At 46.2% G+C, this 60,948-nt stretch overlaps 1 protein-coding gene across 1 annotated transcript; it reads right to left on the bottom strand.

The window, feature by feature from the left end:
• Positions 1 to 2,104: 2,104 nt before the first annotated feature.
• Positions 2,105 to 55,710, bottom strand: LRP3 (LDL receptor related protein 3). The gene is made up of 7 exons (XM_044269840.1): positions 55,383 to 55,710; positions 34,466 to 34,513; positions 22,010 to 22,148; positions 20,738 to 20,946; positions 6,724 to 7,810; positions 5,398 to 5,530; positions 2,105 to 3,914 (listed from the first exon to the last, which is right to left on the bottom strand). Exons 1-7 carry the CDS (start codon positions 55,435 to 55,437, stop codon positions 3,105 to 3,107), a joined length of 2,481 nt encoding a protein of 826 aa, XP_044125775.1. The 5' UTR covers positions 55,438 to 55,710; the 3' UTR covers positions 2,105 to 3,104.
• Positions 55,711 to 60,948: the final 5,238 nt, after the last annotated feature.

The following is a 60,948-nucleotide window of genomic DNA, read 5'->3' as shown; positions in this document are numbered from 1 at the left end:
CGGAAAAAGTACACTGGATGTCACAGATTTTTTTGGGATGTGCACACTTTACACTGGAGATGTGGCGCAGTTAATATCATTGTCCGCAACTATTGTACGCTATTTAGGGCAGGATGCGCTAAAAATAGATATTGCTGCCACACACAATAGTCCTTAGAAGGAATTTTAGGTCTGTAAAATTTTAGCAATTTAGCACAGGTTGCGCTAAAAATATAGATTGCTGCTGCCACACACAATAGTCCTTAAAAGGATTATTGGGTCTCTGAAAAGTTTTGGTGGTAAAAATATTCTTAAATCACTCCCTACACTGTCTGTCCCTTCCTCAGCACAGCTCTCCCTGACTAAGAATGAGCCGAACATGCGTCATCAGGTGCTATATAGCACCCGAAAACGCGTTCCGGCCAGCCAATCAATGTAATGCCAGTAACCAACATGGCTACGGCATTACAGTGAGGGCAGTACTTACCTGCACGTTTATTGGCTACATAGCAGCCAAGAAACGTGAGGGGCAGAGACTCGAGCATTGCCGAATACCGCCATGTGCCGAGCATGCTCGATCATCACTAGTTATCCCCTATACAGCACTGGGACTCCCACTGATCCCGAGAATGGGGATCCCATGTTTTCATCTTGATGGGGCAGCAGGCTGAGCATGCACCCTGCTACTCCATTCATTCTCTATGGGACTGCCAAGCGCAGACTGTAGTCATGCATGTGCAGGAGAACAGGAGACCCAGATTGTCCTGATCGGTGGGTTGTGCATCCGTGTGTAGGTAATAGATATTCTTAATCGTTAAACCCTTTAATCTACCAATAGGAAGCTACTTTTAAAGTGGTAGTGGGCTACAGATTGCTGCACAGGTTGTTGGCCTTTAACAGGGACCCTAAAAGACATTAGGACTGCTCCAATTAGGACCCTCCTCAAATTGTCAGAGCAAAAAGCGGCTGCAAAGATTGTCTCTTTCTCTGGAGGACCCAGTTCAAACAAGTGTTACACTGACACCTACTGAACTCAATAAAGAAAGTAGTGGTCATAGCCCCAACGTATAAGTGCCGTCATTAGATAATGACATATTCTTTAGTATTTAGAAGATAACTCTACCCAAAGCTTTTCTCCATACTGAAGGTTCAGATAGAGGGCATAAGGAAATAAGTAAACTTAGAGCCTTACCAAAAAAAAACTATATTTTTTCATGAATGTGTTTTTGGACAAATAAATTAATAAGCATGATAAAAAGCACCAAAAATGCAAAAGTGTAACAGAATTATAACAATAAGTTATCATCAGGTACACAGATATACACCTTAAATACGCATATGCAGTACCAATTTACATCTTAGGCACCGCCCATGAGGAACACATAAAGGACCATGCCTCTTATGCAAAACTACCTTAAAATTCAGACTCCATATTGTAAGCTGAAAGACATACTTTTTGGGGTTTCTTGCAGCAGGGAATCCATTTGTGGCTCCAATTCCTGGACAGGTAATCCAGTATACTCCCTTACAACTCTAGGCTCTGGTCTCCTGTGTCTACAATGAAAATCTGGGTCTCTACAGATTGCTCAGTCACGGCTGCCTGGTACCTACACTTGTGGTTCTGGAAATGATATTTAGCCCTTTGGACTTATCTGGTACATTTGGAAATATATAGTAAAATAGGTTAAAATATAGTGCAACACATTTAGTTCCCATAAAAGTAGAGTTCTTTTCAGCTACATCTATTACCTGTAGATCTGGGCAGTCTGAGGCTGTTACTTGCATTTCTGCATTCCGCTGGCCCTTCTGCATTCCGCTGGCCCTTCCATACAAAATCCTTGAGAAGAATGAGCATGCTGTTTCTTCTGGTAAATTTTAGCCACACAGACTTTTTTCTGTGTGCACATGAAAAGGGATACAAAAACCCCATTCACATGCATTGGATGTACTGTACAACGTGGTAAATCTGATGAGCAAATCCTCCCCAAATCCTGAACGTGTGAACAGGGCCTTAAAGGGGTTGTCTCATCTCCGACAATGGGGGCATATCACTAGGATATGCCCCCATTGTCTGATAGGTGCGGGTTTCACCGCTGGGACCTGCATCTACACCGAGAACAGAGCCCTGAAAGTGGTGGAGGGTGCACTGCGCATGCGCAGCCGTCCTCCATTAATTTTCTATGAGGTCACCGAAAATAGCAGAGCGCTGGCTCGGCTATTTCCGTCGGCCAATTGAAGTGAATGAGAGCATTGGCCCGTCATGCACCTTGTGCTCTCTCTCATCCACCTCTATGGGGAGAGCGCTTGGTGTTGGCTGGACCACCAACTTGCGGAGGTCCGTTCCCAATATATAGGACCCACACCTATAAGACAATCGGGGCATATCCTAGCGATATGCCCCCATTGTCTGAGATGAGACAACCCCTTTAAAGTCAGCGGCACCTGTTAACAAATGAACCAAATACGAGGAAGATGGTGAGATAAGGCGCGGGCCGAAACTTATTCCTCTCTCCCCATTGAAAACACATACAAGCTGAGTAGGCATGTGTATGGAGAAGTCGGGAGGAACAGCTGTGGGCCGAGCAAGCCGAAAATTTTTTGAAGCCTTCATATGACACTGACCAGTCCTAGCCTCTTGTGGGTTATCAATTAAAATCTTTCATGTCTAAATGATTTCAGTGCAACTAAACCTTTCTCTTCCCTTTCACTTGAGTTTTTCATGTAAATTTTAATTATTTTATCAGATTTTGTGTTCCTTCCAAGTGCCATACAACATAAATTATCAGGAACCCCTAGGGTGAAAAGCCAAAACCATCATCATTCATCTAATGAGGTTTTAAAAGCTTATATACTGTCCAAATCAATGGGAAAACACAAGGTACCATTTCTACACAATGACTCTATGAAGGAGAAGTGCTCCTCAACATGTGACTCTCCAGCCATGTTGGGCGTTGTGGCTTTACAATAGCCAGAGCCGCAGGTAGGAGACCACTGCCCTAACACAGAAGATCTTCACATGGGCTTGGACACGTATTTTAGAAAAATATATGGTTCGAGCTCAAATATGGTGTTTTTCATTTTCAAAAAAGTACAAAAACCTAAGCCACTGATAGGAACCGATGTAATTAGCAAATTAATAAGGATTCGTCATCACTACTGCTGCTTTCTGAGAGGGGATGCGAGGTCTGCAGAGTTGTCACTGCCACTGAGTGTTGATAATGGTTATGCACCCCCAAAGGCTCTTCATGGCAAGAAGACAAGCAGCTATGCGACTGCTCGTTCACCTGAATTTGGACATTCTTTAAGCTGTGTAAGTGGCCAGAGTTTTTTAAAGGCAATTTTAATGGGTCCTTGTTTTGTTTATGGCTATGGGTCACGCTGCTGAGACCAGCAGAAGTCCTTTCCGATACAGGCACAGAATAAAAAGCGTCCAAGAGTTCAGCCGAAGACGTCTCTCCGGGAGTTAGTCCTGGCTCTTCCCTTATGGCTGGATTAAAATAACTGTGGCAAGGATTTTCAGAGTCTGACAATGCAGAAGACAATTCAGTCTCCAGGGGTATGTGTTCTTCAGAGCAAGTCTGTAGCAGGACATTTGACGGAAGCTGCTCCGCACCTCCAGGGTCGGGATGCAAATGGTTGTCGACCAAATCAAGACTTTCTCCCTCTTGACTGGAAGTCTGAGTCTGTGTATTTGATGTTTCTGGAGGGGTTAGCGGGCTCGGCCAGGTGTCTTCACTTCTGCCGGAATCTGCTTCCCCGTACCGAGTCTGAGAAAGGAGGGATGAGGTCAGGAGAGGGATTTGCCCTCTTGCACGTGGACGATGGAATAATCTGTTCCAAAGTCTCCCCAAACGTCTTCTGGAGGAAGCCCTTCGTGACGAATGTCGCCTCATCTGTCGACGCATTGCTGTACGAATGTTCTGTAGCATCGACACCTGGAAAACATATTGGGCCAGATTTATCATTACTCTGACCGCTCACTCCACTTTCACATATGGCTAAAGTCAGTTTTAGCCAAGTCAGATTTATGATCGGCCCTTTAAGACTGTAATAAATGTGGTTTGACGGTAGCAGTTTATCCGTCAGTAAGCAGCTTTACAAAAGTCGCACATCTTTACGAAAAAGTCGCACATCTTTACGAAAAAGTCACACGTCTTTACGAAAAAGTCGCATGTTCTATTAAAAAGTCTCATAAGATAAGCATGGTCCTCACTGGAGTGAAATTGCGCAATTTTTTGCGACTTTTTAGCGACTTTTTAAATAGTCTCAATAGTAAATCTGTCTAGAGATTTATTTACATAAGAAAACACGCCCACTTTCAGAAAACTGGCGAGCATAGTGCAGAGCAGGAAAAAGTCGCAAATTTTTGCGCAGTTTTAGTGATTGCGCAAAAATTTGCGACTTTTTCACTCTATTATTCTGACTTGAGCTAATGATAAATCTGGCCCATTGTGTAGATAGTGAAAAGTGGATGGCTGTTAATCATTAGTGGGCAGGTTACAAGCCTCCCGAGCATCGCTGGTGACGCTAAGGAGATTCGTCCCCGTCGTGGCCTGCTATAGGCTGCTGCTCCCACCATCGCCGGATGTTTTGATCCGGGCAATGGGAGATGCAGCAGTGGCCGTGTGGGGATCATTAGCGACGTGGGTGCGGGGTAAGTATATTCTATATGAGGGGCTATACTTTGGATAACCCCTTTAAAAGCGTTTTCCATCTTTGAGAGTCTTTTGAGCAACCTCCGAGACATGCAGAGTAAAATTTACTTACCTACTTCCCGCCACAGGGTTTCTGGCTTCTTTGCACTGCCACTGCAGAGCTCTGGTCCTCTCACATCAACATCCGGTTTGACAGCCACTGCAGCAGTGACGCGTCCCCATAGTGTTACGACAATGGGTCACATGATGAAGGGGGAAGCGTAACCGCTGCAGCCAGTGATTGGATGCATCTAATGTCAAATCAAACCAGAGCACTGCAACAGCAGCGGGGAAGTACAGAAGCAGGGACCCAGCGGCGGAGAACAGGTAAGTAAGGTTCCTTCTGGAGGGTGCCGAAACGCCACAAAGATGGGAAACTCCTTTAAAGGGGTTGTCTAGGATTAGAAAAACATAGCTGCTTTCTTGTAGAAGCAATACTACACTTGCCCATGGGTTTTGTCTGGTATGACTGCTCAGCTCCACTGAAGTGAATTTACCTGAGCTGTAATACCACCCACAACCTGTGGACAGGTATGGTGCTGTTTTTGGAAGAAAGCAGCCATGTTTTTCTGATTCTGGACAACCCCTTTAACACATTCCTCAGCTAAAATACTCTGTGCTGCTGAAGAAGCTGCTCCTTTTATCATCAGTGCATGACCTTCCACTTGTCTCCATTCTCCACATCGCAATATATTTTAATCTGCTGCTCACTAAACATATTTACTTGAGAGTCACTGACGGCTGGAAAGTCTTCCACAGGAGGAATGAGTCCCTGTGCAATGAGCTGCCCATAAGAAGGAGGAGCCTCACGTCTCACGAACTCCGCCTCTAAGCGGGTCATTTGTGTTTCGAATGCCCTGAAAAAAAAGAATTAAGAAAGAATGCATTTAAACAAGTCATATAAGCTTATGTATAACAACCCTAAAGGGGTTGTGAAAGAACGGACGGACATGTAAAGGTAGGCTTAGTTCCTGATTCTGGCTCCCCGCTCCTTCTCTTCCAGGCCTGGGCTGCTCTGCTGGGCAACTTCACTGTAAAAATCTGGTTTGACACTGCCTGCAGCCAATCAGTGGCCGCAGCGGAGAACGAATCACCTTGCATCATTTGCTATCGCATTAAGGTAGTTGGTCACCCCCGCGGCCAATGGCAAACTGGGCGTTTACAGAGAGGATGCCCAGATGAGCATGGCATCCTGGGAGAGGAAGGAGCGGGTAGTCAGTGCCAGGAAGAAGGTAAGTAAGCTTCCCTTTACGGTCCAGCCAAGTTGGCCATCAATATCAGATCAATGGTAGAGTCGAGTATTGGCTGACGTCTTGTAGTTCTGGCTCCAGAATGGGAGAAGTGTTACCAACTTTGTCGACAAGACCATGGACTGAGCTACCATGAACCAGCTGATCACCAGGGGTGCAAGTTGTCAGACCCCTGCCAATTCGATACCGATGGCCTATTGTGAGGATAGACCATCAATATTAAAATCCTAGACAACCCCTTTCAATCAGATTGATGCGGGTTTGGCTCCTTCAAACTGGTAATCAGTCAGGATACCAAAAGTCAGACTCCCACAGATCTAATTTTAACGACATTTCTTACGGATAATCCGTCAATATCAAAGTCCAGGACAATCCATTTTGGGCCAGTTTTTATGATTGCTATGAGCTAAAAACAAATTTTTGGAATTGGGGTTTATTAAAATTTTTGGGCAGTTTTTCTTATGCATGCGGTTAAAAAGCAGTCTATTTGTAGAGCTCATATGAAGCCTTATCTCTGATTTCCTGACCTCATTAACACTCATTTAAGCCATATTCTTATCACTTTGATAAGCGTTTATAATGAGTGTTTGTGAGGTCAGGAGATCAGAGATAAGGCATGAGCAGTCAGCTCATGGAGCTCAGGAGGGACAGTCTGCAAATAGACTGACTTTTAATCACATGTATCACAATAACTGCAGAAAGAGCAAATAAAATTATTTTAACCCAAAATTTGTAATATGCAATCAAAATTTCCCCAAAAGTGTCCATAGCCTTTAAGGTTGAAGTATGAAAAGTCGCACCTGTACTCCCGGCTTCTAAGAGAATACAGTTTGAAGGCGCAGCCCAAGGCGATGACCAAGAGTAGACCGCACACCAAGCTGCCAATCAGAGCAGCTGTGATGACCTTCCTAGGTACAATCACCAGGCAGTTCTGTTCATCGCTCCCGTCCTGGCAATCTTCTTGGCCATCGCACCGCCATGTTTCAAAGATACACAAATTGGTTCCACAGTGAAAATTCCCTGGCTGGCACGTGAAGCAGTTTTTTTCATCAGAGCCATCTGGGCAGTTCTTCTGGTTATTGCAACGGTCAAGGTAAGAGTAGCACAGGCCGCTTCCTCCCTCGCAGGGATACTCGTTACTTTGACAAGGTTTACAGTTCTCTTCGTCTTTGCCGTTGGGGCAGTGCCAATAACCATCACAAGTCTGGCGTTCTGAGTAACAAATGTCATCAACTCCACAGGGCTGCTCCCATGGCAAGCAGTAACCTTTGACCTGGTAAGTGGCGTTAAAACCATGACCCATGCTTTTCGGCCGTGCGTGGTAGGTCAAGGTGAGCTGGCCATTGGCAGACTCGGCACTGACCGTGTGCCGATTATTGCGGAACGAGAGGGTTTGCAAGAGTTTATCGCTCCTCTCGCCGATTCCTTCATACACTTTCACATAGTCGCTGTAGCCCAAAAGCATGTCGATCTGAAGAATGACATGGCGATTGTCTTGAGTGTCTATGTACCAAACACAGCGAAGATCTGACCGGCTGTGATCTGGGCGGAAAAAGTCTGGTGAAGCAAATGAGCCGTAGAAGTTGCCGAGCTTTCCTCCACACTTAAGATCGGGACAGTTCTCTTCATCAGTGCCGGTCATGCAGTCTTTTACTGAATTACACCTCAGTTCATTAGACATGCATTGTGTGGAGTGAGCCAAGGTGCAGGGGAACGTTCCCACAGGGCATAAGCTGGTCCGTATCTCGGTAGAGGGATTTGTACAATTTTGTTCATCTGAGTTATCTCCGCATTCATCTACAGCATTGCACCTCCAGGTGTTCGGGATACATTTGCCATTGCTACACAGAAATTCATCGGTCAGACACGAGGTCAGCCCCATTTTTCCTTTTTAAAACAAGAGAGAAATATAATATTATTCAACAAATATCAAATGAATGCATTAGAAATGGAGCATCATGTAGCATCTATAATGGTGGCCCAGTTGTTTGCATAATCTAGTGTGGGGTTTCGCTCTGGTAGATAGGGTAAGAGGGTGCAGTACAGAGGCAAAATACAAGTTCTTAACTCAAAACGTCAACGTTTATTCACACTTGAGGCAATTGGTGTTAATTCACATACAATGGAAAGTTCATATAACAGTTCTGCCTCCAGTAGTCCACAGCAGGCTTTAGGGGGCCTGTTTCCCCAGCATGCGTCTCTCAGCCCTCCATAACGGCACAAAGTCTCAGATCCCAAAAACAGAGACATCTCTGCTGAGCCCAGCTGCCAATTTAAGGACAGCCAGGTGCTGCCAAAACCTGGACTGGCACTGGAAACCAGCCTAACCGCACATGCTGGGAGGAAAATACCTGCCTTGCCAGATACAACCCCTCACTGTGTCACACTAGCAATGACGAAATAAAGTGTGGGTGCTGGATCTTCCTTCTCAACTTCATTGGTATATGTCTTATTTTGTTGGGTTCCTTATCCACATATGCTATAGATGTCTGATACTTCTCACCTCATGGACCCACATCAATCTCTAGAATGGGGCCTTACTTCTGTCTTCCGTGGTCAGAGGCTGACTTACAATGGTTTTCGTAACTCCCATACAAGCGAGTGGGAGCTATGGAATTAGGGTAGCACAGCACGCTTAACTGTTTCTGTAGTCCCGACCCCCTGTGGCCGCCATATCCATCCGAGCCACCTGGATCTGGCGACTACCTCTTTAAGTGTGTTCTACAGATTGGCATTAATTATCTTTGGCTTTGGAAAGAAGAAGACAGAAGTTAAAGGGGTATGCTCTACTTATGAAGTGATGGTATATCACTAGGATATGTAACTTCCATGAATGAAAGAGTGCAGGGGTAGTACCCCCTATGATAATAGATTGATAGCATATCCTAGGGAAAACCCAAGCTTAATTGGTGGTCAGAATGGTAGGAATGGATCACTGTCTGGATGTCTTACGAGGCACTAGTGTCACATGAGTAAATTATATGACTACTGCCATCTTGATTGCCATTGACGTGATGGCGACAGCATCCACTGTTTATACACAGAATCCATGGGCAGCAGGGGACCCTGAACTGGGCTGCTTGGTGTTTCCTATGCCTGCGCCTACAATTTTTGGCAATTTAGAGATTTTTTTCCACCCCTTTGAGAAGGTCATACCCCTAATTTTTGGCAGGAGTGTATATGGTGCCCTCCCAACTAGAGATGGCCTTGTGGTTCGCCCGGCGGTCGTTTCACGGCAAACTTTGGGCGTTCGCGATTTGCCGAACATGCGAACATATGGCAATGTTCTGGCACTCTGTATGTGTAGAAAAATACGGAAGATAGGACTAAAATACCATAAAAGTGATCACACAATTTAATTAATAAAATACATATAAAATACACATAAATAAATATAGTAAAACACAAAATATTAATAGCAACACTCATATAAGTTATTCCATTTGATATTCATATATAAAAGAATGTCCTCAAATATCAATACCCCAATGATGTTAGGTTCTGATACATTCAAAAATATTTTAGAATGTTTCTGCGTAGAATTCCGTGAATATAAAACCAAGATCAGAATATTATCCTTTCTTTCAGAAGTGTCTATATAATAGGGGTAAAATATCACTTGGTTCTATGACTGTATATTCTATCTCCGGTTTCAAAGAGTTTCAGTCACAGTTTCTTTCAAATAAAGTGCTGTGTGCTTCGAGGTAAGAAAAAAATAGGTCTTACCTTAGCTCAAATGGTAGTTTGGAATAAAAATAACTCACATATGTTTAGCTCCGATTGTAAACGCGGTCTCGCGTATGGTGAAGCTGGACGCCAAGGTAGTGCGGTCTATGGCGAGCTGCTGACTTGGTGTGTATCAGATTGCCTGCTTACAGAATGCGTCGCGTCTCACGTGGTATACGGCGTAGCTCTAGTCCGAGATTGCCGTGGAGTATCTCTATACTTGCCAGCTCCCGCGATACTCCACGGCAATCTCGGACTAGAGCTACGCCGTATACCACGTGAGACGCGACGCATTCTGTAAGCAGGCAATCTGATACACACCAAGTCAGCAGCACGCCATAGACCGCACTACCTTGGCGTCCAGCTTCACCATACGCGAGACCGCGTTTACAATCGGAGCTAAACATATGTGAGTTATTTTTATTCCAAACTACCATTTGAGCTAAGGTAAGACCTATTTTTTTCTTACCTCGAAGCACACAGCACTTTATTTGAAAGAAACTGTGACTGAAACTCTTTGAAACCGGAGATAGAATATACAGTCATAGAACCAAGTGATATTTTACCCCTATTATATAGACACTTCTGAAAGAAAGGATAATATTCTGCATCTTGGTTTTATATTCACGGAATTCTACGCAGAAACATTCTAAAATATTTTTGAATGTATCAGAACCTAACATCATTGGGGTACTGATATTTGAGGACATTCTTTTATATATGAATATCAAATGGAATAACTTATATGAGTGTTGCTATTAATATTTTGTGTTTTACTATATTTATTTATGTGTATTTTATATGTATTTTATTAATTAAATTGTGTGATCACTTTCATGGTATTTTAGTCCTATCTTCCGTATTTTTCTACACATACAGAGTGCCAGTCCAATTCATTTACACTATTTTATCTTTATCTGTATGGGTGATACAGTTCTTCTGGTCTAGAGCACCTGGCTTCTATTTTTGCACAGGAGTGAGCTATTCCTATCATACTTTTTTCATATGGCAATGTTCGCATGCGCCATATTCTTTTGCATTGCGCCGAACTTTAACCCATGACACATCCATCAGGTGGGACAGGACAGCCAATTGAGACATTTCAGCAAATGGACACACCCCCACCCGATAACAAAACCTGATCTGGCAGCCATTTTACATTCTGTGTTTTGCCAGTGTAGGGAGAGGTTGCTTTGTGGAGCAGGGACAGGCTGTTAGGGACACCAAACACTAGCTAATAGGACCACAAAAGTCCTTTTAAGGACTGGTATAGGTGTGTTATCGATGTGTAATATAATTGTGTAATATACTTATAATATACTTTCTAACATAGAAAGTACAGTATATTATAGTGCATTTGTATTGTGCAGCAGTTGTGTGCGGTTCTGCTGCAATACAGCAGCTAAATAGAGGGACAAACGCTATTGAAATAACTAATTGCAACTCGTGTGATATACCTGTTGCCCCCAAAAAAACTAATTGAGGGGATGTGATATACCTATAATATACTTTCTAACATAGAAAGTATATAGTGCATTTGTATTGTGCAGCATTTGTGTGCGGTTGTGCTGCAATACCGCAGGCATATAGAGGAACAAGCGCTATTGGAACAACTATTTGCAACGGGTGTGATATACCTGTTGCTCCCCAAAAAACGGATTGAGGGGTGCAATATACCTGCTTCCACAAAATACTTATTAAGGGGTTTGATATCCCTGCTTCCACCAAATTCTGATTGAGGGGTGCGATATACCTGCTTCCACAAAATACTGATTAAGGGGTTTGATATACCTGCTTCCATAAAATACTGATCGAGGGGTACGATATACCTGCTTCCACCAAATATTGATTAAGGGGTTCTATATACCTGCTTCCACAAAATACTGATTAAGGGGTGCGATATACCTGCTTCCACCAAATATTAATTATGGGGTTCTATATAACTGCTTCCACAAAATACTGATTGAGGGGTTCTATATAATTGATTCCACAAAATACTGATTAAGGGGTTTGATATCCCTGCTTCCACAAAATTCTGATTGAGGGGTTCTATATACCTGCTTCCACAAAATACTGATTGAGGGGTGTAATATACCTGCTTCCACAAAATACTGATTAAGGGGATTGATATACCTGCTTCCACCAAATATTGATTGAGGCCTGCGATACACCTGCTTCCGCCAAATATTGATTAAGGGGATTGATATACCTGCTTCCACCAAATATTGATTGAGGCCTGCGATACACCTGCCTCCACAAAATACTTATTAAGGGGTTTAATATCCCTGCTTCCACAAAATACAGATTGAGGGGTGCGATATACCTGCTTCCAACAAATATTGATTAAGGGGTTCTATATACCTGATTCTACAAAATACTGATTGAGGGGTGCGATATATCTGCTTCCACAAAATACTGATTAAGAGGTTTGATATACCTGCTTCCACAAAATACAGATTGAGGGGTGCGATATACCTGCTTCCACCAAATATTGATTAAGGGGTTCTATATACCTGCTTTTGCAAAATACTTATTGAGGGGTGCAATATACCTGCTTTCACAAAATACTGATTAAGGGGTTTGATATACCTGCTTTCACAAAAGCAGATCACCAAACTGGTCAGTCGCAGCCAGGGCGCAATCAGGGACATCGTACCTTACGCCTTCTTTCTGGAGCATGCATTGCATCATGTCATTGATCAAGCCGTCGAGGAGTAGGAGCTGGAAGATGAGGAAGTCTTAATGCTGAATAAATTCCCAGGGGAGGCTACTCCATCTGAGACAAATCAGCAGGAGTCTGAAGAGGAGTCAGAGAAGGATGGTGGCTGGGGGGAGGAGGAGGAGCAAGAAGAGCAGGCTTGGGAGGGGGACTTTAAACTTTTCTGGGACCCCTGGTGTTGACCGTGGCTGGGGGAAGGAGACGGAGGACAACATTCTCCTGGGCGATGAGCAGGAGCCAGGGCGCTCCAACACTTCCAATTTAGTGCAAATGGGGGCCTTCATGCTCCAGTGTTTGAAGAGGGGCCCCTGTATAAAAAGCATAAAGGGCAAGGACCAGTACTGGGTGGCAACGTACAAACACACAATGGCAGACATATTACCAGCATCACAGAGGGCTGTCAGAATGCAGCATTTTCAGGCCTTGCTGCGAGAGATGTTGCATTCTGCTGTTGCGGGCGCTGGCAGAGGAATTTCCACCCACAGCGAAAAAGGTGCGGGTACCAATCCTACCGCGCCTGCAAGAAGAGGGCGGTTTCAAGATGTGTTGGTCACTTCGGATACGAGATCATTCTTTTACCCAACCCATTGAGAGCCGCCCTCCCAATCCAACCTAGACCGACAGGTGTCCGACTACATCGGGTTAACGGCCGATGTGGACGATCTGAGAAGCGAGGAACCCCTGGACTACTGGACATGCAGGCTTGACCTGTGGCGAGAGCTGGCACAATTTGCCATGGAACTCTTGGCTTCCCCTTCATCAAGTGTCCTGTCCGAAAGGACGTTCAGCGCAGCAGGGGGATTCGTGACCCATAAGCCTAGCTCACGACAGTGTGGACTACCACACATTTCAAAAAATTAATGAGGCATGGATCTCGTAGGAATTCAACTCCTGTGACGACCAGGTGTAATTGAATTTCCTCATGCCAGCCCACACATATCTGCCACCAACCAGAACAAAGAATGGTCCTTGTTTTATGTATATACAGTGGCATAAAAGGTCTTTTCTGTCAGGTGAATCCCTAATTTTTGGGGCCTGTACTGGCCTACAGTAAAATTTTTATCCAGTGACCGCCTAATGTACCTCCAGCCACATCATCACAAGTTCTTTTCTGTCCGGTGAATGCCTAATGTTTGGGGCCTGTACTCTGGTGGCCTACTCTAAAATTTTTATCAAGTGACCACCTAATGTACCTCCAACAACATAATCACTTGTTCTTTTCTGTCAGGTGAATGCATAATTTTTGGGGCCTGTACTCCCGTGGCCTAAAATAAAAAATTTCTAGGTTCCAGCAGGGCACATTTTTGAGAGTTTCCCTTTAAGACGCATAAAAATGGCCCCTCATTAACCACCTCCCGACCGCTGTACGCAGATATGCGTCCGGGAGGTGGTTGCTTTACTCCTCCTGGACGCATATACGCGTCATCTCGCGAGATTCGAATTTTTTAACCCCTAACAGGTATATTAGACGCTGTTTTCATAACAGCGTCTAATATACCTCCTACCTGGTCCTCTGGTGGTCCCTTTTGTTAGGATCGACCACCAGAGGACACAGGTAGGTCAGTAAAGTCGCACCAAACACTACACTACACTACACCCCCCCCCCGTCACTTATTAACCCTTTATGAACCCCTGATCACCCATAATCACCCCATATAAACTCCCTGATCACCCCCCTGTCATTGATCACCCCCCTGTCAGGCTCCGTTCAGACGTCCGTATGATTTTTACGGATCCACGGATACATGGATCGGATCCGCAAAACGCATACGGACGTCTGAATGGAGCCTTACAGGGGGGTGATCAATGACAGGCGGGTGATCACCCATATACACTCCCTGATCACCCCCTGTCATTGATAACCACCCTGTCATTGATCACCCCCCTGTCACTGATCACCCCCCCTGTAAGGCTCCATTCAGACGTCCGCATGATTTTTACGGATCCATGGATACATGGATCGGATCCGCAAAACACATGCGGACGTCTGAATGGAGCCTTACAGGGGGGTGATCAATGACAGGCGGGTGATCACCCATATACACTCCCTGATCACCCCCTGTCATTGATCACCCCCCTGTCATTGATCACCCCCCTGTCACTGATCACCCCCCCTGTAAGGCTCCATTCAGACGTCCGCATGATTTTTACGGATCCATGGATACATGGATCGGATCCGCAAAACACATGCGGACGTCTGAATGGAGCCTTACAGGGGGGTGATCAATGACAGGCGGGTGATCACCCATATACACTCCCTGATCACCCCCTGTCATTGATCACCCCCCTGTAAGGCTCCATTCAGACGTCCGCATGTGTTTTGTGGATCCGATCCATGTATCCATGGATCCGTAAAAATCATGCGGACGTCTGAATGGAGCCTTACAGGGGGGGTGATCAGTGACAGGGGGGGATCACCCTGATCACCCCCTGTCATTGATCACCCCCCTGTAAGGCTCCATTCAGACGTCCGCATGTGTTCTGTGGATCCGATCCATGTATCCATGGATCCGTAAAAATCATGCGGACGTCTGAATGGAGCCTTACAGGGGGGGTGATCAGTGACAGGGGGGTGATCACCCTGATCACCCCCTGTCATTGATCACCCCCCTGTAAGGCTCCATTCAGACGTCCGCATGTGTTTTGTGGATCCGATCCATGTATCCATGGATCCGTAAAAATCATGCGGACGTCTGAATGGAGCCTTACAGGGGGGGTGATCAGTGACAGGGGGGTGATCAGGGAGTCTATATGGGTGATCACCCCCCTGTCATTGATCACCCCCCTGTAAGGCTCCATTCAGACGTCCGCATGTGTTTTGCGGATCCGATCCATGGATCCGTAAAAATTATACGGACGTCTGAATGGAGCCTTACCAGGGGGGTGATCAATGACAGGGGGGTGATCAGGGAGTCTATATGGGTGATCACCCCCCTGTCATTGATCACCCCCCTGTCATTGATCACCCCCCCTGTAAGGCTCCATTCAGACATTTTTTTGGCCCAAGTTAGCGGAAATTTTATTTTATTTTTTTCTTACTAAGTCTCATATTCCACTAACTTGTGTCAAAAAATAAAATCTCACATGAACTCACTATGCCCATCACGAAATCCAAATGCGTAAACATTTTTAGACATTTATATTCCAGACTTCTTCTCACGCTTTAGGGCCCCTAAAAAGCCAGGGCAGTATAAATACCCCACATGTGACCCCATTTCGGAAAGAAGACACCCCAAGGTATTCCGTGAGGGGCATATTGAGTCCATGAAAGATTGAAATTTTTGTCCTAAGTTAGCGGAAAGTGAGACTTTGTGAGAAAAAAACAAAAAAAATCAATATCCGCTAACTTATGCAAAAAAATAAAAATTTCTAGGAACTCGCCAGGCCCCTCATTGAATACCTTGGGGTGTCGTCTTTCCAAAGTGGGGTCACATGTGGGGTATTTATACTGCCCTGGCTTTTTAGGGGCCCGAAAGTGTGAGAAGAAGTCTGGGATCCAAATGTCTAAAAATGCCCTCCTAAAAGGAATTTGGGCCCCTTTGCGCATCTAGGCTGCAAAAAAGTGTCACACATGTGGTATCGCCGTACTCAGGAGAAGTTGGGGAATGTGTTTTGGGGTGTCATTTTACATATACCCATGCTGGGTGAGAAAAATATCTTGGTCAAATGCCAACTTTGTATAAAAAAAATGGGAAAAGTTATCTTTTGCCAAGATATTTCTCTCACCCAGCATGGGTATATGTAAAATGACACCCCAAAACACATTCCCCAACTTCTCCTGAGTACGGTGATACCACATGTGTGACACTTTTTTGCAGCCAAGGTGGGCAAAGGGGCACATATTCCAAAGTGCATCTTTCGGATTTCACAGGCCATTTTTTACAGATTTTGATTGCAAGGTACTTCTTACACATTTGGGCCCCTAAATTGCCAGGGCAGTATAACTACGCCACAAGTGACCCCATTTTGGAAAGAAGACACCCCAAGGTATTCCGTGAGGGGCACGGCGAGTTCCTAGAATTTTTTATTTTTTGTCACAAGTTAGCGGAAAATGATGATTTTTCTTTTTTTTTTCTTTTTTCCTTACAAAGTCTCATATTCCACTAACTTGCGACAAAAAATAAAAAATTCTAGGAACTCGCCATGCCCCTCACGGAATACCTTGGGGTGTCTTCTTTCCAAAATGGGGTCACTTGTGGCGTAGTTATACTGCCCTGGCAATTTAGGGGCCCAAATGTGTAAGAAGTACCTTGCAATCAAAATCTGTAAAAAATGGCCTGTGAAATCCGAAAGATGCACTTTGGAATATGTGCCCCTTTGCCCACCTTGGCTGCAAAAAAGTGTCACACATGTGGTATCACCGTACTCAGGAGAAGTTGGGGAATGTGTTTTGGGGTGTCATTTTACATATACCCATGCTGGGTGAGAGAAATATCTTGGCAAAAGACAACTTTTCCAATTTTTTTATACAAAGTTGGCATTTGACCAAGATATTTTTCTCACCCAGCATGGGTATATGTAAAATGACACCCCAAAACACATTCCCCAACTTCTCCTGAGTACGGCGATACCAGATGTGTGACACTTTTTTGCAGCCAAGGTGGGCAAAGGGGCACATATTCCAAAGTGCACCTTTCGGATTTCACCGGTCATTTTTTACACATTTCGATTGCAAAGTTCTTCTCACACATTAGGGCCCCTAAATTGCCAGGGCAGTATAACTACCCCACAAGTGACCCCATTTTGGAAAGAAGACACCCCAAGGTATTCCGTGAGGGGCATGGCGAGTTCCTAGAATTTTTTATTTTTTGTCGCAAGTTAGTGGAATATGAGACTTTGTAAGAAAAAAATAAAAATAAAAAATCATCATCATTTTCCGCTAACTTGTGACAAAAAATAAAAAGTTCTATGAACTCACTATGCCCATCAGCGAATACCTTAGGGTGTTTACTTTCCGAAATGGGGTCATTTGTGGGGTTTTTCTACTGTCTGGGCATTGTAGAACCTCAGGAATCATGACAGGTGCTCAGAAAGTCAGAGCTGCTTCAAAAAGCGGAAATTCACATTTTTGTACCATAGTTTGTAAACACTATAACTTTTACCCAAACCATTTTTTTTTTTGCCCAAACATTTTTTTTTTTATCAAAGACATGTAGAACTATAAAGTTAGCGAAAAATTTATATATGGATGTCGTTTTTTTTGCAAAATTTTACAGCTGAAAGTGAAAAATGACATTTTTTTGCAAAAAAATCGTTACATTTCGATTAATAACAAAAAAAGTTAAAATGTCAGCAGCAATAAAATACCACCCAATGAAAGCTCTATTAGTGAGAAGAAAAGGAGGTAAAATTCATTTGGGTGGTAAGTTGCATTACCGAGCGATAAACGGTGAAAGTAGTGTAGTGCCGAAGTGTAAAAAGTGCTCTGGTCATGAAGGGGGTTTCAGCTAGCGGGGCTGAAGTGGTTAAAATACATATTTTTTGTGGGAATTTTTTGCCATTGATCCCCCTCTATTATGTCACTGTCCATGTTGTGGGACTATTTGTGCAGTTCTAGTAAGTATTTGGTAGCTGAAAATATGACCTAAATGTTTTTCAGGTTCGCCTGCCATTAAAGTCAATGGGGTCCGCCGCGAATGCGCGGTTCGCGAATTGTCCTGGCTTATGTTCGTCCATCACTACTCCCAACTATACCTTAAAGGCAGATTTGGATAGTTGGATGTCAACATGCCTGATCTTATTGTTCACAGGGAGATAAGCCTCTGCAAGGGATGTCTGGCAGCAGCTTTCTCCCCATTCACTACACATGCATGCTTGGCACCAGTATTGGACAGTCGGCTTTACTAGTCTTTAACACTGTTCTCCAGGACTAGAAAAAAACGGATGCTCTTCTAAAAGCAGCACCACACCTGTGCATGGGCTGTGTCTGGTATTGCAGCTCTGGCTTGTGGACAGGAGTGGTGCTGTTTTTGGAAGAAAGCAGCCATCTTTTTCTAATCCTTGAGAACCCCTTTGACCTCCACAACACATTTCTTTAACCTATAGGTAGATGCTAATCTGTAGGTGACAATGAGAATTTTTGCAGCTCAGAAGGACAACGGTGACAACTTTCACTCCAGAAAATGAAAAAGCGTTTAGTGTGCGGCGATCCCATTAGCCGAACCTGCGGAACCGTCGTTACAACTGTAATGACAATTGCTCAGAAAACTCTGCTTAATCTTCACGGCTTGAGGGATAATTTCTATCAAATTCCACTTCACTTAAGAGATTTCATGCAGACACGTCCTGTGATTTACAACACCTCCGCTCGCCTGCCAGATGGATATTAACGAGAAATGTGAGAGATGCGGAAGGAGAAGAGATGCATGGAACAGAGCCCCGATGAAGAGTGTAATGGAATATGAAATGGACAGAAGTGAGCCTGGGTATACACAAGAGTACATCGCTCAAAGAAAATAAAATGGAAGCATTTTTGCAGTGAAGTATAAATGCAATTACACAGGATTCACTTTCAATCACAGTATGCAAAGAATAAACGATACTAGAGATGCCTAGTCTTGGGGTGTCATGTCCTCCTTTGACCAGTGGCCCACTGATAGACGATGCTGCGGCCTCCTATGCTGCGTCAATGTCTCTGTCATGAAAGCGCACTTTACATGCAGCCATGTACAGACAGTATTATTTTGAGTGTCTGTGAAGGTTCTCATTTATCCAAGTCATGGTATATCTGTAAAGAATAAATGAAGGCAACTGGACTTACTGTAGATTTATTGAAAACGTTTCACTCGTTCTTCTAACGAGCTTTCTCAATTCTGAGTGACTGTACGAGAATTCTCTGGGAATAAATATGTAACTGAATCAACATCTGGTAATTATACCCAGCTAAACACCTTTGACCCCATGCTGGGTATAATGACCTATGACCCCATGCCGGGTATAATTACCAGATGTTGATTCAGTTACATATTTATTCCCAGAGAATTCTTGTACAGTCACTCAGAATTGAGAAAGCTCGTTGGAAGAACCAGTGAAACGTTTTCAAGAAATCTACAGTAAGTCCAGTCGCCTTGATTTATTCTTTACAGATATAGTATTATTTTGAGTGTCTGTGAAGGTTCTCATTTATCCAAGTCATGGTATATCTGTAAAGAATAAATGAAGGCAACTGGACTTACTGTAGATTTATTGAAAACGTTTCACTCGTTCTTCTAACGAGCTTTCTCAATTCTGAGTGACTGTACGAGAATTCTCTGGGAATAAATATGTAACTGAATCAACATCTGGTAATTATACCCAGCATGGGGTCAGAGGTCATTATACCCAGCTAAACACCTTTGACCCCATGCTGGGTATAATTACCAGATGTTGATTCAGTTACATATTTATTCCCAGAGAATTCTCGTACAGTCACTCAGAATTGAGAAAGCTCGTTGGAAGAACGAGTGAAACGTTTTCAAGAAATCTACAGTAAGTCCAGTCGCCTTGATTTATTCTTTACAGATATAGTATTATTTTGAGTTGTAATACTCCACAAATCACAGACAGATGTGGTGTTGTTTCTGGAAGAAGACCAGGGGTCAGCAACAGCCAGCTGTTGTGAAACTACAACTCCCAGCATGCACATTTGCTTGGCTTTTCTTGGTAGGGGCGTAGCTATAGGGTTTGCAGTGGTAGCACATAGGACCCACTATGTGCTACCTCTGCCCCGTGGGGGCCCAAAGACCCTTGTGCCACATAAGAAGATACCGGTTTTATAGTGCATGTTGGTCAACTTACACCTTCGGATGGAGTAAGGGTCCATTCACACGTCACACAGGTGCGGACCCATTAATTTTCAATGGGGCTGGAATGTGCTGTCCGTATCCACATTTGTGGATCAGCACTTTCCCGATCTGCACTTCCGTTCCGCAAAAAAACAGAACATGTCCTATTCTTGTCCGCAATTGCGGACAAGAAAAGGCATTTTCTATGAGAGTGCTGGCGATGTGCGGTCCGTAAAATGCGGAACGCACATTGCCGGTGTCCGTGTGTTGCGGATCTAAGATTTGCGGACCTGCAAAACACATACGGACGTGTGAATGCACCCTTAAGGGGTTAGGTCAAGAATTTGGCATAGAGGAGGGGGGGGGGAGTTGCCGTTCCAATTTTTGCCTCCGGCAGCATGAATGTGCTTCCCTGGCCACAAAGCACTGAGGGAAGGGGGGCCCAAGCTGAACTCTTGCACCAGGGCCCATGAGCCTTTAGCTACACCCCTGGTTCTCGGAGCATGCTGGGAGTTGCAGTTTCACAACAGCTAGACTGATACAGGTTGCCGAACCCTAGCCCAGGCAATGGTTAGAAGATATTCCCTTGTATGTGATTATTCATACCTCTAATATATGACAGCCGGAATCCCTGAGACTGCCCTGAACTCAAGGGATCTGAGTGAAAGAACATCCAAACATGATCCCGCAATGAAATAAAGGCTGGGGGGATGGTAGAGCCGCAGACTTTATACCCTTCCCTTTTTGAAGACGGACCGATCAGTAACCAGTCAATAGTGCACTTGTGAGAATCTTGAATATCAAAATTCTTAAAACTGCAAAATGCAAAAAGGAGAGAAGAAAAACAATGTTAAAAATGCCTTTTATTACATAGGTGAGAAATGTAGAATAATAAATGCATTGCAAGCAGCTCCCTAACAGATGTCTAAAAAGGGTTCTTGGAAACCATCAGCAAGCAATTCCATATATACTGACCCCAAGTTCTTCCAATCACTGGTTCCTTTTAACATGCATTAAAGTATATTTCCATTAAAAAGTGTTCACACAATTATTATAAAAGGGGTTATCCAAGATTAATAAATGCCCCCCATATTCCCGGGCCCCTCACACTGAATATACTTACCTGTCCCAGCACGGCCGCCGCTGCTTCTCCCCGTCCGCGGATGAAAACATTGGTGTCAGGGGGAGCAGCCAATGGCAGGCGGTGGGTCGTGGGTGACACTAGGGAGGCTCGCCCCCGTCCCCGCCTGCCATTGGCCCGCTCACAGGGATATGCAGCAGCGGTGCGGGGACCAGGAGCGGTGCAGGGAGCGGGGAGCCAGGTAAGTATATTCATTGTGAGGGGCTCGGGCATATGGGGGCCATTTAATAGTCTCATTCATCAAGGCCTTCTGTGCAGAAACCGTTGGTCTCAGTTCTGGCTGGTAGAGGGGTGGTCCTGAACCAAGACCCCCTTCTATGCCATTCATATGTCCTACAAGCAAATGTGTTGTATTGATGAATCAACCCCTTTGGTGCCCTATCTAAAGGCGGATTTACACAGCCAGATTGTTAGGCCGATTATCGGAAACGAACATTAGTACAAATGTTTGTTCCTGATATTCGGCCTGTGATCTGCTGCCCAGAAACAATGAATTTGTAGGGGGATGAGCCATGACAGTAGCCATCAGTCGTCTGCATACTGTGGAGGCGATCTCTGCATGAAACCGGAGATCTTCACATCCACAGACGAGCAGGAATTTAGGACGGAACGCTTCCTTCCCCATAATTGCCTACATTAAATTAAGGCAGCAATACAGTGATTCATCAAGTGACATAATTAAACTGCTGAGGCGTATTTGTGATGAAAGTGACTGCTAATGTTGATTAGTGACTCACCTAATTGTTATGACGTCTCCGTGGTCTCCTTGGATAAACCAGCTGCAGTTCATGGTAGGGGGGTAGTTCAGGGGCCATGCGGGACTATAAATGACGCCTCTCCGTTCTGTGTGTTGCTCCAGTTCACCATTACAAGCAGCTGCCAAGGTACAAAATGCATCCTCAGACAAAAAGACACACATATATATATATATATAATAGACTGTAAAATAAAATAAATATAAAATATATAATAAACTAATGAAAATATGAAAGCAGTGATATGCGCATAGTGTCAAATTACTGCTGTCCTGGTCAGATTCTAACTACTCCTATTTTCCTTTCTTAGGCCTCATGCACACGACCGTGGTGTGTTTTGCGATCCGCAAATTGCGGATTCGCAAAACACGTATAGCCATTGATATAACTGCCTATTCTTGTCTGCAAAACGGACAAGAATAGGACGGGTTATATTTTTTTTGCGGGGCCACGGAACGGAGCAACGGATGTCCTGACTTACATCATCCTCCTATAGACTTGCAGTATCTTCATGTGCTTAGCCCAGCTGATGCCAAAAGAGTAAGACAACTCATTATATCCTATACCCTATGTCCAGGTGCAACCATCGTGGCTGCATAAAAATTCAACAAACCTGAATTGCCCATGACCCTGGCGCTACAGTTTTGCAATGTCCAAAAAGTCCTAGTGCAATGACCCAGTGGATCACAGCTAAAAGGGTTAATATTGTTAAAGAGTTAATCCTCAGGTTCACCACTTTAAAATGTTTACTGTGATGATTATGTGCACTGTAAATCCCAAAATGCTCCATCCAGGAAGGAAAAGGATTTTCTGACATTTTAATACTGATGACCTATCCTCTGAATAGTTTATCAGTATCTGATCGGTGGGGGTCTGACTCCCACCGATCAGCTGTTTGAGAAGACACCGGAGCTCCTATCAGCGCTGCGGCTTTCTCGCAGCTTACCAAGCACAGTGCCGTACTATATATAGTGGTTGTACTTAATATCGTGCTCAGCCCCATACACTTCTATGAGGCTGAGCTGTGCCTAGGCCACATAAACGATGGTCGTATCATCACACGGCCTCACAGAAGCGCTGCTGCCTTCTCAAACAGCTGATCAGCAGTGGTCCCAGGTTTCGGACCCCACTGATCAGATACTGATGGCCTAACCAGATTATAGGTCATCAGTATTAAAATGTTGGAAAACCCCTTTAAATCTGACAGATAGTTGCCGGGAGACAGGCTTGTCCTGTCCCCACCACCACCACAAGTTCTTTGTGAGCTGCTGCAAAGTAGGCCTAAAGAAGCCACATCCAGGAACACACCATTCCTGAAAGAGGAAAACTGCCAGAAGCCAACCTTACTATGGATTACGCCCAGAGAGAAGGAAGCACTGAATATTTATCCAGATGTTTGACAACCAAGGATGTGCTAGACTGAAATAGAAAGGTAAACGCACGTTTATGGCAACAGACTTTACTGCAAATGGAAAGGGTAAATTGCGTCCGGTGAGGACAAAAACCATCCTCTTTGCCACCACTCCCTTCCTCTCGAGCTCTAGGCACCGCGGCTGCCCTGTGGCCCGAAGCACTGCACTAGCACACTCCCTACTCCCTACTCTCATGCAGCATCAACCATAGGTTGCTCAGCTAAACTCCCTAGTGCTGGCATCAGCAAGACCTCTTGAAAACTGCGATGAAGAAGACAAAGAATAATAACTAGATATAACACTGATTTCACAGTTCACATTACTGCTGTGCAAGTGATGGCAAATACAAGAAGAAAATCAGCATGGTTTCAGCCTAGCCCTGGTATTCCCAGAGGTCCGTATACCTTGTCTTGCTATTACAGCTTTGGGAACGAGCTGCAGGTCTCCTGAGACACTACTGGAGTGAAGAATTGCTAGCTGTAGATTGAAACCAGGATGTACTCAGACAGCAGAGCACCATATGGGCCCCAATGCTTTAGAAAAGGATAGGGCAGCCATCTTAACAGCCTCTCAAACTCAGCCCTAAATATACAATCTGATACCTAGGGTATTGGGCAATGGCACAGGATGCACATACAATGCATTCGGAAAGTCTTCAGACCCTTTTTACTTTTTTCACATTTTTTATTGATATAAATCATGTTCCAAGGCATAAATTAAAAGGTACAGTGACCATTGCAAAGAGACAAAATGAACACAATTTTCATTATTTTTACATAACTCTCTCCCCTCCCCCCCTTTCCCCTTCTGGATGTCATCACTACTTTAGCAACGATATCTATCGACATCCAGAGTTTGCCGTTGCTCTCAATTTGCCTAAAGTCACTCTAAAAACTACATAACACTCAAGCCATAACTCTGCCCCCTTTTCCCTGCTCCCAGCATGAGGGCATGCCTGGGCTTCTTCCTGCAAGAGTGACGCCCCTCTGGGCACCTTACTGGCTCATTTGCATACCAAATAAACTGGATTTTCAGAAGATAGAAAACATTTATTGCTGGAACAAAGGCACATCTAGAAATAAGGTACTAAGTGCTATTAGGCTATAGCTTTACTTCAATAGCGATTACCCTGGTGACAGATTTCCTTTAAAGGGGCAGGTGTCACGCCCTGCCTTGTGGGTGGTTTGAGGAGATCTGTCAGAATTGCTGCACGTGACTCGACCTGATAGTTTGTTTGTTGTGGGTTTGAGCAAGGTTCTACCTTCTCCCAGGTGGTGTTCTTTTGGTGATTAGTGAAGCTATTTGTACCTTCCATTTTCCCTATAGCCTTTGCAGGTTATAGTTCTACCTTGTGTGAGCTTTGGATGCTTGGTGGATCGTCTGCTCCTTCTCGTATCAGATAAGTATTTTCCCTTCTCTTTTCCCTTTTGGTTTCTGTTTTGTCTAGGCCTCTAGTGGGGACGCTAGCGCCTTCGGTGGTAGAAGGCGCTGGGTGTCTCTTACCCTTTTTCCCTATTGCTGAGGGTCTGTTTAGTGTGTTATAGTCTTAGGCACGGGGACATGTGTATATCTACCATTGAGGTATGCACATGGGCTTAGCAGCCTAGGGAAAGTGTGTCAGGGATTGCTAGGAGGTGATCTAGTTTTTTTCCTAGCTTGTAGGTCCAAGTCCGTTGTTTAGTTTGTCTTTCAGTTTGCTGTTCCCTTCCCTACCTATCGTGGCATTATAACCTGCCATACCGTAATTTTTTTGCAAAATGGAGACTATTGATGCTTTGGTTGATCGCATGCAGGGATTGTCTTTGGAGGTAGCTGACCTCCGCAATTCGGTTGCACAGTGTCAGAGTACTTCGGCGTCTGGTGCCGCCGGTGGAAACCAGGTCTGCCTGGAACCTAAGGTCGCTCTCCCTGATGGGGAAGTGATAACTTTGTCTGGTTCAGGGAGTCCTGTAAATTGTATTTTCGTCTGCGTCCAATTTCATCTGGAGACAAAAACCAGAGAGAGTAGGGATTATTATTTCTCTGCTAAAAGGTGACGCTCAGTCCTGGGCTTTTTCTCTGCCGACCTGTTCTCAGTCCCTGAAGCGATTGCCAAGAGACAACAGTATGCGTGCACTCATCCAACGGCGCAGAAGCTGAATATGCTCCTGGCCAAGTTGCTGGTGCTGCAGTCTCTTCCTTTCCAAGTACCTTTCAGAGAACTGATGGCTTGTGCCGAACCGATGTGGAAAGTCCCAAGCTGTCACTTCTTTGCCAAAAAGGCAGTTCCAGCCCTGCACACATATGTAGAACAGAAGGTGGGCCACTCCTTGAGCCTGTCGGTGTCTGCCAAAGTGCACGGCAGCGCCGACGTATGGAGCTGTAACTACGGTCAGGGACAATACATGTCCTTTACGGTCCACTGGTGTCATGGAACCATGAACCAGACGTACAACAGAGATAGGTGGAATAAGAAGGCTTTATTGAAAATCAAGCCGTAGCTAAAGTCCAAACGGATGGCTAAACTGAAGCAGGGTCTTGCGTAGACGGAGGTCAGGAACCAGGAGGGTAGTCAGACGTAGCCAGGATCAGGAACCAACGGGGTAGTCAGACGAAGCCAGGATCGGGAACCAACGGGGTAGTCAGACGAGGCCAGGATCAGGAACCAGAAGCAGCAGCAGTCTTTGAAGCATGTGCACACAGGAGGACCAAGCAAGGAACTGAAGCCACAGACCTTCTATATATGAGCTAGGCATCCAGCTCCTCCCAGTGGGAAGGAGGAGCCGCAGGGTGGGAGGCTACAAGAAACCCAGAAACCAAGATGGCCGCCAGCACATGTCAAACGAAGGAGAACAGTGAGAAGGTAAGACCATGACAGTACCTCCCCCTCAAGGGCCCCTCCTCCGCGGAGTAAGGAACGGTTTCAGAGGGAAGCGTGCGTGGAAGGCTCGGAGCAACGCAGGAGCATGGACATCTGTGGAGGGAACCCAGGAACGCTCCTCTGGACCATAACCACGCCAATGGACCAAAAACTGCAACCGACCGCGGACCAGGCGTGAGTCCAGGATATTGCTCACCTCATATTCCTCACGATTGCCCACTTGGACCGGACGGGGCCGAGGAACCGAGGAAGTGAAACGATTACACACCAATGGCTTCAACAGGGAGACATGAAACACGTTGGAGATCCGCATGCCAGGAGGAAGCGCAAGGGCATAGGCTACCGGGTTTACCCTGTGAAGCACTCGGAAGGGACCAACAAAGCGAGGCGCCAGCTTGGGAGTGGGCACTCGAAGGTTGAGGTTGCGGGTGGACAACCATACACGGTCTCCGACCTGGTAGGAAGGAGCGGGCGCTCGTCTGCGATTAGCCTGGAGTCTCTGGCGTTGCGCAGAGACCTCAAGGGACCTCTGGATCTGTACCCAAGAAGTACGTAGGACGGAAAGGTGATCCTCCACAGCCGGAGTATCCTAGGGAGAGAATACCTCCGGTAACACGGCAGGTTGGAACCCATAATTGGCCATGAAGGGAGACGTCCCAGAGGAAGAGTTCACCGCCGTGTTCCTGGCAAACTCAGCCCAAGGCAGGAGGTCAACCCAATTGTCTTGGTGATCGGAGACATAGCAACGAAGGAATTGCTCCAAGGCCTGATTGGATCGTTCTGCGGCCCCATTGGACTGAGGGTGGTAGGCCGAGGAGAAAGAGAGATGAATCCCCAACTGGGAGCAAAAGGCGCGCCAGAACCTGGACACAAACTGACTCCCCCGATCCGACACAATCTCCTTGGGCAAACCGTGCAACCGGAAGACCTCCCTGGCAAAAATCGAGGCCAACTCTTGTGCAGAGGGTAACTTCTTGAGAGGAACACAGTGGCACATTTTGGAAAACCGATCCACAATCATGAGAATGACCGTATGGCCTCGGGATGCAGGAAGGTCCACAATGAAATCCATCCCCAGGTGTGACCATGGACGCTCCCCGGTGGCTATGGGTTGCAAAAGGCCCAACGGAAGGTGCCGAGGGGACTTACTCTGGGCACAAACGGAGCATGCCGCTACATATGCGGCGATGTCGGAACGTAGAGAAGGCCACCAGAACAGACGTGAAACCGCCCAGGACAGCTGATTCTTTCCAGGGTGCCCCGCGGCCTTGGAGTTATGGTAGGTTCGCAACAACCGAGTGCGCAACTCCTCAGGCACAAAACATCTGCCGTTGGGTCTCCCAGAGGGAGCACCAGATTGAGCCGCCAAAATCTGCTCACCCAGAGGAGAGGTCAGGCTGGTGCGAATAGCAGCCAGGATCTGATTCGGGGGTATGACCGTAGTCGGAATCGACTCCTCCCCGGACAGCTCGGAGTACTGCCGTGATAAGGCATCCGCTCTGATGTTCTTGGAGCCGGGTAGGTAGGAGACCACGTAATTAAAACGTGACAAGAACAGAGCCCATCTGGCCTGACGTGGTGTCAATCTCTTGGCCTCAGAGAGGTAGGTCAGATTCTTGTGGTCCGTCAGGATGAGAACCGGAACCACGAGCCCTCGAGCAAGTGCCTCCATTCTTTAAGGGCCTGCACGATGGCCAATAACTCCCTGTCACCAATCTAATAGTTGCACTCCGCGGAAGACAGTTTCCGGGAGTAAAACCCACAAGGAAGCAGAGGACCCTCTGGTGTTCTACGCTGAGACAGGAGGGCGCCTACTCCCGTCTCAGACGCGTCCACCTCGAGGACAAAAGGCAACCCAGGGTTGGGATGCGACAGAATCGGAGCCGACACAAAGGCGGACTTTAGAGCCTCAAAGGCTCGGATGGCCTCGAGCGGCCAGACCTTAGGATTACTGCCCTTCCTGGTCAGATCCGTGAGAGGCTTGGCTAGCATGGAAAAGTCCCTGATGAACTTCCGATAATAATTGGCGAAGCCCAAAAAGCGCTGCAGGGCACGAAGCCCACTGGGCTGGGGCCACTGTAAGACAGCCGAAACCTTCTCAGGATCCATGGAGAACCCCTCAGCGGAAATGATGTAACCTAAGAAGGTTACCTGGGATCGGTGAAATTCGCATTTCTCAAGCTTACCGAACAGCTTGTTCTCTCGTAAGCGTTGCAACACTCGTCTGACATCCAGAATGTGGGCCTCCATGGATGCAGAATATACCAAGATGTCATCCAAATAGACCACCACACACTGCTGCAACAGGTCACGGAAAACATCGTTGATGAATTCCTGGAAGACTGCGGGCGCATTGCACAACCCAAAGGGCATAACCAAGGATTCATAATGACCGGTCCTGGTGTTAAACGCGGTCTTCCACTCATCGCCCGCCTTGATCCTTACCAGGTTATATGCCGCCCTCAGGTCGAGTTTGGTAAAGACCGTGGCCCCTTTGAGGCGATCGAACAGCTCGGAAATCAAGGGTATCGGGTAAGCGTTCTTGATCGTGATGCGATTGAGACCCCTGTAGTCGATGCAAGGCCTCAACTCACCGCCCTTCTTTTTCACAAAGAAAAATCCAGCCCCTGCCGGGGACGAGGATTTGCGAATGTGTCCGCGTGAAAGCGCCTCCCTCACGTACTCCTCCATGGCCTCATTCTCCGCTACCGACAGTGGATAGACTTTGCCACGAGGAGGAACGGCACCAGATTGTAACTCTATGGCACAATCGTATGGGCGGTGCGGAGGTAGGGCAACCGCACGCACCTTATCGAATACATCCCGGTACTCCTCGTATTCAGGAGGCAACAGAGAGTCCGAGGAAGTACACAGCAACTTGACAGGCCCATGGATGCAACTAGCCCCACACTGCGGTGACCACGAGAGGATCTCGGCCGATCTCCAATCGAAAGTCGGATTATGCTTCTGGAGCCAGGGGTACCCCAAGACCACCGAGTAGTGTGGAGACGAAATAACCTGGAGACAGACCGACTCTCTGTGAACGGCACCAATGGCCATCCCCACTGGAAGGGTCTCCTGAGTCACGTGTGGCGGCAGAAGGGGTCTGCCGTCTATCGCCTCAAGAGCCAGTGGGGAACCTCGAGGCTGCAGAGGAATGGAATTGGCGGCGGCGAACACACTATCAATGAACAAGCCACCAGCACCAGAGTCCACCAACGCCTGGGTCGTCACCGAGCCCCCGACCCAGGAGAGGACAACAGTAATCAGTGGTTTGTCAACACGGGAAACCGGGGACGAGGAGACTCCACCCAAGATCTGCCCCCGACAGGATCTCAGGTGCGAGCGTTTCCCGGACGGTTCGGGCATGCCAACCGAAAATGCCCACCGAGACCACAGTACATGCATCGGCCCTCGCGTCTCCGGAGTACCCTCTCCCCCTCGGACAGGCGAGCAACCCCCAGCTGCATGGGTTGACCCCCAGACCAGTCATCCCCAGGAGGCGTGGGAGGAGAGGGAGGCACGGGTGGGACAGCAAACGTAGGCGCCAATCTGTTAGAAGGCCTCCGCAGGCTCTCCTTAAAGGAAGGTCTCTCCCTGAGTCTGGTGTCAATCAAAATCAGGAAAGAAATAAGGGACTCGAGCTCCACTGGTAGGTCCTTGGCTGCAATCTCATCCTTCAAGGCATCCGAGAGACCATGAGAGAAAGCAGCGACCAGAGCCTCATTATTCCAGCCCACCTCTGCTGCCAGGGTACGAAACTCAATGGCGTATTCAGCTACGGATCGTGAACCCTGTCTGATGGACATAAGGAGCTTCGCAGCAGAGGCAGCACGAGCCGGCACATCGAATACCTTCCGAAGAGAAGCAACAAAACCGGAAAACTCGGCAACCACCGGATTGTTGTTCTCCCATAAAGGGCTGGCCCAGGCCAAGGCCTTGTCCGAGAGCAGCGAGATCAAGAAGCCCACCTTTGATCTCTCAGTAGGAAAGGCATGTGGCAGCAACTCGAAATAAATGGCCACCTGGTTGAGGAAACCTCGGCACTGAGTTGGCTCTCCCCCAAAGCGCTGTGGAAGGGGGGCAGAACCGGTCATACCCCGAAACACCGCAGGTGCAGCAACAGGTGTCGGGGTAGACTCTGGCGCAACAACCGGAGCGGCAGTAGGAGCGGGCCCAGGAGCGACAACCGACCCATCGGCAACGGAAGCTAAATGAGCCGTGCGTTCAAGCAGGGTTTGTAACGCCACAGCGAACCGACCCAACAGGTGATCCTGCTGATCAAGTCTGGCAACCAGCGTAGGTAGCGAGGATGGCCCTGTACCGTCAGAATTCATGGCTTGGTCCTAATGTCATGGAACCATGAACCAGACGTACAACAGAGATAGGTGGAATAAGAAGGCTTTATTGAAAATCAAGCCGTAGCTAAAGTCCAAACGGATGGCTAAACTGAAGCAGGGTCTTGCGTAGACGGAGGTCAGGAACCAGGAGGGTAGTCAGACGTAGCCAGGATCAGGAACCAACGGGGTAGTCAGACGAAGCCAGGATCGGGAACCAACGGGGTAGTCAGACGAGGCCAGGATCAGGAACCAGAAGCAGCAGCAGTCTTTGAAGCATGTGCACACAGGAGGACCAAGCAAGGAACTGAAGCCACAGACCTTCTATATATATGAGCTAGACATCCAGCTCCTCCCAGTGGGAAGGAGGAGCCGCAGGGTGGGAGGCTACAAGAAACCCAGAAACCAAGATGGCCGCCAGCACATGTCAAACGAAGGAGAACAGTGAGAAGGTAAGACCATGACAACTGGGTGAATGTGGTTCCTGCACAGCCACACCAGCAACTTGGCCAGGTGACGCCGCTTATGCCTCCATGTTCTCACGCAGGTGGTCCTGCGACAATGTCCGTCTCTGCCTCCTCATCCTCCACCGTGTCCTCAGCCTCCACTGCAGGGACAATTCACAGTGCCCCTCCAACATACCACATGTGCAGGGCACGACGGTGTCACGCTGTTCTGCACCTCGTTTGCCTGGGCGAACGGAGTCACACAGGGGAGGAACTGCTCCGTGTCCTTCATCGAGAAATCGAATCCTGGCTTTCTCTGTGACAACTGAAAATCGGAAACATGGTGACCGACCATGGAAAGAACATGGTGTCGGTGCTGTGTCAAGGAGGGCTGAGCTATGCACCCTGCATGGCACACGTGTTCAATCTGGTTGTCAAGCGGTTCCTGAAGTCTTCCACCCATCTGCAATACATCCTAAAATGGCCAGGAAACTTTGTATGCACTTCAGCACCCTGAAAGCACATCCTCCTTGAGCTGCAGCGGCAGAACGGCATCCCCCAACACAGGCTGATATGCAATGTTTCCACCCATTGGAATTCCACCCTCCATATGTTGGACCGACTATACGAACAGAGAAAGGCCATAAACGATTTCTTGATGATCCAAGCGGACAGGAGTACTCCCCTGGGTAACTTCGATGTCAGCCAGTGGCAGCTCATGCGTGACACCTGCCATTTGCTCAGGCCCTTTGAGGAGGCCACGTTCTTTGTCAGGACTACGGGATGAACAACGTCATTCCACTGCTTCATATCCTGGAACAGATGCTGGTAAATCTGGCAGGTCAGGGGACTGGAGATGTGGCGCCTAGATCTCATGGGCACATGTGGGGCCTGAACTGGAGGAGGAGGAGCACAAGCAATGTGTAGCGAAATGGGTGGTTTTTCTACACAGTTGACAGGAGAGGAGGAGCAGGAGCAGCCAGAGAAGCTACAGGGCGATGAGGAAGACGAGGCAGAGGACCCAGACACACCGTGGCAGTATGCAGTGGAGATGGAGGCAGGGAGTCCCTCCGAGTCACTTGCACAAATGGCCCGATGCATGCTCACTTGCTTACGCAATGACAGCTGAATTGTCACCATTCAGCAGGGGGATGACTTCTGGCTCTCCACCATGTTGGACTCTCGCTACCAGTCCGAAATGGGGGCCTTTTTTTACACCCGCTGAGAGGGAGGACAAACTGAACTACTATAGAGACATCCTATGTAGACAGTTGGCCGCTGCCTATCTGCGCTATCGTCCATCCTCTCGCAGGTCTGACCAGGGGGTCCTCTGCACTCACGTTCCTCTGCCATGGCTGCTGTGGCAGGGTGGGGTGGCAGGAGCAGTACCAGCTCCATCAGCAGCAGCCTGAGTCTAGAGTCGCTGATGAGCAGCTTTCTTCACCCGCCCAGTGAAGAAACTACTCACCAGCAGCAGCTAGACCTGGAGCAGGACCTGAACCAGCAGGTGGTGGCATACTTGGACAGCACCCTGCCACCCCACAATGAAGATCCACTGGACAACTGGGCAGCCAAACTGGATTTGTGGCCACAAATGGCAGAGCTTGCCCTGGAAAAGCTGTCCTGCCTGGACAGAGCACAGAATTTGTGCTGTATTTGAGGAGATTAACCATAATACTGTAGTTACTTGTCACTGTAACTGTGGAATTTTATAGGAGAACAAAACATCTAATAACCTTATAAGGTAAAGGGGCAAATTCAGGCCGAATACAGGTGAAACTCGGTGAAAAATTTATGCAAACTCGAATATTGTGCAAAAGTTCATTTATTTCAGTAATGCAACTTAAAAGGTGAAACTAATATATGAGACTCATTACATGCAAAGTGAGATATTTCAAGCCTTTATTTGTTATAATTTGGATGATTATGGCTTACAGCTTATGAAATTCACAATCTCAGAAAATTTTAATATTGTGAAAAGGTTGAATATTCTAGGCTCACAGTGTCACACTCTAGTCAGCTAATTAATCCATAACACCTGCAGGGTTCCTGAGCCTTTAAATTGTCTCTCACTCTGGTTCAGTAGGAATCACAATCATGGGAAAGACTGCTGACCTGAAACCATCATTGACACCGTCCATAAGGAGGGAAAGCCTCAAAAGGTAATTGCAAAATAAGTTGGATGTTCCCAAAGTGCTGTATCAAAGCACATTAATAGAAAGTTATGTGGAAGGGACAAGTGTGGAAGACAAAGGTGCGCAAGCAGCAGGGATGACCGCAGCCTGGAGAGGATGGTCAGGAAAAGGCCATTCAAAAGTGTTGGGGACTTTCACAAGGAGTGGACCGAGGCTGGAGTTAGTGCATCAAGAGCCACCACACACAGACGGATCCTGGACATGGGCTTCAAATGTCGTATTCCTCTCGTCAAGCCTCTCCTGAACAACAATGTCAGAAGTGTCTTACCTGGGCTAAAGAAAAAAAAAAGAACTGGTCTGTTGCTCAGTGGTCTAAAGTCCTCTTTTCTGATGACAGCAACTTTTGCATCTCATTTAGAAACCAAGGACCCAGAGTCTGGAGGAAGAATGGAGAGGCACACAATGCAAGATGCTTGAAGTCCAGTGTGAAGTTTCCACAGTCTGTGTTGATTTGGGGAGCCATGTCATCTGCTGATGTTGGTCCACTGTGCTTCATTAAGTCCAGAGTCAACCAGGAGATTTTGGAGCACTTCATGCTTCCTTCCGCAGACGAGCTTTATGGAGATGGTGACTTCGTTTTCCAGCAGGACTTGGCACCTGCCCACACTGCCAAAAGTACCAAAACCTGGTTCAATGACCATTGGATTACTGTGCTTGATTGGCCAGCAAACTCGCCTGACCTGAACCCTATAGAGAATCTATGTGGCATTGCCAAGAGAAACTTAAGAGACATGAGACCGAACAATGCAGAAGAGCTGAAGGCTGGAAGCATCGTGGTCCTCCATAACATCACAGCAGTGCCATAGGCTGATAGCATCCAGGCCACGCCGCATTGAGGCAGTAATTGATGCAAAAGGGGCCCAAACCAAGTACTGAGTACATATGCGTCATTATAATTTTCAGAGGTCCTACATTTTTCTATTTAACATCCTTTTTTTTTATTGATTTCATGTAATATTCTAATTTTCTGAGATTGTGAATTTGGGGTTTTCATAAACTGTAAGCCATAATCATCCAAATTATAACAAATAAAGGCTTGAAATATCTTGCTTTGCATGTGAGTCTATCTCATATGTTTACCTTTTAAGTTGCATTACTGAAATAAATGAACTTTTGCACAATATTCAAATTTTTCAAGTTTCACCTGTACTTTATAATTTGTGTTCAGGTAAACAATAATTGCCTTACCTGTAAAAGGGAATGTGGTATCTACCCATCCAGGAGTAAGTGCATTAACTAGAAGAAAAAATACAGATGATCCAACATCATTATAATCATTATGATAATAAAAAAAACAATAGTATAGAAATTTCCATATGTACAACAATATAACTACTATAATACCGCTCCTATGTACAAGAATATAACTACTATAATACTGCTCCTATGTACAAGAATATAACTACTATAATACTGCCTCCTATGTACAAGAATATAACTACTATAATACTGCTCCTATGTACAAGAATATAACTACTATAATACTGCTCCTATGTACAAGAATATAACTACTATAATACTGCTCCTATGTACAAGAATATAACTACTATAATACTGCTCCTATGTACAAGAATATAACTACTATAATACTGCTCCTATGTACAAGAATATAACTACTATAATACTGCCCCTGTACAAGAATATAACTGCTATAATACTGCCTCCTATGTACAAGAATATAACTACTATAATACTGCTCTTATGTACAAGAATATAACTACTATAATACTGCCTCCTATATACAAGAATATAACTACTATAATACTGCTCCTATGTACAAGAATATAACTACTATAATACTGCTCCTATGTACAAGAATATAACTACTATAATACTGCTTCTATGTACAAGAATATAACTACTATAATACTGCTCCTATGTACAAGAATATAACTACTATAATACTGCTCCTATGTACAAGAATATAACTACTATAATACTGCTCCTATGTACAAGAATATAACTACTATAATACTGCTCCTATGTACAAGAATATAACTACTATAATACTGCTTCTATGTACAAGAATATAACTACTATAATACTGCCCCCTATGTACAAGAATATAACTACTATAATACTGCCTCCTATGTACAAGAATATAACTACTATAATACTGCTCCTATGTACAAGAATATAACTACTATAATACTGCTCCTATGTACAAGAATATAACTACTATAATACTGCCTCCTATGTACAAGAATATAACTACTATAATACTGCCTCCTATGTACAAGAATATAACTACTATAATACTGCTCCTACGTACAAGAATATAACTACTATAATACCGCCTCCTATGTACAAGAATATAACTACTATAATACTGCTCCTATGTACAAGAATATAACTACTATAATGCTGCCTCCTATGTACAAGAATATAACTACTATAATACTGCCTCCTATGTACGAGAATATAACTACTATAATGCTGCCTCCTATGTACAAGAATATAACTACTATAATACTGCTTCTATGTACAAGAATATAACTACTATAATACTGCTCCTATGTACAAGAATATAACTACTATAATACTGCTCCTATGTACAGTAATGTGGATCTGTCCATATAGAAGTATTGCCCAGTAACAGTAGCATTACAGAATCACTAAGGTCACACTGATGCCATCAATTGCCATGAAAATAAGCATAAATGCCATATGTCACTGATACAAATCTCTGTGTAGGGCATGACAGGATTATGATTATGGTTGCTAAAAATGGGACTTTAAGCCAATGTTATTATTAGGATGGAAAATATCACACAGGAGGAGGACGTGCATTTTTACAGAAACCAAATATAATATGTGACTCAATATAAGTTCAAACATTCAAGATTTGATAAAGCTGTACAGCAAAAGCTATAATTCACTGCATACAAAACATGTAGTAATACACTACTTACAAAAAGTTAGGGATATTTGGCTTGTGGGTGAAATTTCAGAATGAACCTAAAATGTACTCTAACCTTTGGAGGTGAACGTAATGTGATCTTCTCTAAACTTTTGCATTCACATGCCCAACTGTTTCAGAAGTTTTCTCACAACTTGCTGTTCTCTAACAAGGAGCTTAACAGCAAAATTCACAATAGGTGTTTGATCCATGAATCACCTAATAGATTTCTTAGTTAAATTAGAATTGGTATTTAAGCAGTCCTCCTCATCATGATGTTCACATTTTAACATCATGAGACCAAGACGACACCTAACAATTGATCAACAGTACCTCGCCATTGCCAGGCTTCAAGCAGGATGTTCAGACGGAAGTGGCCATTGAGCTTAGAGTGTTGCATCGAGGTGGCATCATTAGGGAATGGCTGCTGGAGACTGGGTGACCTCAAATGGAGTGGCCTGCACTTTCTCCCATTGCAAACCTATGGGATCAGCTAAGTCACCGTATAGAAGCTCGTAACTCTGTACCTCAGAACCTCAATGACATAAAGGCCGCCCTTCTAGAAGAGTGGGATGCCATGCCTCAGCATACAATAAGTTGACTTGTGAACAGCATGAGATGTCGTTGTCAAGCTGGACTTGATGCTGAAAGCCACATGACAAGTTTTTGATACATTGGAATTTTTTTGTGAGGATATACCCACCACTGGGGTTGGCTTTTGTTTAAAAAAATAGTTTGAGATGAGGAAATCACCATTGCATCCTTTTACTTAAATGCCCTACTTTCATGATATAATATCACTGTAGCGTGAACTTTTTACGTTTTCCATAAATTTCACCCAACTTTTTGTGAGTAGTCCATTATGTAAACATTGGGTCATAATATAGGAATTCTTAACCACACCAAAATCAAACGAGTGCCACAGTGTGAGAACCAGCCTGCGGGAGAATGGTGCACATATTTTGTAGCAAAATGCAGTGCATATCAGCATCCTGGTATGAGTCCTCTCCATTATGTGCCTGAGCTCAGGAGTCCTCTCAATACAATTTACAGCTTCAGAATGCCAGTGAGTATAAGGATAAAAATTACATAAATGGACTTGGCATCACTTACACTATACACTGCTTACTCTAGTTTGGGGTTATTTCGAACCTGACAGAATCCCTTTAAGGACTTATGCACACAGACCTATTTTTCATCCAGGTGCCTTCAATGACCGATTCATTTCTATGGTGTCAAGAACACATCCATATTATATTTTTTTTGCAGATCCGTGAGGCATTCTGCAAATTCTAGAACATGTCCTATTTTTGTCCGTAGCATGGACGAGAATACTTCTTTCTAGTGATGAGAGTGATAAAAATGTGCAATGCACACCAGAGGACCAAAGTATGGGCACGTCCATGTGCATAAGAGTATGTTCACATGATGGATTTCGACCGTGTCAGAATCCACCGGGTCTCCCATGGCAGAAACCACAGCATTTTCTGCAATGGTTTTTAATTTTAAATTGTGCGGTCCCTCTCTCAGGTGGTCAGGATAACCCCATGTGAAAAATCTTCGGCTGCATGAACTGCGACGTCCCATTCAAAACAGTTGGGGAGCAGTATTAGCTCAGATTCAGAGCAGTTTTTGGTGCCGAATCTGTGCTAAAGCCCACACCAAAAATTCTCCATGTGAACATACCCTAAAAGTTTTATTATCAATAAATATAAGTAATAATGGTCGCTTTTTCATGTTATTCAACAGACCACTGCTCATTGAGAGGTCATATCTAGAGTATGTGACTGGTCCCCATTACTCACAGGTTCAGCCATTTTTGACATTGGTGGGAACAGCCATCCACCCTGACATATAGAGGGAATGTAGGCAGGACAGGTGGTGGGCCAGCCGTCTCTCTTATTCCACCCTGCTCCTGTCACGGTAGGTGAGGGAAGGGAAGCAAACCAAATACAACAAAAGCAACAAAACACCAGGTTAGGCCCCAAAGCTAGGGAACAGGGAAAGGTCACCACCTGACAATCCCTGAGCCTTTCCCTGACTGCTGACAACACGAGCAAATCCTTAGGGTGGAAGTGCTCATGCGCTGGAATCTAAACCTATGAAACTGAAATAAACCCTCAGCTAGGGAGCTGGAGATAATACAACCGGTTCCTAGCGCAAGGTGCAGGAACCAGCGTCTTCCTGAGGCCTAGTCAGAACAAACAACAAAAAAAGGAAAGATCAAGACTTAGCTTAAGACGGACGGGGAGCAGGAGATCCACCAAACACCAGCTGAGAACTCCAGAAGCAAATATAAACCGCAAGGGCTATAGTGAGAGGCGGGTATAAATAGCACCACTAAATAGCTAATGAGCAGAACCTGTGGAGAGGTGGGATCCTGCCCAAAACCACAACAAAGAGAAACAGAACAATCTGTCAGATAGACTCACGAGTAGCAAGTCTGTCAGATCTTCTCAGGCCTCTCACTGGGCAGGGTGTGACAGCTCCGTTTTTAAATTTAATTAGAGGACCCAAAGGCTGATCTCCAGAATCCATCTCTACATCCAGTCAATAAATATTCAGCGATCTGCTCACAAAGTGAGCTAATTCTTCCCATCAATGGGATAATGATCACTCTGAATTCGTTTCTCAACAGATGAAGAATACGAGAAGATGGGAGCGAGAAGCTGTCTCAATATTGACTTTAGAGGATTGCCAGCAAGGAGACACTTGCCAGATTGCCGCAGGATTTCGAGCAACTCTTGTTCTATTGCTGCATGAGAGATGTCTGGGCCCACCTGCAAAAGTGGAAGCAGCTGGGGCGCGAGGTGGGGGAAGATGTCAGGAGTGGAGACTGAATGGGGATTTGCATAATGATAAAAGACACCACAAGGCGAAAAACACAAACGCCTCTCCACTGGCTCCAGGTGCCAATGTGATACCATCAAAATAACAGACTTTTTAATTCTGTTCTTGGGCAGTGTGAATGTTTAACTATTACAGTTCTGGTGGCGCAAACACACATTTGCTGACGCAAGAGCAGTGGCGTAACGATCGAGAGCACATGGGGTGTCACGGATGGTGTTACAGAAAACTAGAAGACACAAATGAAGATCCGACTGACTTAGAAACATAGAATGTGTCGGCAGATAAGAACCATTTGGCCCATCTAGTCTGCCCAATATACTAAATACTATGGATAGCCCCTGGCCCTATCTTATATGAAGGATAGCCTTATGCCTATCCCATGCATGCTTAAACTCCTCCACTGTATTTGCAGCTACCACTTCTGCAGGAAGGCTATTCCATGCATCCACTACTCTCTCAGTAAAGTAATACTTCCTGATATTACTTTTAAACCTTTGCCCCGCTAAGGCCTCTTTCACACTTGTGTTGTCCGGATCCGGCGTGTACTCCACTTGCCCGAGGTACACGCCGGATCCGGAAAAACGCAAGTGAACTGAAAGCATTTGAAGACGGATCCGTCTTCAAAATGCTTTCAGTTTTACTATGGCACCCAGGACGCTATTAAAGTCCTGGTTGCCATAGTAGGAGCGGGGAGCGGCATACTTACAGTCCGCGCGGCTCCCGGGGCGCTCCAGAATGACGTCAGAGCGCCCCATGCGCATGGATGACGTGCCATGCGATCACGTCATCCATGTGCTTAGGGCGCCCTGACGTCACTCTGGAGCGCGCCGGGAGCCGCACAGACGGTAAGTATACTGCTCCCCCGCTCCCCGCTACACTTCACCATGGCTGCCAGGACTTTAGCGTCCCGGCAGCCATGGTAACCATTGAGAAAAAGCTAAACGTCGTATCCGGCAATGCGCCGAAACGACGTTTAGCTTAAGGCCGGATCCGGATCAATGCCTTTCAATGGACATTAATTCCGGATCCGGCCTTGCGGCAAGTGTTCAGGATTTTTGGCCGGAGCAAAAAGCGCAGCATGCTGCGGTATTTTCTCCGGCCAAAAAACGTTCCGTTACGGAACTGAAGACATCCTGATGCATCCTGAACGGATTTCACTCCATTCAGAATGCATTAGGATAATCCTGATCAGGATTCTTCCGGCATAGAGCCCCGACAACGGAACTCAGGATGCCGGAAGACAAGAACGCAAGTGTGAAAGAGCCCTAATTTAAAACTATGTCCTCTTGTAGCAGTTTTTCTTCTTTTAAATATTCTCTCCTCTTTTACCTTGATCCAAAACTAAGGAACAAAAGGGTAAGCCCTGTAACAGCCCTAGCTCTCTCCCTTACTGCTCTCAGCCTATGCAAAAATCTCAATGGTAGAAAATTGCATACCCTCGTTCCTCAACTGTATGACACCTGAACACCCTATAATAGTGAGGGGACACGACCACCGGCTCCCTACACTTAATACGTAGGGAGTCAGGGTCACCTAGGATCAAGCCCACAGGAAAACATAAATAAAGAAACAGACTTATCTTGTGGATGCAGCAGTAACAGCTTCTAGCATCAGCACACTCCAGGAAGTTGTATAAACCGCAAGGTAAGGCAGTATGAGGAGGAGATATATAGGGAGGCAATCACTGCTAATAGATGACAGCTGGGAGAGGGAGGAGAGATGTCAAAACTAAAGCAAAACAAAAGAAGATCATGCAGAAGGTACTGAAGAACGTCTAACAGAACTTCTCAAAGATCTGGTGGTGACATGGGGTCCGACTGGGTCTAGCAGGGACAGGGGTCCGTCCAGAATCTCCATGAATGCGCTAAACAAAAGTATGGCAAAACCATTGGCTCTCTGCCCAGCCATTTTCTCAGGGTGTTTTAAAAGGATTTTCTGACATTTTATCCTATCCTCTGAATAGGTCATCAGTATCTGATTGGTGGGGGTCCGACACCCGGGAACTCCACTAATTAGCTGTTTGAGAAGGCACCGGTGCTCTTGTGAGCACTACGGCCTTCTCTCAGCTCACCAAGCACAGCACTGTACATTGTAAAGGCTCATGCACACAAACGTATGGGTTCCGTTTCTGTATCGCAGACTGCATATGTGGATCTGCAATAAACGGACACCGCTCCGTGGGCATTCACTTGTATGACTCCGCAAATCCCGAGATGCGGAATGGAAGCAAGGAACGGAACCCACAGAGGCACTACGGAGTGCTTCTGTGGGGTTCCGTTCCGTACTTCCGTTCTGCAAAATGATAGAACATGTCTTATCTTTTTGCGGAACAGAGGGATGCGGACCCATTCAAAGTGTGGTGTCCAATGCACGGAACGGAACACATAAGTTCGTGTGAATGAGCCCTAAAGCAGCTGTGCTTGGTATCTCAGCTCAACCCTATTCAGTTCTATGGAGCTGAGCTGCTCCTAGGCCGCGTGATCAATGAACACAGCTTAGGTCACATGGCCTAGGAAAAGCTGTGATAAGGCCGCCACGAACGCTTGCAGCTGCCTTCTCGAGCGGCTGATCAGCGACAGTCCCGGGTCCCACCAGTCAGATACTGATGACCTATTCAGAGGATAGGTCATCAGTAGTAAAATCTCAGAAAACCCCTTTAAGCCTGTTACCTAACAGAGGCCGGGAGCACATGGGAGGAAGTCAGGTGGCACAATAATGTCACTGCATCCTGCCACCTGTGCCAGGCCATGGGCATCTAGGCAGGGGAAGTTGACCGGGCCTAGCATTCATAATGAGAATTGGGTTAATTGATTTAGTTTTTTTATATTAATTAATTCAAAATGTAGCATGAAGGGGTACAAATGGGGCATAAAATGGGCAATTAGTCTTGTAGGGGGATAACATTTTGCATAGGTGCACAGGGGGTATATTATTATTACATGATGGCACAAAAGGGCCATCATTATTGCATAGGGCACAAAGCAGGACATTATTATTGTACAGGAGCACAAAGGTGGCATTGTTACTTTGTGGGGCACAAAAGGGGGTATTATTACAGTGTAGTACAGGGGGGGATTGACATTATTACCATCTGAGGTACTACTACGGATAAGAAGTGTTGAGGTAAGGAAGATACTAGAAAGTAATGAGCCAAAGATGCATTTGCTTTAAACTGTGCAGAAATATATTGTGGCTGGAAGAAGTCTTCATGGATGTCTGGTCCAGATGGAGAAGAAAGGGGAAAGTGAACAACTCCTATCAGAGATGTCACCTGTAAGTCACTGGATATAACCGTACTATAATCACTTAAAAAGCCTGTAAAGCACTGCATAGAACTGGTAATTACCAAAATACTGTCAGCGTATGGTGGTAATTTTGATCTTAGTACAGTGGTCAGTATGGTGGTTGCATATCCAAGCAACGTGGACATTGCTGCACAAGAGAGTTGTATGTTTCAATCATGCAATATATTATAATAATATAATATACATAATATACATTACATGACATTACATGACGTTTCATAACACAGCGTCCACATACTTCTACTGTACCTATAATCTTTAAAAAAAAAATTGGGACATGCCCCAAAATGATAGTATGGAGTTCTCTCTGAGAAACATCTCTGCATGTCAGAACATGTATTGCCTACAAGTCTGCAATACGTGTACAAGGACCGTGAAGATGACCTATTCCACACATACACACAGATGTCTCCACAGGTGTTGCAATGTTATCATGAAATTACAAGGACAGCACAAGTACAGATTGTGATGGTGTCAAGCAGCAGCTAAAAGAGGCCTCCGGCGCTCCAGCTGTGGTAAAACTACGACTTCCAAGATGTACTTGCTTGGCTGTTCTCAGAACTCCATAGAAATGAATGGAGCATGCTGGAAGTTGTAGTTTCACCACAGCTGAAGTGCCAAAGGTTAGCCATCACTGTTCTAGGTCCACCAACACTAGCACTGTAGCAGCCATAGCAGTACCCGAGACCATAGCCAGCTGAAGGATGGGCTGCTTTAACTGGCTCTATCTCAGGCTATATAGCAGCTAGAGGTATGAGCAAAGTCTTGTTTTAAAGCTGATACTCTAAGTGGTGCTAGTTATTATACAGATGGGAATAGGGCTTTAGAGACTGGGTCATAAGTGAGATTTGCAAGTAATACCTGCAGATATCATTCCCAATCTGGCTTCCAAAGATTCTATTTCTGGGTGTATTGTTAAGGTCTTGTTTTAATGCTTAAAACACCTTTGTCAGCTTTAAAACAAGACATGGCTCACATCTCTAGCTGCCTTTGACAGAGGAGATTAAAGCAGTCTCCACCTTTAGATGGCTATGGTCTCAGTCAGCATAAAGGAGGAGAGAGAGTGCTCACAGACTGTACAGAGAGGATAGAGACAGACATACATACTCCTCTCCCTGTGTAAGTGCTGTACATGGACCCCAAAGGAAGGAGTAGCATGGACTTTATTCTCTCCCCCAATCAATCACAGAAAAGGAGTGAAAGGATTAATGCTTGGATAACGGCGTAAAATAAGTTGCAACAAACACTTGCACCCCACTCACACTGTCCCTTTTACACTGTCCCTTTTACACTGTCCCTATCCCTGTCCTGTCCTTGTTCGATGAAATGCGCTATTACTGTACAAAAGTAGTAATAGGCAAAAAAGCTACACATATTTGGTATCACTGTGAGGCCCCTTTCACACGGGCGTTACGGGAAAAGGTGCGGGTGCGTTGCGGGAACATGCGCAATTTTTTCGTGCAAGTCCAAAACATTGTAATGCGTTTTGCACTCGCGTGAGAAAAATCGCGCATGTTTGGTACCCAAACCCGAACTTCTTGACAGAAGTTCGGGCTTGGGATCGGTGTTCTGTAGATTGTATTATTTTCCCTTATAACATGGTTATAAGGGAAAATAATAGCATTCTGAATACAGAATGCATAGTACAATAGCGCTGGAGGGGTTAAAAAATTTTTAAAAAATAATTTAACTCACCTTAATCCACTTGATCGCGCAGCCCGGCATCTCCTTCTGTCTTCTTCTTTGCTGTGTGCAGGAAAACGACCTGTGGTGACGTCACTTCGGTCATCACATGGTCCGTCACATGATCTTTTAACATGGTGATGGATCATGTGATGACCGGAGTGACGTCACCACAGGTCCTTTTCCTGCACACAGCAAAGATGAAGACAGAAGAGATGCCGGCTGCTGCGATCAAGTAGATTAAGGTGAGTTAATTATTATTATTTATTTTTAACCCCTCCAGCGCTATTGTACTATACATTCTGTATTCAGAATGCTATTATTTTCCCTTATAACCATGTTATAAGGGAAATTAATAATGATCGGGTCTCCCATCCCGATCGTCACCTAGAAACCGTGCGTGAAAATCGCACCGCATCCGCACTTGCTTGCGGATGCTTGCGATTTTCACGCAACCCCATTCATTTCTATGGGGCCTGCGTTACGTGAAAAACGCACAAAGAGGAGCATGCTGTGATTTTCATGCAACGCACAAGTGATGCGTGAAAATCCCCGCTCGTGTGCACAGCCCCATAGAAATGAATGGGTCGGTATTCAGTGCGGGTGCAATGTGTTCAAATCACGCATCGCATCCGCGCGGAATACTCGCCTGTGTGAAAGGGGCCTAATAGTACCAACCAAAAGAGTAACACATTATTTATGCCCCTTGGTGGTGGGGGAACCATTCAAAAGTCTGCCATGGGGCCCAGGCTTTTCTAGCTACACCCCTGATGTAGACCACTGACCACAATAGTCAAATGTTGCCGTTGTCAACACTGTTGCTTTGCACATATTGAGCGGCTCTAGGCATCCATACAAGCACACACTTTCACCCCATTAACATTAACGAAGCCACAGGTTTACAAAAAATTGTGATTCTTCAGATCACATTTCCAAGAACTGCTTCATTTCATGAACCGCGGAGCTGAACCATTGTTTTGCGGTGGAAGCATGATGTGCATTTCTGCAGGACCATTTCCGGTATGTATGAATCTACCCTCAGGGCCCGAGAGGCTGCCCGTCATGGAGTGTTCAAAGATAATGTACAGCCTTAAAGGATCATCAAAACGGAGGCTGCCTGTCATCCGGCTCAACGTGTGCTTCTTTTGCTTATTATACAGAAAATCTTGCACTGTGTATAACAATAGAAAAGGTTCTGTGACCTGATTTGCCCGCGAGATTTTACTATTTAAAAGATATTCGGACAAGGGGTTTGGGAGTGAACCAATCATAGGTAATAAAAAATGCAAAAAAGATTGATTGCAGAAAGGGCAGCATAGGATCCTAGTCTCTACGGAGGAGCAAGCTGCCCCTCAGCCACAGCTAAAGACTAAGCCCTTTCTCCAGACATATTGTTGCACATGTTAAAAGATTGGGAGGATGAGATTTTTGTAAAGAGGTATTTATCACGTAGAGAAAGTTAATGCAAGCCACCTTAAATAAGGGAACTCCCGTATTGTATGTGAGCTCCAAATTCTGGGATTATAGGAATTCATGCATGTCTGTCTAGCCCCATGTCTGTCCATGGGTTGTGTCTTGTATTGCAGCGCAGGGTCATTGAAGTAAAGGGGGCTGAGCTGTAATATCGCGCAGGCACGGTTGGTGCTGTTTTTGGAAAAAAGCAGTCATCCATTTCTAGTCCTGGACAATTCCTTCAATAGGGGGTCGTGCAGAGCAACTGAAATCAAAATCCACTTCATTAGCAGCTGAGGCTTTCATGCAATTGCTCAAGTCGCTCTAGAATTAAGGAGCCTTGCGTCAGGAGTAGGAAAGGCATCACTGAAGGGTTTGTTAATTTTTGCACTTTCTTGCCAAAAATACCATTATAATGCAAGCTGCATTTGGTGAGGCCGGCTCGCTCTGGGCTGGAGATGAAAGGGAATCGGCTGCGGAGTGCAGAATTCATCTGAGAGGTTATTTCCTAGCAACTCAATACATGGAACAGAAGTGACTTACAGGCAGCTCCGAAATGTGCAAAACCAAGTAAAATCTGCAATTCTGGCCATAACAGTGACAGCTGGAGTGCTCACATAACAGTGACAGCTAGAGTGCTCACATAACAGTGACAGCTAGAGTGCTCACATAACAGTGACAGCTAGAGTGCTCACATAACAGTGACAGCTAGAGTGCTCACATAACAGTGACAGCTAGAGTGCTCACATAACAGTGACAGCTAGAGTGCTCACATAACAGTGACAGCTAGAGTGCTCACATAACAGTGACAGCTAGAGTGCTCACATAACAGTGACAGCTAGAGTGCTCACATAACAGTGACAGCTAGAGTGCTCACATAACAGTGACAGCTAGAGTGCTCACATAACAGTGACAGCTAGAGCGCTCACATAACAGTGACAGCTAGAGCGCTCAAATAACAGTGACAGCTAGAGCGCTCACATAACAGTGACAGCTAGAGCGCTCACATAACAGTGACAGCTAGAGTGCTCACATAACAGTGACAGCTAGAGTGCTCACATAACAGTGACAGCTAGAGCGCTCACATAACAGTGACAGCTAGAGCGCTCACATAACAGTGACAGCTGGAGTGCTCACATAACAGTGACAGCTAGAGTGCTCACATAACAGTGACAGCTGGAGTGCTCACATAACAGTGACAGCTAGAGTGCTCACATAACAGTGACAGCTAGAGTGCTCACATAACAGTGACAGCTGGAGTGCTCACATAACAGTGACAGCTGGAGTGCTCACATAACAGTGACAGCTAGAGTGCTCACATAACAGTGACAGCTGGAGTGCTCACATAACAGTGACAGCTAGAGTGCTCACATAACAGTGACAGCTAGAGCGCTCACATAACAGTGACAGCTGGAGTGCTCACATAACAGTGACAGCTAGAGTGCTCACATAACAGTGACAGCTGGAGTGCTCACATAACAGTGACAGCTAGAGTGCTCACATAACAGTGACAGCTGGAGTGCTGCCCAGTGACAGCTAGAATGCTCCATAATGATTGCCACAGTGACAGCTAGAGTTCTGCATAGTGACAGCTACAGCTGCTCATAAAAGTGACAGCTAGAGTGCTCCGTAATGACTGCCACAGTACCCCATAACAGTAACAGCTGGAGTGCTCAGTAATGACAGCCAGAGGGCCGCTTAACAGTGACAGCTAGGGTTCTACATAGTGACAGCCAGAGTGCCCCATAACAGCGACAGCTAGAGTGCCCCATAACAGTGACAGCTAGAGTGCCCCATAACAGTGAGAGCTAGAGTGCCCCATAACAGTGACAGCTAGAGTGCCCCATAACAGTGACAGCTGGAGTGCTGCACAATGACAGCTAGGGCGCCCGCATAACAGTGACAGCTGGAATGCTGCATAGTGACAGCTAGAGTGCTGCATAGTGACAGCTAGAGTGCTGCATAGTAACAGCTAGAGTGCTGCATAGTGACAGCCAGAGTGCTGCATAGTGACAGCCAGAGCTCCTCATAAGAGCACATGGGTGCAGGTGAACATGCAGAAGATCCGTACAAATTTCTGTGTGGATGTTTGTGCGATTCTGCACCCAAAATGCACAAAAAAAAAACAATTTTTAATGCGCATTTGATGCAGTTTTGCAGCAGATCTCGCCCTTCATTTTAAAACGGTGAAATCTGCAGCTAAAGCCGCAAACATAATTAACATGCTGCAGATCTGAAAATCTACATCGTAGGTCAATTTCCAAGCAGAAAACATCCACAAAGTGTACCTGAGAATGGTCCCCTCTCATACACTTTGCTGGTACTGTGCTATTCCATTCAGAAAAACGCACGTAATCCGCAACATGTGCAGGTAGCCTAATGGTGACAGCTGGAGTGCTCTACAGTGACAGCCAGAGCGCCCCATAACAGTGACAGCTGGAGTGCTCTACAGTGACAGCCAGAGCGCCCCATAACAGTGACAGCTGGAGTGCTCTACAGTGACAGCCAGAGCGCCCCATAACAGTGACAGCTGGAGTGCTCTACAGTGACAGCCAGAGCGCCCCATAACAGTGACAGCTGGAGTGCTCTACAGTGACAGCCAGAGCGCCCCATAACAGTGACAGCTGGAGTGCTCTACCGAGACAGCCAGAGCATCCCATAACAGTGACAGCTGGAGTGCTCTACAGTGACAGCCAGAGCGCCCCATAACAGTGACAGCTGGAGTGCTCTACAGTGACAGCCAGAGCGCCCCATAACAGTGACAGCTGGAGTGCTCTACGGTGACAGCCAGAGCGTCCCATAACAGTGACAGCTGGAGTGCTCTACAGTGACAGCCAGAGCGCCCCATAACAGTGACAGCTGGAGTGCTCTACTGTGACAGCCAGAGCGTCCCATAACAGTGACAGCTGGAGTGCTCTACAGTGACAGCCAGAGCGCCCCATAACAGTGACAGCTGGAGTGCTCTACAGTGACAGCCAGAGCGCCCCATAACAGTGACAGCTGGAGTGCTCTACAGTGACAGCCAGAGCGTCCCATAACAGTGACAGCTGGAGTGCTCTACAGTGACAGCCAGAGCGCCCCATAACAGTGACAGCTGGAGTGCTCTACAGTGACAGCCAGAGCGTCCCATAACAGTGACAGCTGGAGTGCTCTACAGTGACAGCCAGAGCGTCCCATAACAGTGACAGCTGGAGTGCTCTACAGTGACAGCCAGAGCGTCCCATAACAGTGACAGCTGGAGTGCTCTACAGTGACAGCCAGAGCGCCCCATAACAGTGACAGCTGGAGTGCTCTACAGTGACAGCCAGAGCGCCCCATAACAGTGACAGCTGGAGTGCTCTACAGTGACAGCCAGAGCGCCCCATAACAGTGACAGCTGGAGTGCTCTACAGTGACAGCCAGAGCGCCCCATAACAGTGACAGCTGGAGTGCTCTACAGTGACAGCCAGAGCGTCCCATAACAGTGACAGCTGGAGTGCTCTACAGTGACAGCCAGAGCGCCCCATAACAGTGACAGCTGGAGTGCTCTACAGTGACAGCCAGAGCGCCCCATAACAGTGACAGCTGGAGTGCTCTACAGTGACAGCCAGAGCGCCCCATAACAGTGACAGCTGGAGTGCTCTACAGTGACAGCCAGAGCGTCCCATAACAGTGACAGCTGGAGTGCTCTACAGTGACAGCCAGAGCGTCCCATAACAGTGACAGCTGGAGTGCTCTACAGTGACAGCCAGAGCGCCCCATAACAGTGACAGCTGGAGTGCTCTACAGTGACAGCCAGAGCGCCCCATAACAGTGACAGCTGGAGTGCTCTACAGTGACAGCCAGAGCGCCCCATAACAGTGACAGCTGGAGTGCTCTACAGTGACAGCCAGAGCGTCCCCATAACAGTGACAGCTGGAGTGCTCTACAGTGACAGCCAGAGCGTCCCATAACAGTGACAGCTGGAGTGCTCTACAGTGACAGCCAGAGCGCCCATAACAGTGACAGCTGGAGTGCTCTACAGTGACAGCCAGAGCGCCCATAACAGTGACAGCTGGAGTGCTCTACAGTGACAGCCAGAGCGCCCATAACAGTGACAGCTGGAGTGCTCTACAGTGACAGCCAGAGCGTCCCATAACAGTGACAGCTGGAGTGCTCTACAGTGACAGCCAGAGCGTCCCATAACAGTGACAGCTGGAGTGCTCTACAGTGACAGCCAGAGCGCCCCATAACAGTGACAGCTGGAGTGCTCTACAGTGACAGCCAGAGCGCCCCATAACAGTGACAGCTGGAGTGCTCTACAGTGACAGCCAGAGCGTCCCATAACAGTGACAGCTGGAGTGCTCTACAGTGACAGCCAGAGCGCCCCATAACAGTGACAGCTGGAGTGCTCTACAGTGACAGCCAGAGCGCCCCATAACAGTGACAGCTGGAGTGCTCTACAGTGACAGCCAGAGCGCCCCATAACAGTGACAGCTGGAGTGCTCTACAGTGACAGCCAGAGCGTCCCATAACAGTGACAGCTGGAGTGCTCTACAGTGACAGCCAGAGCGTCCCATAACAGTGACAGCTGGAGTGCTCTACAGTGACAGCCAGAGCGCCCCATAACAGTGACAGCTGGAGTGCTCTACAGTGACAGCCAGAGCGCCCCATAACAGTGACAGCTGGAGTGCTCTACAGTGACAGCCAGAGCGCCCCATAACAGTGACAGCTGGAGTGCTCTACAGTGACAGCCAGAGCGTCCCATAACAGTGACAGCTGGAGTGCTCAACAGTGACAGCCAGAGCGTCCCATAACAGTGACAGCTGGAGTGCTCTACAGTGACAGCCAGAGCGCCCCATAACAGTGACAGCTGGAGTGCTCTACAGTGACAGCCAGAGCGCCCCATAACAGTGACAGCTGGAGTGCTCTACAGTGACAGCCAGAGCGTCCCATAACAGTGACAGCTGGAGTGCTCCATAGTGACAGTAGGAGTCAGTGTGCAACTTATGCAAGGGGTGGGGGACCGGAGGCCTACCTTGCTCAGGGGCCATCGCGGTCGGTACCTGTCCCTGTCGGCCAGTCCGAGCCTGGATGAGCCCCAAGTCCTTTGTCCAATAGTGGCATCAGAGGACAGATTTCTAACTAGATATACAGGCTCGTCCATATGTGGCCATAATGGTTGACAAAACCTAAAATATCTGCCTATGTATGAAAGCACTTACTGTCTGGTATCATTATCTATAATGACTCCTAACCCCAGCTATTTATAGGATTGTCAGAAGCGCCGCGCTGTGACACATGATGTAATGCTTTATGAACAATGTTACACAACACTTCAGGAAATGTATACATTTCCAGATAATGTCACATGAGCGCCTGATACAATGTAACCCCCAAGCACTGTTCCTGCCGCCTCTGAAGTCATCAGTTTTAGCTCTTTCACACATTTATTCAGAATATGCAGGAGAATCAGACACAAAGGGGTCCATTCGCTTCAGGTCGCTGTGAACCACACCTGCCGAACACTGCTAGTTACTGCTGAGTCATAATGTGAACAACACTGAATCTTTCACAGCAATGATCTCCAACCTGTGACTCTCCAGCAGAAACTACAACTCCAAGTAGGCAATGATAAACTTGTCATGCCATGTTAGGAGTTGTAGTTCCTAATTTAGTAAATTTAGTAAAGCGGTTATCTGCTGCCAGTGTTTCCTTTCAGCCGTTTGCTGCTTGTTTCTTGCAGCATTTCCTGAAGGGCCGGCGCACGTCACTTCCTGTGTTTTATGGGTTGGATCATGTGACCTTGCCAACCAATCCTAGCCCTCCTGCACATATATAAGTGGCTCAGCCTCCTTCCCAGATGCCTCAGTGTCAGGGTGGATAAAAATCTATGATTTTAAAAAAAAAAAAAAATCAGATTTTTTTCATTTAAATGGGATTTTTTTTTATTTAAATCGGATTTTTTTTTTAATATGAAATGCTTTTTGAGGAAAATATATTACCATCCAAAGGTTATTCCATCATGAAATAAAGATTAGTTTTTTAATTATGTAGAATAAGGCTGTATATGTTTAATTTTTTGGGTAAATACATTCCATGAATCCATTCACAATGTCATGCTCTTCCAGAGGTTTTTGTAAGATTATTGGGCAGTTTCTCTGCCTACAAGATATTATCACAGATGCTTGGTTTACTTTTGCAGTTCTCAAAACTGAATTTGACTCAGCAGAGATCACATGCCTCTTCTTCACAGCAAAAATGTTATAACATGAACAGAGTTGAGAAAAAGACCTTAATCCTAACTTCTACAAACCTATGAATACAGAATCAACCTAATCAAACTAATATGAAAAGTTGTTATTCTAAAAATCTTCATCTACTTGCCTATTATAAGTTATACCAGAAAGAATTAGTCTTTATGTAGAAAACTATGATTTAAATCAAATCCACCCTGCTCAGTGTTAAGGTCCTTGTGTCCTGCTAAGGTCCCTGATAGTTGCTTGTGGTCCTGGGCTCTGCTACCTGTTTGATCCCTGCCTGCTTGCCTTGACTCTCCTGTTGCTGACCTGGATTGCCTGACCTGTGCCGCCTGCCCTGACCTATTTCCTATCTGACTTTGCCTCTGCCTCATCCTTCGGTCCTGCACTGTTGCTCCTGGTAATGACTCGGTCTGCTGACAACGCCTGTACCTCTGGTACCTTTCTCAGGTACCTCCTGGACCAGCTGCCTTGTGTGCCTATCCTCCTCAAGAGGTAGCGACCTGGTGTTCCCCTCAGGAAAGTCTATCCCCACCATCAGGGGTACTGTGATGATCGAGGGGTTCACTTAGACAATGCCCTTAGAGGAGGTAGGACACGTGGCACAGTGGGTTCACACCCGCTAGTTCGTGACACAAGTGAATGGGGTTTCCAAAACCCTGTTCACATGCAAAGGAAAATTTCCGAGTGGATTTCAATCAGCATGGCAGAAAAATACTTGCTGTAGAAATAACTGTTACTTATTTTGGGTGGAAAATGGGAGGAATAAACTCCCATTGAATGACGATGTTGCTATTCTGTGGGTCAGCTGAGGGGTAACCTCAGATATATGCTACGGAAGATGCACAGTGGGGGTGAATATGATGTGTGAACATAGCTTTATTGGTGCAGCCAAAAAAGAGGTACATTAGGAGACATGGCTTGCAAATAAAAAAAAGAATCATTACTCACCTCACCTGTCTACTGCCTCTAACGTCTGGTACTGTTCTGGTCTCTACTGTTCTCCACTTCCTATTCCTAGCTTGACACACAGGAAATGGTTGGAAATGCCCAATCAGCTAATCACTGGCTGAGGGGGGTCACCGCTGTGGCCAATGACTGGCTGAGTGGGCATTTCCCCTGTCAAATGTGGATCAGGAAGTGAAGAGCAGCAGGGATTGGAGCAGTGATAGAGACTGGTGAGGTGAGTAATGCCTTTTATTTCATTTCCAACCCATTCTGTTAAAAAATTCACCCAGTAAAACCTCTTTAACCCCTGTAGAAATGCATGGGCTTTATCTATTGTGAAATATAATAATCATACACTATTATACATGGGACAGCTACAGAGGGGTAACTTAACGCTTGTCTTGGGCCACAATGCAAAACTTGTAACAGGGTCCCGACCTACCATGTGCCATTTGTGCCTTCTTATGTAGCAGAGGGACTCTTTGTTTGGGCCCCATTAGGCACCATGGCCTGATTGTGACCATTACCACTACGCTCCCCATAGCTACAATCTTACACAACATATCAGCGCAAATAGCTAGACATTTGGGTCCAGTATGAGGATGGTATTAATAGTACAAGCTGTATGATGTGGAGAAAGTGATATTTGTCAGAAGGTTCTCCATGCAATGGTACCTCCTCTTAGGCTAGGTACACGTTATTTCACATAGAAGGAACCTCGAAAACAGATGTCTTACAAAACAATGGCAAATAAGGTGTATTCTAGGGGTTGTCAGCTGCTTCTCCCCGTGCGCGGATGAAAACACTCGAGGTCAGGGGGGGGGGCTTTCTAACAATGGGAGTGAGAAATATGCGGATTGCACACGGAATGTGTCTGTATTTGGTGGATCCGTGGTTTGGTGGACCGCAATACGGACATCGTCCTGTACATGAGGCCTTGATGTGTGTAGTCACAAAGCAGTGGTTTACCAGGGTCCGTGGTGACACCATGGAAGCATGTCCTACTAGTGATTACAGGTCCTCCATGCAGGTTATAGTCTAGGGGTCCGTCAACATCAGTGATACAACACGTGTTTGGTCGGTGGTCTGCATGGACCATTGGTAGGAGATGCACTGGGAGCTAAATTTCAGCCTAGCTGAATACGGATGACACCCGGACCAAACACGGATCCTTGTTGGACATCTTCACAGAAGGACGACCAACCATTTTGTCAGTGGTTGTGTGTTTTAGCTGGTATTACATATCAGCCCCCTTCACTTGAGCTGTAATACTAGACACTGGCCATGGACAAAAGCGAAAAAAAATAGACTTTTTTTTTTTTTTAAACAAATTTGTGACTAAATTTAAAGGTGTGAGTCATGTAGTATGGCTGGATGTGGTCTCCTCTCTCGTAACCCTGTTCTGATCTTCTACATGGCCTGGCCTCCACCACAGAGATCAATGCTGTCAGGATCCATCTCGCTGACATTCACCTGTCAAATACAACAAAGAGCGCGGACGGTATAAAGACAGGAGTGCGCGCTCTATCCCTGCAGGGCTTGTCCTGTAGGAATACTACCACGCGTTCTGTTGTGTTTAGATTGGGGTTGTCGGGTTAGTAACAGCAAGAAATAGCATAAAATAAAGAGAAAAATTACCCATTACTCATTAAATTTTCCCCACCGCTCTGGTGGTCAACTGGCAGCATTGATCTCAAATGTGGAAGCGAGGACAATTGGCCAAAATAAAAGATGCATCAAAGTGAAATCACATCCTATGCGAGCGCATAAAGTAAGTAACTAGATGTGCTCACACCTTCTACAGCCCCAATTTTTATAGGGTTCCACGAGATTCAAAAAAAGTGTGTCCCCCCCCCCCCCCGAGAAACAGCGCCATTCTTGTCCATGGGTAGCACAGTGATTGGAGCTGAACTGCAATACCAGACAAAACCCATGGATGATGGTGGCGCCTTTTTAGGAATAAAAAAAAGTACCCTTTTTGTCCCATCTCATAGAACCCCTTTAATTTCAAGAGCAGCAGCCGAGAGCGCCCCCCCCCCCCCATGATTTGATGGTAAACTTTTTACGCCGATATATTTGCTTTTTTATTTTTGCATCTCTGATTTATTTAAAGGGGTTATCCTACCATAATACGCCGAACCCATCACAGGGTTAGCAGAACCTCAGGCGGTCCGGGTGTTGCAGACATAATATGCCCCATTATGACCCAGCCTAAATTATTTAAAATCGGATAGGCTACCCCCCAATATCCCACTGCTCCGATGTGACCCTTATGGAGGTCTACGAAGAAGAGACCCAGGAAGCTATTTGCTGAGATCCTCACACTGTGTTCACCATTTGCTGTCATATATACATCCCCCACCATCACCTGTCCTAACAATGCGCCACGCTCCTGACAGCCAATGGCACTTGATGCCCACCTGTAATAATATTACAAGAGGTTTGTGTTGGCTGCCGTCAGCTGTTGCCGGCTGCTGTGTGCAGCAGAGATGGATGCAGGAGCAGCGGTAAGGGCCACAGGAGCAGCCCAAGTCCTCAGTGGCACATTTAGCAGATGAGATCATAGTATTAACCCCTATCAACCCTGATGCAGACTGTACGGACAGCAATGGAAGCCACTGCAACGGCGCAAAGCTGGGGGCACAATAGGAGTTATTGGCATTGCATCCAGTAGACACCCCCCAATATCACGCACTATGTAATCCTCTGCTGTGGTTATAAAAGGAAGGTAAGGGGGTGCAGGTACTCACCAAAGCAAATGACAGATATATGATGGAGAAAGTCCAGCCTGGCAGAGCTGTGCATGGTGTTGAGGGGGGCTGTGTTCCTTTGTCAGGCAGCCAGGGGGGTGCAGGAGGAGAGAGGCTCCACATCAGCTGTGTCTTTTGTTAGACAGGGGATGAGCACTTGTCATTTCCAGCAGCACATGCATTGAGTGAGCCTTTCTCTGTGTGTGTGCTGTATGGGAGGAGGAGTGCAGGCTGGAGGAGGTGGGGAAAAGGAAGCATCTCCTGGTGCAGCAGCTGATGACACTACTTCCTCATACACACATTGCCAGACCCCCCAACCCCCTCCTCTTCTTCCCCTGGCACTAGCACCATTCCCCCTTATTCTAGCAGCAGGATAGCCACTCACCTCAATACACCTAATGGCAGAAACCACCCCCAATACTGCTCATCTCTATCTGCCTCCCTCTCCTGGTCAGTCAGAGTACTGCACCTCAGGGAAGTCACCAGCCCCATGTCCCTGCACTGAGATCATCTGGAAACCCCCCCCTGGGTCTGTGTGACACTGACCTATGACTAGTGCTTCTCAGCCCAGCTGTCACCAGATAGCATTCTCCACATTGCTACTATGTATCAAGCTTTGCAGTAAAAGGAGGCATGAGGAAATCTGGAATAATTGTTACATATTTTATTTATTTATTTTGGACATTGTTATTTTTAGTAAACAAAACTACATATAGCAATTGGAGACACGGACTACAAGCTACACTGGGCTCCACCTGGCAAAGTCAGAAACATTTACGTCTTTCACACCAGCGATACGGATCTTGTCAGGATCTGTTCAGGAAAAAAAACGGATGGTTTTGCACACAAGTTTAGTCAGTTTAGGGTCCATTCGCACATCCGTAGTGCATTATGGATCCGCAATACACCCGGCCGGCCCCCCATAGAAATGCCTATTCTTGTCTGCATTTGCGGACAAGAGTAGAACATGTTCTATTTTTTTCGGGGGCCGCGGACAGCAAGATCGGGGCCGCGCTCCGGAAATGGGGATGCTCTCCGCATCCATTCCGTCCCCATAGAGAATGAATGGGTCCGCATTATTACGGATGTGTAAATGGAGCCTTAGTCTGCAATTGCATTCAGTGCTTCTGTTTTTTTCCACACGGGTGCAATCAGTTTTTGAAGTGTTTTTCTACGTGGCGTAAAAAGTTGTGCGTGCAGGACTTTTGTCTCCGCTTCAAAAATCTTGCACTGAGCGGAAACCTAATGGACCCCATTATAGTCTATGGGGTCTTTAGGTTCTGCTCGGCTCAGTTATGTGCCGAATCCATCCTTTCCGTTCTCTGGCTCCTAAACGGATCAGGAAAACGGATGGGCTGAACGGTGATGTGAACTCAGCCTTATACAGGTTTTATGTACAGTATTTGTATACGTAGAGTGTTGTTCCCTTCCAGGTTTCTGACCTGTAGTAGCAGCATATGTATGAGGATAATTGCACTTCACATCTCACACAGCACTTCTCTAGCTGACGTTGGATTTCAAAGGGCCATTATCAACAGGAAATGATCGGGCTCCTGGAATGAAATCACTTTCTTTTTTTTTATTTTGAATGGCGCCATCTTTTAACTTTTAGCGGTTCATTAGTTATCGTAATCATAATAACTTGGGCTCGTTTGCTTTGAACTTTCTGATTATTACAGCTTTCTGCTCACTAGGATTACTCATCCCCACTTCTCAGTGTCTCACACCAGGATGAAAGTCCCTTTATTCTGGATCTCCTCTCTATTATTTATAGATTATTTTTTCATTCAGAGATGTTTTGCATTAGCTTTAGAATTATTAATAACCGTTCGGTGCTGATTCTCCCCAGAGTTTGCCCTCATTCTGTCATTATCTCCAGCGAGCAGTAATAGTATTTAGTGCATTTACAATCTAAAGCGTAATGCCATTAAATGGGAAACCCATAGGAAAATGCCGCTTATGATTAACCCCTTGATTCATATATATAGTAAGAGGAATTTCCAGAACGGCACCTATTGAATCCACATTTTTTGTCATTACATTTTGTAAAGACCTCAATATAAAGTTGGATTTTTTTTTTTACCTGTACAAAAATTTCCTAACAAGCCAATAAGAGCTTCACCCGTATTCCCCTCCCGTCTACAAACCCTGACAACCAATCAGCAGGGCAGAAGGGATGACATCACGTACTACCCTGCAGTCTGCTACTTTCACATCTCCGGTTTGAATTCCGGCAGGCTGTTCCGACAGAGAATAGCCAGTCGTAACTCCACCGGATCCGGCGCTGCTGGATGCAGACGTAATGTCCGCCAGCCCCATTGGGTATGAGCGGAGAACCAGCTGGACAGAAATCGTTGTGCGCTGAGGTTTGTGTCCGGCTGATCCTCCACTTGTCTGCCGGTACGGCCATGCCGGAGTTTCAAACCGGAGGTGTCAAAGTAGCCTTAATAAAGAGCAGAGGGCGCAGCAGTTGCAGAGAGAGCTGAGCCTCTAGGTGTAATGGTAACGCCCCTGTTGCTCCTAGAGGCTCATTTGCATATATTAAATCATCATTTTTCTCAGCGATGCGGACACATATGAACATGGGACCAACACAGATGCCTTCAGCTGTCGAGCGCACATGTAACAGGTCAGCCAGTGTCATAGGTACAAATCTCCTGACAGAGGCCCTATAAGAAACTCCCTAAGGTGTCAGGAGTGCAAAGCCAGATTTAAGGCTCATGTATATGAACACGTGCAGCCCGTGTCCGTGTTTCGACCCAGCGGGTCCTCAATGCATGGGCATCGGCCGTGTGCGCTTTGTATCACGCATACGGACCCATCCACTTGAATGGATCTGCAATCCACAAGATACAGACCAGTGCAGAGCACTTCCGTGGGATTTCGGTCCGTACCTCCGCACTGAAAAAAAAATTAAAAATTTTTTTTTTGCGGTGCGGACCGAATCTTGCAGATCGCGGATCCATTCAAGTGAATGGGTCCAAATCCGTAAACGTTCGTGTGTGTGAGCCCTGGTCCACTCTATTCCGATGTGCCAGGGATCTGAGAATATTGGACTCCTAAAGCTGGCCATATATCTAATGTGCATGGGGCCTCCCGACTTTGCCAGCTGATATTGGGGGAGATAAGGATCGGGCATACTGAAATTCCTTTTGTTCTCTAGGACATAAGCTGCTGCCAGAGATGTCTGCATCAGTTTTCCCCCTTCTATCCAATTACTCCATATGCATGCTTGGCTGAGCTCGAGCATGCATATGTATGGGAAAACCGAGAGAGATGCCTGTCAGGCCGATAGTTATCTCATGTGTATGGTGGCTTTAGGCAAGGGCTACACGGCGAGACTGGTCGCTGAGTAGAGGTGATCCCAAAGAAATTAATGGGATCTCCGCGGCAGTGGCAAGAAATCCAGCCGTGTCAAATTTCGTTTGCAGCGGTGATCCCATTCATTTCTATGGGATCACCGCCACTCAGCGATCCTGGCTACGACCAGTGTCGCCGTGTGGCCCTTGCTTCAGAACCAGAATCTGATCCCAGTCCAGCACTGGGTGGGACTCATTTTACTTTGGCCCACATATATTGAACTGATTATGTTTCCATTATTAATATAGAACCCCTCTATCTTGGAGGAACGTATAGTAACGATTTCTTCATCCTGAGCTCCTGATACAGGAATACTGTGCTACATCTTCTTTTAAAGGGTTCCATGCTTAGAAAAACATGGTCTTTCAAAAAACAGCACCACATGTGTTTGCAGATTGCAGGTGGTGTTGCAGTTCATCTCTATTCACTTTGCTGGAGCTGAACTGCAATACCGGACGCAGAAAGCGGTACAGAATATTGACGTAACCGCACTGGTGAATGTGCATGTTGTTTTCTGCTCGTGCATTAATATAGCAGATTAAAATAAAACAGCAAAGCATTTACAGTACGGCATTTCCTGCCTACTCCTAAGTAAGCAAAGCTGTCATCGACGGGGGAGCCTGGTCAGCAGAGCTTATCTGCACACAACCATCATGGGGCTTACCGTGGGCGCAGCTCTCTGTGGTCATCGGCTGGTGGACACGGATAAAACGTCTGCATTACAGTCCTCTAATCCATATCACAGAGAGCTGGGTAACAGCCATAAAAGCTTGCACTGGAGGCATACACATTTATGATCTGAGCAATGTGGGATCGCAGGGGATCTGATCCGTGCGATTCCCAAGTGGACAGGGCTAAGCTGCAATACCAGACAAATGCACCACTATGCCTGGATAAGCACCGAAGTAGCTACAGTCTCTATGTTTTGGTGATCGCTGGGGGGACCAGAGGTCAGACCACCACAAACCACGCACTAATGACCTATCCTGCTGATTTTTTTCTTGGGAAATCCCTTTAAAGTGGCTGCCTTGGACTTTGATATGGATATTTACTATAGACCATCAATATCAGATTGGCGAGGGTCCTACACTCCGCACCGCCACCGATCAGCTGTTTCATCGTAGCTCCAGCTCCCAAAGTAGGCACTGACATTGCTCCCAACTTCTGAAACCTGCAAAGAGGAACAATAGGTAATTTGGCCAATCTAGGCCGCACCTCTGACTTCACCCAAAACATAACTATAGACACCCAGTCCCCCTGATGCCACCACATTAATTATTCCCTCTTTGTGCCACCACACAGTGGTAATGCCCACATGTGCCCCCTTCACAGTAGTTATGCCCATATGTGCTCCCTGCACAGTAGTAATGCCAACATTGTGCTCCCTTCACAGTAGTTATGCCCCCATTGTGCTCCCTTCACAGTAGTTATGCCCCCATTGTGCTCCCTTCTCAGTAGCTATGCCCAGATGTGTCCCCTCCATAGTAGTTATACCCAGAAACGTGCCCCTTCACAGTAGTTATGCCCAGATGTGCCCCCTTCACAGTAGTTATGCCCAGATGTGCCCCCTTCACAGTAGTTATCCCTAGATGTCTGCCCCTTCACAGTTGCTATGCCCAGATGTAGCTATACTTGGATATATGCTCCCTTCACAGTAGTAATGCCCACATGTGCCCCCTTCACAGTAGGTATACCCAGAAATGTGCCCCATTCACAGTAGTTATAACCATATATGTGCCCCTTTCACAGTAGTTATAACCATATATGTGCCCCCTTCACAGTAGTTATAACCATATATGTGCCCCCTTCACAGTAGTTATAACCATATATGTGCCCCCTTCACAGTAGTTATAACCATATATGTGCCCCCTTCACAAGAAGTAAAAAAATAAAAATTTAAATACTCACCAAGTTCCTCCAATGATCATCACAGCTGACCCTGCACTCCCCAGCAGCAGCAGGCAGGATACAATCGCACATCGCGCTGCTGGGCTGTGTAGGAGGAGTACAGGCTGATTCCCGGGCCTGCACCGCTCCTCCTACACAGTCCAGCCGAGGGATAGTGGAATGCCCAACAGCATCCTGCAGGGGAGCGACGCAGCTGAGCTGAATGGTGAAGCGGGAACGGACGGATCCCTGCTTCACCACTACAGGCAACTGTCTCTACGTCCTATGGAAGCAGAGACAGCTGAGAGTAAGACATACT

Source organism: Bufo gargarizans, chromosome 10, assembly GCF_014858855.1.
Source record: "Bufo gargarizans isolate SCDJY-AF-19 chromosome 10, ASM1485885v1, whole genome shotgun sequence".
NCBI classification, from domain to species: Eukaryota; Metazoa; Chordata; class Amphibia; order Anura; family Bufonidae; genus Bufo; species Bufo gargarizans.
Note: the sequence above shows the minus strand (reverse complement) of the source record. Positions and strands in the feature narration are given on the sequence as shown.

Bases quoted from the DNA above. Each gene is read 5' to 3' on its own strand.
- LRP3 (XM_044269840.1), bottom strand. From the start codon at position 55,437: ATGCACAGCTCTGCCAGGCTGGACTTTCTCCATCATATATCTGTCATT. The intron at 22,149-34,465 runs GTAAGGCAATTA...GTACCTTGGCAG, and splicing joins TACCACATTCCCTTTTACAG to CTGCTTGTAATGGTGAACTG. The intron at 7,811-20,737 runs GTATGAATAATC...TGTTTTAAAAAG, and splicing joins CCGGCTGTCATATATTAGAG to GAAAAATGGGGCTGACCTCG.